Raw genomic sequence first — 72,089 nt, 5'->3', positions numbered from 1 at the left:
ACCATCTACAGTGTCACAATACATGTATGATTATACACTAAGGCAGAGGTTCTCAAACTCGGTCCTCGGGAGCCCACACAGTGCATGTTTTGCAGGTAACCCAGCAGGTGCACAGGTGTATTAATTACTCACTGACACTTTTTAAAAGGTCCACAGGTGGAGCTAATTATTTCACTTGCGATTCTGTGAGGAGACCTGCAAAACATGCACTGTGTGGGCCCCCGAGGACCGAGTTTGAGAACCTCTGCACTAAGGTCTGACCGGCAGTATCACAGAAAAATAATAGTATAGTACACTGGGATTTAGCACCAAACAAAGGATTTTTTTTTAAATGATATATTCAGCTTTTATTTTGTTTAAACTGTGGCAGAGCACCTCTAGATTAACATAGCACCGCTGGAGGATACAGCAGCCCCTTGGAGGACACTTCTGCCCCTTGGAGGACACTTCAGCCCCTTGGAGGAAACAGCAGCCCCTTGGAGGATACAGCAGGTCCTTGATGGATGGACACAGCCCCTTGTCGGAAAGCGCATCCCTGGAGGACACAGCAGCCGCTTTATGGACAGACAAAGAAACCCTGGAGAACACACCAGCCCCTTGATGGACAATACAGTACAGACACATCCATTCAATACAAGCTCCACAGCCGGAGTGAAGATGGCGTGATCACTGGGGGCCTTATATAGAATCCAAAACCCGCGAGAATCCAACAGCGGGAGGATGACGTTTTGCGTAGTTTTGGGATCTGAGTCAGGTGGGAAAACCCAAGCCGGGCTCAGATTCCAGCTCAGATTGTGAAGTTCTGGAAGGTCCGGTTCTCTGAGAACCGGACCCACTCATCTCTAGCATAAACACCTTTTTATTTGGTAGCTATGCAATATCACCAATATAGCATAATGCAGAGCAGGCTTTTAGTTGAATAAATTCTCTTAAAAAGTATTTATTTTCATTAATAAAGAACGTATTTGTGATGGAGTCTTAAAAAAATTGTGTACCACTAAACACTAATACATTTTGAAAGAAGTTTAAATGAAATGGCTATACTGTGACTCATAGAGTGAATTAGAGTACAGCATATGTTTTCATGTTCATTGCCTCTTTTGCTCTGCTTAAAACACTTAAATTATCCAGCTCAGTGAAAATAATAAATGCTTCATTAGAGAGTGTAGATTCTATGCATTGTATTGCCTGTGGCTCTCTAATAACAAACTGCAATATCATTCTCCTATCATGAGTATATCACTTTTCTTGCATCTGCATGCACAAATGTATTAGATGGAAACTCAGGAATAGCAAGAATAAAACAAGGAACTAAAAAGGTCAGCAAAAGGAATGGCTATTTGAGTTGGTGTATATATTGTTGTGCATTGCATGAAGAAAATGAAGGGCACGCAAATCATACACAGCTGGGATTTCTCACGGATTCACTAGTACAGAATATACAAATGTTAGCTTGCGCATTCCTCTTGTTTACTTCTATGTGATGGACCAAGCAAGCCCTGAGATACTCACTTTGCATATCTGAGCAATGCTCAACTGTACTGGTGGATCCAATCACTCCACTATCAGTTTCTCAAAATGTGGCCACTGTGGCTGTGGTGCTGTAATAGAGTTTACAGCCGCATGCCAAAACATGCCCATGACACTCCTATAAAATGCCAATGACACCAACTCTTTATGCAATCACTTTAGGTCACGTCCCAGTCTCCACCCTGAAACGCTCATAGATCAAGTCATAGCGGTGTTGTATGCAAATACGTACACCATCACACACATAGGTTTGCACATGCGCAGTAAAAGCTTTCTAGACTTTTTACGCATGCACAGTAACAATTAATCGCTCAACTGCATATAAATCGGAAATGCTCAATTTTTAAAACTTCCACTTGCAAATTGTGATTTGCTTATATTTTTGAGATCACAGCAGTGACATAATGAGGACATGGCAACATCCAAGGGCATAGCTACCATAGGTGCAAGCAGTGCAGCTGATATGAGGCCCACCTTCCCTGTCATAGTTACATGTGTTATATACATATTTCGCCATTGGGTGGTACTTAGGGGTCCTTTCAAACTTTTTCCTTGGGGCCTGCAATATATCTAGGTATAGGTATGTCCCTGGACCTGCTCATTGTAGTGTAGTATAAAATGAACTGGAGGGCATTTTAATGTTATATAATATGAACCTGGGCACTGTAATGAGGCACAATATGAACGGGGAGACCTATATATCATAATGTGAATTGGGGTTACTGTGCGGCATAATGTGTACTGGCAGCTCTGAAATGTGATATTGAATGAACTTAAGCACTACTGCGATTCATAAAAGAAACTAGGGCACTAGTATGGGGCATAACATTAAATAAGGCTCTACTATGGTTCAGAAAATTAACTAGGGCACTATTATAGGGCATAAAATGAACTAGGGCACTATTATAGGGAATAAAATTAACAGCTGCTGCAGAGAAGTGTCTCTAGAAGCATTGGGATGAGGGCCCCTTCAAAATGTTGCTATGGGGCCCACAAACTTATGGCTTATGTGCTATACGGGGGATCTATAGTTAATAAGACCTCTAAATTGTTCTAAAAATTGTAGTGGAAAGATGTGACTTGCTGTAATATAACTGGCACTGACTCAGTGATGCTATAGCTGTTATTTGGAACGTGTAATCAGTAAATGCCATGTGCCAGAATTAGGGACGGGTGCATAATATTTGGAAGTAGATGCAGGTGCGCTCCTCCAGTGATCACTTGCAATCAGGGACTGGTGGGGAAATGAGGGGTGCGGGAAGACATGGCCTCTACATATATGACCATAATTACACAGGTGACAATTAATAAATGGGCGCTACATTTATTCTCCATATAACATTATGTAGAAAAATTATAGAAATGCCCAATACATATCTAATCTAGTAATATAACAATGACAGCTGTGTTCAGGGTGCTGAGGCTGCAGCCCTGGTCAGGGACAGGTAATGTCTGTGATGTCACAATGCAGCCCTGGTCAGGTACAGGTAGTGTCTGTGATGTCACAATGCAGCCCTGGTCAGGTACAGGTAGTGTCTGTGATGTCACAATGCAGCCCTGGTCAGGTACAGGTAGTGTCGGTGATGCCACAATTGTGTCATAACCTCTTATCCACTTGGCTGTTACTCAGAGAGAGTAGTTGCTTCCCAGACATCAGTGTGAGAAGTCGCAAATTTATCAGAGCTGTTAATTCAGTTGTTTTCTATATTTTATTTATTTTATTTACAATTATATTTACAATTATTATTTCAATTATTAGATTAGTATAGTTATTTTAAGTATTTTATTTAGAACTTTTAGAATAAGATCAGTGCCCAGTATCCAGACTGGGCCCAACACCCTCTGAGGATGTACGGCCTCTCGTGGAGGAGGCTTTGTTCAATCTTTTGCTGCCCACCGCGGCTGAACCATATTATTGCCAAACTGGCCTTTCACCCCCCGTAGCCTACGTACAAGCTACGTGAGATTGAGGCCCCCCCAGCCCAGGACCTGGCGCAGGATAAGCAGGTGGACCCCACAATCTCTCTATCTCCGGTATGCAATCTGCAACTGTCAGAGGGGGCTAACTGGCCATACTCCCAGCAGAAGCTGGACGCTGTAGAGATGATCCGCTGTACCACCAAGCGGGGTAATAGCCAGGCTTGTATGTACGTCCGCTGCGTCCCTGGGAGCCGCTATACCCTCCTCTACTCTCACAACTGTGCTGTTGACCTAGGCAAGATGTGCAGCTGTTACCTTACCCTACGCTCCAAGATCAAGTGCAATATCTTCTTGTACGACTACTCAGGCTATGCGGTGAGCAGCGGAAAGCCAAGAGAGAAGAATACATATGCAGACATCGAGGCAGCCTGGCACGCCATGAGGACCCGGTATGTACTGTATAATTGGGACATGAGTCTTCTCCAGCCCTCACACAGCCTCTGTTCTGTATGTATGTGGGGGATATGCTACACTAAGGGCTACTATTTACTACATAGGGTGAATGTATATGCTGTGTATTGTGCTCCTATTAGCTTCCCCACATGAACTGGTTATATGAATGTAATTGGTGTATTGCGACTTGCTGACATAGAGATAATTGAGATGTGCGGGGGGCACTTTTCGTGTTTTGTGTTTTGGTTTTGGTTCTAATTCCACTTTCGTGTTTTGGTTTTGGTTTGGTTTTGCCAAAACCACCCTTTCGTGTTTTGGTGTTGGTTTTGGATCTGGATGATTTTTTAATAAAAAACATAAAAACAGCTAAAATCACAGAATTTGGGGGTAATTTTGCTCCTACGGTATTATTAACCTCAATAACATTCATTTCCACTCATTTCCAGTCTATTCTGAACACCTCATACCTCACAATATTGTTTTTAGGCCTAAAAGTTGCACCGAGGTGGCTGTATGACTAAGCTAAGCGACTCAAGTGTGCGGCACAAACACCTGGCCCATCTAAGAGTGGCACTGCAGTTACACATCGGATGGCATATTTAAAAAAATAGGCCCCAAACAGCACATGATGCAAAGAAAAAAAAGAGGCGCAATGAGGTAGCTGTATGACTAAGCTAAGCGACACAAGTGCACGGCACAAACACCTGGCCCATCTAGGAGGGGCACTGCAGTGTCAGACAGGATGGCACTTATAAAAACTAGTCCCCAAACAGCACATAATGCAAAGAAGAAAAAGGTGCAATTAGGTAGCTGGCTGGCCAAGCTATGCGACACAAGTGTGCGGCACAAACACCTGGCCCATCTAGGAGTGGCACTGCAGTTGCACACAGGATGGCATATTTAAAAAATAGGCCCCAAACAGCACATGATGCAAAGAAGAAAGAGAGGCACAATGAGGTAGCTGTATGACTAAGCTAAGCGACACAAGTGTGCAGGATAAACACCTGGTCCATCTAGGAGTGGCACTGCAGTGTCAGACAGGATGGCACTTAAAAAAACTAGTCCCCAAACAGCACATGATGCAAAGAAGAAAAAGAGGTGCAAGATGGAATTGTTCTTGGGCCCTCCCACCCACCCTTATGTTGTATAAACAGGACATGCACACTTTAACAAACCAATCATTTCAGCGACAGGGTCTGCCACACGACTGTGGCTGAAATGACTGGTTTGTTTGGGCCCCCACCAAAAAAGAAGCAATCAATCTCTCCTTGCACAAACTGGCACTACAGAGGCAAGATGTCGACCTCATCCTCATCCTCCGATTCCTCACCCCTTTCACTGTGTACATCCTCCTCACTGAGTATTAATTCGTCCCCACTGGAATCCACCATCACAGGTTCCTGGGTACTTTCTGGAGGCAATTGCTGGTAAAGGTCGTCCTGTAGGCCGATCGCTGACAAGGTTACCGGCTGCACTAAACACTCTTTCGGGGTACACACTGGAGGGGGGGGGGGGGGGGGGGGGCAACTTAGGTAAAATAAAGTCAGTTTGTGCAAGGGCATCCAAATTGCCTCTTTTCACATGAGCTGAGTACGGATAGGGGCGGGTCCTGGACGCCTCTTTTCACATGAGCTGAGTACGGATAGGGGCGGGTCCTGGACGCATTTCGTCACGTTCACGTGACTTTCGAGAAAGTCACGTGAACATGACGAAACGCGTCCAGGACCCGCCCCTATCCGTACTCAGCTCATGTGAAATTTTCCAGGTGCTCCTTGGTCCCCGCTGCACCCTCCGTCTACAGCATCCGACTTCAGCGGCTTCAGCCTATACGCCGCCACGACCGGGTTGTGAGAGAGACGGTCTTCTCCTTTCCGCTGCACAGCGTACATGGGCATTGCAGGACATTGAAGCCGAGGACGCTCGGCTCTTACCAGCCCATTTGGAAAGGTATTGAATCTCAATTTCAACTGAGGGACCTTGAACTCACTAGGATTCCACTAGTACACCTGGTACTTATCAATTATTTAACAAGTGGAACACGGAACTTTTTCACCCTAAAAGCTGAGCCATTATAACATACCATCAGTTCACGTCAAGTGAATGTTCTTAAACTATTCACTGGTTATATGATATATAATCTTTTTATATGTTTTATTAATAAATACTGTTATTTTTTACGTTGGCTCTCTGTACACTATATCTCTTTCCTGATATTCAGCGCAGCCGCTTGTTCTTTTTCTTTGTCAGCTGTGTGCCTCTTATGGAAAGCGGTGATACATAGCGTAGCCTGCTTAGGAACGATTTGGCGTTTGCCAGATGCTGGTACTGGTGCCGCTGCTGTTGTTGCTGTGGAAGGCCATAGCCATACATCTACCCAGTGGGCTGTTACAGTCATATAGTCCTTAGTCTGCCCTGTTCCACTTGTCCACATATCCGTGGTTAAGTGCACACTGGATACAACCACATTTTGTAGGACCCTGGTGACTCTTTTTCTGACGTCTGTGTACATTTTCGGTATCGCCTGCCTAGAGAAGTGGAACCCAGATGGGATTTGATACCGGGGACACAATATCTCCATCAATTCTCTAAGTTCCACTGAACGAATGATGGATACTGGGCGCACCTCTAACACCAACATAGCTGTCAAGGCCTCAGTTATCTGCTTTGCAAAAGGATGTATTCTGTCATATTTTATCTTCCTCACAAAGGACTGTTGGACAGTCAGTTGCTTACTGGAATTAGTACAAGTGGTCTTCCGACTCCCAGCAGCAACAACAGCAGCGGCAGCAACAGCAGGCGTACCACTCAAGGATCCTATGGAGGAATCCCGGTTAGGAGAGGACAGTGACATGGCCTGCAGGACTACGGACGTTCCTGACTGAGGAGGAAGTTGACGTTGAGGGAGTTGGTGTTGTGGCTTGCAGGAGCTTGGGTACAGGAGGAAGAAGGGATTTAGGTGTCAGTGGACTGCTTACGCTCTTACCCAAAGTTTCACAACTAGACACTGACTTCTGATGAATGTGCAGCAGGTGACGTATAAGGGAGGATGTTCCTAGGTGGTTAATATCCTTACCCCTACTTATTACAGATTGACAGAGGCAACAGATGGCTTGACACCTGTCGTCCGGAATTGTGGAGAAATAATTCCACACCGAAGAGGTGGCTTGTTTGGTAGTTTGCCCAGGCATCACAATGGGCTTCTTCGTCCCAAGGACAACAGGTGTCTCCCCCGGTGCCTGACTTAAACAAGCCACATCACCATCAGAATCCTCATCGTCAACTTCCTCCTCAGCGCCAGCAACACCCATTTCCTCATCCTGGTGTACTTCAACAGTGACATCTTCAATTTGAATATCAGGAACTGGACTATGGGTGCTCCTTCCAGCACTTGCAGGAGGCATGCAAATAGTGGAAGGAGCCACCTCTTCCCATCCAGTGTTGGGAAGGTCAGGCATCGCAACTGCCGACACACTTGGACTCTCCTTGGGGATTTGTGATATCATCTCAGAGCACACAGTTCTTTTCTGTGCTCTTTCCACCTTAACTCTTTTAATTTTTCTAGTGGGAGGATGAGGGCTTCCATTGTCATGTGAAGCTGAACCACTAGCCACAAACATAGGCCAGGGCCTCAGCCATTCCTTGCCACTCCGTGTTGTAAATGGCATATTGGCAAGTTTACGTTTCTCCTCAGACGATTTACATTTCTTTTTTTTTTGTTCTTTTTACTGAACTTTGGCTTTTTGGATTTTACATGCCCTCTACTATCATATTGGGCATCGGCCTTGGCAGGCGACGTTGATGGCATTTCATCGTCTATGTCATGGCTAGTGGCAGCAGCTTCAGCACTAGAAGGAAGTGGTTCTTCTTGATCTTTCCCTATTTTATCCTCAAAAGTTTTGTTCTCCATTATTTTTTGGGAGTTATATGAGACAATATGAGGCACAGGAATGACTGGAATGACTGATGAGACAGGACACTACCACTGGTCTGATGCAGCACAACAGGTTGTTGTTATAATTATTATGCTGCAGCAGTGGACATATAGCAGCAGCGCATATCGTCACTGGAATGACTGATGAGACAGGACACTACCACTGGTCTGATGCAGCACAACAGGTTGTTGTTATAATTATTATACTGCAGCAGTGGACATATAGCAGCAGCGCATATCGTCACTGGAATGACTGATGAGACAGGACACTACCACTGGTCTGATGCAGCACAACAGGTTGTTGTTGTTATAATTATTATACTGCAGCAGTGGACATATAGCAGCAGTGTATATCGTCACTGGAATTACTGATGAGACAGGACACTACCACTGGTCTGATGCAGCACAACAGGTTGTTGTTATAATTATTATACTGGAGCAGTGGACATACAGCAGCAGCCTATATCGTCACTGGAATGACTGATGAGACAGGACACAACCACTGGTCTGATGCAGCACAACAGGTTGTTGTTATAATTATTATATGGCAGCAGTGGACATATAGCAGCAGCGTATATCGTCACTGGAATTACTGATGAGACAGGGCACTACCACTGGTCTGATGCAGCACAACAGGTTGTTGTTATAATTATTATACTGCAGCAGTGGACATATAGCAGCAGCAGCAGCAGCAGCAGCACCGTATATAGTCACTGGAATGACTGATGAGACAGGACACTACCACTGGTCTGATGCAGCACAACAGGTTGTTGTTGTTATGATTATTATACTGCAGCAGTGGACATATAGCACCAGCGTATATTATCTCTGGAATTACTGATGAGACAGGACACTACCACTGGTCTGCACAACACAGCACCACTTTATACAACTACACTGGATATATGGCAGCAGAGAACACCAACACTGTGGGCCAGATGTACTAAGCTTGAAAAGTGATAAATATCACTGTGATAAAGTACCAGCCAATCGGCTCCTAACTGTCATTTTTCAAACACAGCCTGTGACATGGCAGTTAGGAGCCGATTGGCTGGTGCTTTATCACAGTGATATTTATCACTTTTCAGGCTTAGTACATCTCCCCCTGTGACTGGCTGGACTGATGCAGCACAATACACTGACTACACTGGACTGGTCTGCACAACACAGCACCACTTTATACAGCTACACTGGATATATGGCAGCAGACAGAAAACACCAACACTGTGACTGGCTGGACTGATGCAGCACATTACACTGACTACACTGGACTGGTCTGCACATCACAGCACCATTTTATGGTGGATTTACACTGGATATATGGCAGCAGAGAACACTAACACTGTGACTAGCTGGACTGATGCAGCACAATACACTGAGTGACTACACTGGACTGGACTGAGCAGCACAGCACTTGCCACCCCAGTTTCCCGCTCCCACACAGACACTGAACACTGAGGACACGTCCTCTCTATACATTCTCCGAGACTGGAGTGAAAATGGCCGCGAGAATCCGACAGCGGGATGATGACGTTTTGCCGCGTTCGGGTTTCCGAGTCAGGCGGGAAAACCCGAGCCTGACTCGGGTCCGGGCTCGGAAGGCAAAGTTTGGTAGGGTTCGGTTCTCTGAGAACCGAACCCGCTCATCTCTCATAATTACTAGGTGTATCTCGCACATCGCACAGTACAGTATACAGGGTGTATAATTACCAGGTGTATCACACACATCGCAGAGTACAGTATGCAGGGTGTGTAATTACTAGGCGTATCACACACGTCGCACAGTACAGTATACAGGGTGTGTAATAATTAATAGGTGTTTCATACACGTCGCACAGTACAGTATACAGGATGTATAATTATCAGGTGTATCTCACATGTCACACAGTACTGTATACTAGTGATGAGCGGGTTCGGTTCCTCGGAATCCGAACCCCCCCGAACTTCAGCCTTTTTACACGGGTCCGAGGCAGGTTCGAACCTTCCCGCCTTGCTCGGCTAACCCGAGCGCGCCCGAACGTCATCATCCCGCTGTCGGATTCTCGCGAGGCTCGGATTCTATCGCGAGACTCGGATTCTATATAAGGAGCCGCGCGTCGCCGCCATTTTCACACGTGCATTGAGATTGATAGGGAGAGGACGTGGCTGGCGTCCTCTCCGTTTATAGAGAAGAGAGTAGAGAGTTAGAGACACTATTTAGTATTTACTAATTTTGGGGAGCATATTAGGACTGGAGTACTACTACTTGCTGATAGTGTGACCATTGACCACCAGTTTAATTAATCCGTTCTCTGCCTGAAAAAAAACGATACACAGTGTGACACAGTCACATACCATATCTGTGCTCAGCCTCAGTGTACTGCATCATCATATGTAATACTGTATATCTGACTGTGCTGAGTGCTCACTGCTCACACAGCTTAATTGTGGGGGAGACTGGGGAGCAGTTAGAGCAGGAGTACATAAATAATATATTTTAAGTACAGTGCACACTTTTGCTGCCAGAGTGCCACACTGCCAGTGTGACTGACCAGTGACCACACTGACCACCAGTATATTGTGATTGTCTGCTTAGGACGGAGTACTACTTGCTGATAGTGTGACCAGTGACCAGTGACCACCACCAGTTTAATTAATACGTTCTCTGCCTGAAAAAAAAACGATCCACAGTGTGACACAGTCACATACCATATCTGTGCTCAGCCCAGTGTGCTGCATCATATGTAATACTGTATATCATTATCTGACTGTGCTGAGTGCTCACTGCACACACAGCTTAATTGTGGGGGAGACTGGGGAGCAGTTATAGCAGGAGTACATATTTTAAGTACAGTGCACACTTTTGCTGCCAGAGTGCCACTGCCAGTGTGACTGACCAGTGACCACTGACCACCAGTATATTGTGATTGTCTGCTGACCACCAGTATATTGTGATTGTCTGCCTGAAAAAGTTAAACACTCGTCGTGTGGTGTTTTTATAAACGCATTCTGCAGACAGTGTCCACTGTCCAGCAGGTCCGTCATTACATAATATATACCTGTCCGGCTGCAGTAATAGTGTGATATATATATATATTTTAATTTTATCTCATTATCATCCAGTCTATATTAGCAGCAGACACAGTACGGTAGTCCACGGCTGTAGCTACCTCTGTGTCGGCAGTCGCTCGTCCATCCATAATTGTATACCACCTACCCGTGGTTTTTTTTTCTATCTTCTTGATACTAGTAGCTTACTTTAGGAGTCTGCAATGCTGACAGACAGTGTCCAGCAGGTCCGTTATTACATAATATATATACCTGTCCGGCTGCAGTACTAGTGTGATATATATATATATTTTATTTTTATCTCATTATCATCCAGTCTATATTAGCAGCAAACACAGTATGGTAGTCCACGGCTGTAGCTACCTCTGTGTCGGCAGTCGCTCGTCCATCCATAATTGTATACCACCTACCCGTGTTTTTTTTTTCTATCTTCTTGATACTAGTAGCTTACTTTAGGAGTCTGCAGTGCTGACAGACAGTGTCCAGCAGGTCCGTCATTACATAATATATATACCTGTCCGGCTGCAGTACTAGTGTGATATATATATATATATATATATTTTAATTTTATCTCATTATCATCCAGTCTATATTAGCAGCAGACACAGTACGGTAGTCCACGGCTGTAGCTACCTCTGTGTCGGCAGTCGCTCGTCCATCCATAATTGTATACCACCTACCCGTGTTTTTTTTTTCTATCTTCTTGATACTAGTAGCTTACTTTAGAAATCTGCAGTGCTGACAGACAGTGTCCAGCAGGTCCGTCATTACATAATATATATACCTGTCCGGCTGCAGTACTAGTGTGATATATATATATATATTTTATTTTTATCTCATTATCATCCAGTCTATATTAGCAGCAGACACAGTACGGTAGTCCACGGCTGTAGCTACCTCTGTGTCGGCAGTCGCTCGTCCATCCATAAGTATACTAGTATCCATCCATCTCCATTGTTTACATGAGGTGCCTTTTAGTTGTGCCTATTAAAATATGGAGAACAAAAATGTTGAGGTTCCAAAAATAGGGAAAGATCAAGATCGACTTCCACCTCGTGCTGAAGCTGCTGCCACTAGTCATGGCCGAGACGATGAAATTCCATCAACGTCGTCTGCCAAGGCCGATGCCCAATGTCATAGTACAGAGCATGTAAAATCCAAAACACAAAAGATCAGTAAAAAAAGGACTCAAAAATCTAAAATAAAATTGTCGGAGGAGAAGCGTAAACTTGCCAATATGCCATTTACCACACGGAGTGGCAAGGAACGGCTGAGGCCCTGGCCTATGTTCATGGCTAGTGGTTCAGCTTCACATGAGGATGGAAGCACTCAGCCTCTCGCTAGAAAAATGAAAAGACTCAAGCTGGCAAAAGCACAGCAAAGAACTGTGCGTTCTTCGAAATCCCAAATCCACAAGGAGAGTCCAATTGTGTCGGTTGCGATGCCTGACCTTCCCAACACTGGACGTGAAGAGCATGCGCCTTCCACCATTTGCACGCCCCCTGCAAGTGCTGGAAGGAGCACCCGCAGTCCAGTTCCTGATAGTCAGATTGAAGATGTCAGTGTTGAAGTACACCAGGATGAGGAGGATATGGGTGTTGCTGGCGCTGGGGAGGAAATTGACAAGGAGGATTCTGATGGTGAGGTGGTTTGTTTAAGTCAGGCACCCGGGGAGACACCTGTTGTCCGTGGAAGGAATATGGCCATTGACATGCCTGGTGAAAATACCAAAAAAATCAGCTCTTCGGTGTGGAAGTATTTCAACAGAAATGCGGACAACATTTGTCAAGCCGTGTGTTGCCTTTGTCAAGCTGTAATAAGTAGGGGTAAGGACGTTAACCACCTCGGAACATCCTCCCTTATACGTCACCTGCAGCGCATTCATAATAAGTCAGTGACAAGTTCAAAAACTTTGGGCGACAGCGGAAGCAGTCCACTGACCAGTAAATCCCTTCCTCTTGTAACCAAGCTCACGCAAACCACCCCACCAACTCCCTCAGTGTCAATTTCCTCCTTCCCCAGGAATGCCAATAGTCGTGCAGGCCATGTCACTGGCAATTCTGACGAGTCCTCTCCTGCCTGGGATTCCTCCGATGCATCCTTGCGTGTAACGCCTACTGCTGCTGGCGCTGCTGTTGTTGCTGCTGGGAGTCGATGGTCATCCCAGAGGGGAAGTCGTAAGACCACTTTTACTACTTCCACCAAGCAATTGACTGTCCAACAGTCCTTTGCGAGGAAGATGAAATATCACAGCAGTCATCCTGCTGCAAAGCGGATAACTGAGGCCTTGGCATCCTGGGTGGTGATAAATGTGGTTCCGGTATCCATCATTACTGCAGAGCCAACTAGAGACTTGTTGGAGGTACTGTGTCCCCGGTACCAAATACCATCTAGGTTCCATTTCTCTAGGCAGGCGATACCGAAAATGTACCCAGACCTCAGAAAAAGACTCACCAGTGTCCTAAAAAATGCAGCTGTACCCAATGTCCACTTAACCACGGACATGTGGACAAGTGGAGCAGGGCAGGGTCAGGACTATATGACTGTGACAGCCCACTGGGTAGATGTATGGACTCCCGCCGCAAGAACAGCAGCGGCGGCACCAGTAGCAGCATCTCGCAAACGCCAACTCTTTCCTAGGCAGGCTACGCTTTGTATCACCGGTTTCCAGAATACGCACACAGCTGAAAACCTCTTACGGCAACTGAGGAAGATCATTGCGGAATGGCTTACCCCAATTGGACTCTCCTGTGGATTTGTGGCATCGGACAACGCCAGCAATATTGTGTGTGCATTAAATATGGGCAAATTCCAGCACGTCCCATGTTTTGCACATACCTTGAATTTGGTGGTGCAGAATTTTTTAAAAAACGACAGGGGCGTGCAAGAGATGCTGTCGGTGGCCAGAAGAATTGCGGGACACTTTCGGCGTACAGGCACCACGTACAGAAGACTGGAGCACCACCAAAAACGCCTGAACCTGCCCTGCCATCATCTGAAGCAAGAAGTGGTAACGAGGTGGAATTCAACCCTATATATGCTTCAGAGGTTGGAGGAGCAGCAAAAGGCCATTCAAGCCTATACAATTGAGCACGATATAGGAGGTGGAATGCACCTGTCTCAAGCGCAGTGGAGAATGATTTCAACATTGTGCAAGGTTCTGCTGCCCTTTGAACTTGCCACACGTGAAGTCAGTTCAGACACTGCCAGCCTGAGTCAGGTCATTCCCCTCATCAGGCTTTTGCAGAAGAAGCTGGAGACATTGAAGGAGGAGCTAACACAGAGCGATTCCGCTAGGCATGTGGGACTTGTGGATGGAGCCCTTAATTCGCTTAACAAGGATTCACGGGTGGTCAATCTGTTGAAATCAGAGCACTACATTTTGGCCACCGTGCTCGATCCTAGATTTAAAACCTACCTTGGATCTCTCTTTCCGGCAGACACAAGTCTGCTGGGGTTCAAAGACCTGCTGGTGAGAAAATTGTCAAGTCAAGCGGAACGCGACCTGTCAACATCTCCTCCTTCACATTCTCCCGCAACTGGGGGTGCGAGGAAAAGGCTCAGAATTCCGAGCCCACCTGCTGGCGGTGATGCAGGGCAGTCTGGAGCGACTGCTGATGCTGACATCTGGTCCGGACTGAAGGACCTGCCAACGATTACGGACATGTCGTCTACTGGCACTGCATATGATTCTCTCCCCATTGAAAGAATGGTGGAGGATTATATGAGTGACCGCATCCAAGTAGGCACGTCAGACAGTCCGTACTTATACTGGCAGGAAAAAGAGGCAATTTGGAGGCCCTTGCACAAACTGGCTTTATTCTACCTACCGTAAGTTGCCCTCCCACAAGTGTGTACTCCGAAAGAGTGTTTAGTGCCGCCGCTCACCTTGTCAGCAATCGGCGTACGAGGTTACTTCCAGAAAATGTGGAGAAGATGATGTTCATTAAAATGAATTATAATCAATTCCTCCGTGGAGACATTGACCAGCAGCAATTGCCTCCACAAAGTACACAGGGAGCTGAGATGGTGGATTCCAGTGGGGACGAATTGATAATCTGTGAGGAGGGGGATGTACACGGTGATATATCGGAGGATGATGATGAGGTGGACATCTTGCCTCTGTAGAGCCAGTTTGTGCAAGGAGAGATTAATTGCTTCTTTTTTGGTGGGGGTCCAAACCAACCCGTCATTTCAGTCACAGTCGTGTGGCAGACCCTGTCACTGAAATGATGGGTTGGTTAAAGTGTGCATGTCCTGTTTATACAACATAAGGGTGGGTGGGAGGGCCCAAGGACAATTCCATCTTGCACCTCTTTTTTCTTTCATTTTTCTTTGCGTCATGTGCTGTTTGGGGAGTGTTTTTTGGAAGGGCCATCCTGCGTGACACTGCAGTGCCACTCCTAGATGGGCCAGGTGTTTGTGTCGGCCACTAGGGTCGCTTAGCTTACTCACACAGCTACCTCATTGCGCCTCTTTTTTTCTTTGCGTCATGTGCTGTTTGGGGAGTGTTTTTTGGAAGGGCCATCCTGCGTGACACTGCAGTGCCACTCCTAGATGGGCCAGGTGTTTGTGTCGGCCACTAGGGTCGCTTATCTTACTCACACAGCTACCCCATTGCGCCTCTTTTTTTCTTTGCGTCATGTGCTGTTTGGGGAGTGTTTTTTGGAAGGGCCATCCTGCGTGACACTGCAGTGCCACTCCTAGATGGGCCAGGTGTTTGTGTAGGCCACTAGGGTCGCTTAGCTTACTCACACAGCTACCTCATTGCGCCTCTTTTTTTCTTTGCGTCATGTGCTGTTTGGGGAGTGTTTTTTGGAAGGGCCATCCTGCGTGACACTGCAGTGCCACTCCTAGATGGGCCAGGTGTTTGTGTCGGCCACTAGGGTCGCTTAGCTTACTCACACAGCTACCTCATTGCGCCTCTTTTTTTCTTTGCGTCATGTGCTGTTTGGGGAGTGTTTTTTGGAAGGGCCATCCTGCGTGACACTGCAGTGCCACTCCTAGATGGGCCAGGTGTTTGTGTCGGCCACTAGGGTCGCTTAGCTTAGTCATCCAGCGACCTCGGTGCAAATTTTAGGACTAAAAATAATATTGTGAGGTGTGAGGTGTTCAGAATAGACTGAAAATGAGTGGAAATTATGGTTTTTGAGGTTACTAATACTTTGGGATCAAAATGACCCCCAAATTCTATGATTTAAGCTGTTTTTTAGGGTTTTTTGAAAAAAACACCCGAATCCAAAACACACCCGAATCCGACAAAAAAAATTCGGTGAGGTTTTGCCAAAACGCGGTCGAACCCAAAACACGGCAGCGGAACCGAACCCAAAACCCGAAAAATTTCAAGTGCACATCCCTACTGTATACAGGGTGTATAATTACCAGGTGTATCACACACGTCGCACAGTACTGTATACAGGGTGTATAATTACCATATGTATATCACACGTCGCACAGTACAGTATACAGGGTGTATAATTACTAGAGATGTGCAGCTGGCAGTTTTTGTGTTTTGTGTTTTGGTTTCAATTCCACTTTAGTGTTTTGGTTTTGGATCTGGATGATTTTTGAAAAAAACCCCATAAAAATGGCTAAAATTACAGAATTTTGGGTAATTTTGCTACCTACAGTATTTTTAACCTCAATAACATTAATTTCCACTCATTTCCAGTCTATTCTGAACACCTCACACCTCACAATATTGGTTTTAAGCCAAAAAGTTGCACCGAAGTGGCTGTATGACTAAGCTAAATGACACAAGTGTGTGGCACAAACATCTGGCCCATCTAGGAGTGACACTGCAGTGTAAGAAAGGAGGGCAGAAATAAAAAAAGGCCCCAAACAGCACATGATGCAAAGAATAAAAGAGGTGCACAGAGGCTGCTATATGACTAAGCCAAGTGACACAAATGTGCGGCACAAACACCTGGCCCATCTAGGAGTGGCACTGCAGTGTCAGACATGATGGCACTTAAAAAAACTAGGCCCCCAAACAGCACCTCATGCAAAGATGTAGAAGAGGTGCAATGAGGTAGCTGTATGACTAAGCCAAGCGACACAAAGAATTGGTCCATCTAGGAGTGGCACTGCAGTGGCAGACAGGAGGGCAGATATAAAAAAAAGGCCCCAAACAGCACATGATGCAAAGAAGAAAAAAAGGTGCACTGAGGTTGCTGTATGACTAAGCTAAGCAACATAACCACCTGGCCCATCTAGTAGTGTCACGCAGTGGCTGAATGTCGAGAGTGGGCCACAATTGTTCGATCCACTGACAGTATCTCCAGCACACCCCTGTCATTTTTTTAAAAAATCTGCAATTGGTGGACTTATACGGCAGTACCCCAGGACTAAAACAGCAGTACTCCTGTACTCATATGGCAGTGTCAGACAGGATGGCACTTTTCAAAAACTAGGCCCCAAACAGCACCTCATGCAAAGATGTTGAAGAGGTGCAATGAGGTAGCTGTATGACTAAGCCAAGTGACACAAATAATTACCACTGGAATTATATATTTAAATCACTGGAATAATATGTTTAAATCACTGGAATTAAATGGCAAAATCACTAGAATTATACGTCCAAATCACTGGAATTATACTGCAAAATCACTGGAATTATACGTCCAAATCACTGAAATTAAATGGCAAAATCACTGGAATTATATGTCCAAATCACAGGAATTATACTGCAAAATCACTGGAATTATATGTCCAAATCACTGGAATTATACGTCCAAACCACTGGAATTAAATGGCAAAATCACTGGAATTATACATCCAAATCACTGGAATTATACCGCAAAATCACTGGAATTATACCGCAAAATCACTGGAATTATACTGCAAAATCACTGGAATTATACGGCCATATCACTGGAATTATACGTTCAAATCACTGGAATTATACGTCCAAATCACTTGAATTAAATGGCAAAATCACTGGAATTATGGGGGTAATTCCAAGTTGATCGCAGCAGGAAATTTTTTAGCAGTTGGGCAAAACCATGTGCACTGCAGGGGGACAGATGTAACGTGCAGAAAGAGTTAGATTTGGGTGGGTTATTTTGTTTCTGTGCAGGGTAAATACTGGCTGCTTTATTTTTACACTGCATTTTAGATTGCAGATTGAACTCACCACACCCAAATCTATCTCTCTCTGCACATGTTATATCTGCCTCCCCTGCAGTGCACATGGTTTTGCCCAATTGCTAACAAAGGCCCTCATTCCGAGTTGTTCGCTCGCTAGCTACTTTTAGCAGCATTGCACACGCTAAGCCGCCGCCCTCTGGGAGTGTATCTTAGCATAGCAGAATTGCGAACGGAAGATTCGCAAAATTGCGAATAGAAATTTCTTAGCAGTTTCTGAGTAGCTCAACACTTACTCAGCCACTGCGATCAGTTCAGTCAGTTTCGTTCCTGGTTTGACGTCACAAACACACCCAGCGTTCGCCCAGGCACTCCCCCGTTTCTCCAGCCACTCCCGCGTTTTCCCCAGAAACGGCAGCGTTTTTTCAAACACACCCATAAAACGGCCAGTTTCCGCCCAGAAACACCCACTTCCTGTCAATCACACTCTGATCACCAGAACGAAGAAAGATCCTTGTAATGCCGTGAGTAAAATACCTAACTTTTGAGTAAAATAACTAAGCGCATGCGCTCTGCGAACATTGCGCATGCGCAGTAAGCGACTAATCGCAATATAGCGAAATTCGGCAACGAGCGAACAACTCGGAATGAGGGCCAAAGTTCCTGCTGCGATCAACTCAGAATTACCCCCAATATGTCCAAATCACTAGAATTAAATGGCAAAATAACTGGAATTTTGGCCCTCATTCCGAGTTGTTCGCTCGCTAGCTACTTTTAGCAGAAATGCAAACAAAGCCGCCGCCCTCTGGGAGTGTATCTTAGCATAGCAGAATTGCTAACGAAAGATTAGCAATTGCTAACGAAAGATTAGCAATTCTGCTAATATTAGCAGAATTGCTAACGAAAGCAATTTCCTTGCAGTTTCTGAGTAGCTCCAGACCTACTCACAGATTGCGATCACCTCAGTCCGTTTAGTTCCTGGTTTGACGTCACAAACACGCCAGCGTCCGACCAGCCACTCCTCCGTTTCTCCAGCCACTCCTACGTTTTTACCTGGCACACCTGCGTTTTTTAGCACACTCCCTGAAAATGGCCAGTTTCCGCCCAGAAACACCCACTTCCTGTCAATCAGCAGAGTGATTGAAAAGCTTTGTTCGCCTGTGAGTAAAATAGCATAGTTTTGTGTAAATTTGCTTAGCGCATGCGCCCTGAGATGCATATACGCATGCGCAGAACTGCCATATTTTAGCCTATTAGCAATTCCGCTAAAATTAGCAGCGAGCGAACAACTCGGAATGAGGGCCTGTATGTCCAAATCACAGGAATTATATTGCAAAATCACTGGAATTATACGTCCAAATCACTGGAATTATACGTCCAAATCACTGGAATTAAATGGCAAAATCACTGGAATTATACCGCAAAATCACTGGAATTATACTGCAAAATCACTGGAATTATACGGCCATATCACTGGAATTATACTTTCAAATCACTGGAATTATACATCCAAATCACTCGAATTAAATGGCAAAATCACTGGAATTATATGTCCAAATCACTGGAATTAAATGGCAAAATCACTGGAATTATATGTCCAAATCACTGGAATTAAATGGCAAAATCACTGGAATTATACGTCCAAATCACTGGAATTATACTGCAAAATCACTGGATTTATACGTCCAAATCACTGGAATTAAATGGCAAAATCACTGGAATTATACGTCCAAATCACTGGAATTAAATGGCAAAATCACTGGATTTATACGTCCAAATCACTGGAATTAAATGGCAAAATGGAGGTTGAGGGCTTCCATCGTCAAGTGAAGCTGAACCACTAGTCATGAACATAGTCCAGGGCCTTAGCCGTTCCTTGCCACTCCGTGTCGTAAATGGCATATTGGCAAGTTTACGTTTCTCCACAGACCATTTCAGTTTCTTTTTTTGGGTCTTTTTACTGAACTTTGGCTTTTTGCATTTTACATGTCCTCTACTATCACATTGGGCATCGGCCTTGGCAGACGACGATGGCATTTAATCGTCTATGTAATGGCTAGTGGCAGCAGCTTCAGCACTAGGAGGAAGTGGTTCTTGATTTTTCCCTATTTTATCCTCCAAATTTTTGTTCTCCATTATTTTTCTGGAGTTATATAACACAATATGAGGCACAGGAATGACTGATGGCTGATGCACAGGACACTAACACTGGTCTGATGCAAGACAACACAGCAACACTGTAAGGGACTTGTTGTTGTGATTATTATTATTATTATTATTATTATATAACAGCAGTGGACATATGGCTGCAGAGTATACCACTGTGACTGCCTGGTCACTGGAATGAATGATGGCTGATGCACAGGACACTACCACTAGTCTGATGCAGGACAACACAGCAACACTGTAAGGGGCTTGTTGTTATTATAATTTATTATTATACGGCAGCAGTGGACATATGGCTGCAGAGTATACCACTGTGACTGCCTGGTCACTGGAATGACTGATGGCTGATGGCCAGTACACTACCACTGGTCTGATGCAGGACAACACAGCAACACTGTAAGGGACTTGTTGTTGTTGTTGTTGTTGTTATTACTATTATTATTATATGGCAGCAGTGGACATATGGCTGCAGAGTATACCATTGTGACTGCCTGGTCACTGGAATGATTGATGGCTGATGCACAGGATACTACCACTGGTCTGATGCAGGACAACACAGCAACACTGTAAGGGACTTGTTGTTGTTGTTGTTGTTGTTGTTATTATTATTATTATTATTATTATTATATGGCAGCAGAGGACATATGGCTGCAGAGTATACCACTGTGACTGCCTGGTCACTGGAATAACTGATGGCTGATGCTCAGGACACTACCACTGGACTGAGGCAGCACAATACACCACCACTGAACTGATGCAGCACAACACAGCAGCAATGGACATATGGCAGCAAGAGTACACAAACACTGTGACTGGACAAATACAGCACAAAACACGGACACTGAGAGAATGGAGACACAGCCTCTCTGTACACTCTCCAATGCCAGAGTGAAAATGGCGGTGACGCGCGGCTCTTTATATGGAATCCAAACCACGCGAGAATCCGACAGTGGGAGGATGACGGTTTGCCTCGTTCTGGTTTCCCAGTAAGGCAGGAAAGCCCGAGCCTGGCTCGGAACCGGACTCAAATGGTGAAATTCGCTAGGGTTCGGTTCTCTGAGAACCGAGCCTGCTCATCTCTAATAATTACCAGGTGTATAACACATGTCGCACAGTAAGGTATACAGGGTGTATAATCACCAGGTGTATCAAACACATCGCACAGTACAATACACAGGGTGTATAATCACCATGTGTATCTCACACGTCGCACAGTACAGTATACAGGGTGTATAATTACCATGTGTATCTCACACGTCGCACAGTACAATATACAGGATTTATAATTACCAGGTCTATCACACACGTCACACAGTACTGTATAGAGGGTGTATAATAATTACCAGGTGTATCTCACACATCGCACAGTACAGTACACAGTGTGTATAATTACCAGGTGTATCACACACGTCGCATAGTACAGTATGCGGGGAGTATAATCACCAGGTGTATCACACACGTCACACAGTACAGTATACAGGGTGTTAAATCAACAAGTGTATCTCACACGTCGCACAGTACAGTATACAGGGTGTATAATTAGAAGGTGTATCACACACGTCGCATAGTACAGTATACAGGGAGTATAATCACCAGGTGTATCACACACGTCGCACAGTACAGTATACAGGGTGTATAATTACCAGGTGTATATCACATGTTGCACAGTACAGTATACAGGGTGTATAATCACCATGTGTATCACACACGTCTCACAGTACAGTATACAGGGTGTATAATCACCATGTGTATCACACACGTCTCACAGTACAGTATACAGGGTGTATAATCACAATGTGTATCTCACGTGTTGCATAGTACAGTATAAAGTGGGGATAATTACCAGGTGTATCTACCACGTCGCACAGTACAGTATGCAGGGTGTATAATCACCAGGTGTATCTCACACGTCGTACAGTACAGTATGCAGGGTGTATAATCACCAGGTGTATCTCACACGTCGCACAGTACAGTATGCAGGGTGTATAATCACCAGGTGTATCTCACACGTCGTACAGTACAGTATACAGGGTGTATAATTACCAGGTGTATCTCACACGTCGCACAGTACAGTATACAGGGTATATAATTACCATGTGTATCTCACACGTTACACAGTACAGTATACAGGGTGTATAATCACCAGGTGTATCACACACGTCGCACAGTACAGTGTACAAGGTGTATAACTACCAGGTGTATCTCACACGTTGCACAGTACAGTATACAGGGTGTATAAACACCAGGTGTATCACACACGTCGCACAGTACAGTATACAGGGTATATAATTACCATGTGTATCTCACACGTCGCACAGTACTGTATAGAGGGTGTATAATAATTACCAGGTGTATCACACACATCACACAGTACTGTATAGAGGGTGTATAATTACCAGGTGTATCTCACACATCGCACAGAACAGGGGTGGTCATTCCGAGTTTTTCGCTCGTTGACGTTTTTCGCAATGCAGCGATTATTTGGAAAATGCGCATGGTACGCAGCGCACATGCGCTTAGTAATTTAACACAAAACTTGGTAGTTTTACACAAGGTTGAGGGACGTTTTTTCATCGCTCGAGTGATCGTAGTATGATTGACAGGAAGTGGGTGTTTCTGGGCGGAAACTGGACGTTTTCAGGGAGTGTGCTAAAAAACGCAGGCGTGCCAGGTAAAAACGCAGGAGTAGCTGGAGAAATGGGGGAGTGGCTGGCCGAACGCAGGGCGTGTTTGTGACGTCAAACCAGGAACTAAATGGACTGAGGTGATCGCAGTCTAGGAGTAGGTCTGGAGCTACTCAGAAACTGCAAATAATTATTTAGTAGCAATTCTGCTAATCTTTCGTTCGCTATTCTGCTAAGCTAAGATACACTCCCAGAGGGCGGCGGCCTAGCGTGTGCAATGCTGCTAAAAGCAGCTAGCGAGCGAACAACTCGGAATGAGGGCCAGTATACAGGGTGTATAATTACCAGACGTATCACACACATCGCACAGTACAGTATGCAGGGTGTGTAATTACTAGGTGTATCACACACATCGCACAGTACAGTATCAGGGTGTATAATTAGCAAGTGTATCTCACACGTCACACAGTACAGTATACAGGGTGTTAAATCAACAAGTGTATCTCACACGTCGCACAGTACAGTATACAGGGTGTTAAATCAACAAGTGTATCTCACACGTCGCACAGTACAGTATACAGGGTGTTAAATCAACAAGTGTATCTCACACGTCGCACAGTACAGTATACAGGGTGTATAATTAGAAGGTGTATCACACACGTTGTACAGTACAGTATACAGGGTGAATAATTGGCAAGTGTATCCCACACATCGCACAGTACTGTATACAGGGTGTATAATCACCATGTGTATCTCACACGTCGCACAGTACAGCATACAGGGTGTATAATCATCAGATGTATCTCACATGTCGCACAGTACAGTATACAGGGTGTATAATTACCAGGTGTATCACACACGTCGCACAGTACAGTATACAGGGTATATAATTACCAGGTGTGTCTCACAGGTCGCAAAGTACAGTATACAGGGTGTATAATTACCAGGTGTATCTCACACATTGCACAGTACAGTACACAGGGTGTATAATCACCATGCGTATCTCACACGTCACACAGTACAGTATACAGGGTTTATAATCAGCAGATGTATCTCACATGTCGCACAGTACAGTATACAGGGTGTATAATTACCATGTGTATCTCGCACGTCGCACAGTACAGTATACAGGGTGTATAATCACCAGGTGTATCACACATATCGCACAGTGTACAGGGTGTATAACTACCAGATGTATCTCACACGTCGCACAGTACAGTTTACAGGGTGTATAATCACCAGGTGTATCACACACGTCGCACAGTACAGTATACAAGGTGTATAATTACCAGGTGTATATCACATGTCGCACTGTACAGTATACAGGGTGTCTAATCACCAGGTGTATCTCACACGTTGCACAATACAGTATACAGGGTGTATAATCATTAGGTGTATCACACACGTCGCACAGTACAGTATACAGGGTTTATAATCCCCATGTGTATCACACACGTCTCACAGTACATTATACAGGGTGTATAATAACAATGTGTATCTCACACGTCGCATAGTACAGTATAAAGTAGGGATAATTACCAGGTGTATCTACCACGTTGCACAGTACAGTATGCAGGGTGTATAATCACCAGGTGTATCACACATCGCTCAGTACAGTATGCAGGGTGTATAATCACCAGGTGTATCTCACGTCGCATAGTACAGTATACAGGGAGTATAATCACCAGGTGTAGCACACGTCGCACAGTACAGTATGCAGGTTGTATAATTACCAGGTGTATCTCACACATCGCACAGTACAGTATACAGGGTGTAGTGCATCCCACTGCACGGTACAGTATACATGGTGTATAATTACCAGGTGCATCCCACTGCACAGTATAGTATACAGGGTGTGTAATCACCATGTGTATCTCACTGCACATTACAGGCTACAGGGTATTAAGGGGGTCATTCCGAGTTGTTCGCTCGTTGCCGATTTTCGCTATATTGTGATTAGTCGCTTACTGCGCATGCGCAAGGTTCGCAGAGCACATGCGCTTAGTTATTTTACTCAAAAGTTAGGTATTTTACTCACGGCATAACAAGGTTTTTTCATCGTTCTGGTGATCGTACTGTGATTGACAGGAAGTGGGTGTTTCTGGGCGGATACTTGCCGTTTTCTGGGCGTGTGCGAAAAAACGCTGGCGTTTCTGGGAAAAACGCGGGAGTGTCTGAAGAAACTGGGGAGTGTCTGGGCGAACGCTGGGTGTGTTTGTGACGTCAAACCAGGAACAAAACTGACTGAACTGCTCGCAATGGCTGAGTAAGTCTCGAGCTACTCAGAAACTGCAAAGAAATTTCTATTCGCAATTCTGCTAATCTTTCGTTCGCAATTCTGCTATGCTAAGATACACTCCCAGAGGGCGGCGGCTTAGCGTGTGCAATGCTGCTAAAAGCAGCTAGTGAGCGAACAACTCGGAATGAGGGCCCAAATGCATGCAATTGATTACTTTGACAATCAGCATTTTTCTGTATTTATTTATTTTTTCAGCTTGAAGGGACTAAAATCAGCAATTAATGAATTGTTTGAAAATGAGCTCAGAGGGCCCTGGTGCATAATACACATACTGCCTGATACAGTCTGTGTAATACAGACACATCTGGTGACCTTAGGCTCATGCTCTAGACAGGAGTAACCGTGACCACTGGTGTCACAAGGTGGGTGTGGAGGGTGTGGCCCGTACCCGGGTGTCATCCGCTGAGGGGTGACACCAAAGTGACGGCTCCTGCTCAGTTACAGGATCCGGGTGCTGCACTGTAACATTACGTGCAGCACCCGGCTCCTGTCACCATATAGGAGCTGGCACTGCAGACACGTTAGTCTCCGGGGGCAAGCAGCAACTCCCGGACCCCCAGAGTCGTGAAAACGGGGGTCGGGGTGCTTAGCCACGGCCCTCCTGTGAAGCCACGCCCCTCCGGCGGGTCGTCCCGCGAAGCCACGGCCCCTTTGCGCCCACTGCCGCACCGGGTTCAGAGGAGGTGAGTGACGCCTCTGACCGTGACACTTCCCTGCACACATTTGGATTATTGGTGTCTGGTGGTGTAAGGTAAGTAGTGCTTGGGGAAGAGGAGAAACAGGGGATGTGCGCTGTGGGTGGCGATGCTGTGCCAGTTGCCCTTTCACTGGATACAGTAGGTGATGGATGTGTAGTCAGTTCCAGGACCGCAGGGATTCTGCTGGGTGTGAACCTGCTGCTGTCTTTACCATCCTGACAATAGGGAATAAAGTACAGCACAGTGTAAGGACTAATACATAATATGATGTACAAGGGCATAGCTACCATAGGTGCAGGCAGTGCAGCTGCTCTGGGGCCCACCTTCCCTCTCATAGTTACATGTGTTATATACATTTTTCGCCATTGGGTGGTACGTAGGGGTCCTTTCAAACTTTTCCCTTGGGGCCTGCAATATATCTAGGTATGCCCCTGGACCTGCTTATTGTAGTGTGGTATAAAATTAATTGGAGGGCATTTTAATGTTATATAATATGAACCGGGGCACTGTAATGAGGCACAATATGAAAGGGGTGCACTATATGTCATAATGTGAATTGGGGTTACTGTGCGGCATAATGTGTACTGGCAGCTCTGAAATGTGATATAGAGTGAACTTAAGAACTACTGCTATTCATAAAAGAAACTAGGGCACTAGTATGGGGCATAACATTAAATAAGGCTCTACTATGGTTCAGAAATTTAACTAGGGCACTATTATAGGGCATAAAATGAACTAGGGGATTATTATAGGGAATAAAATTAACTACTGCAGAGAAGTGTCTCTCCAAAAGCATTGGGATGGGGGCCCCTTCAAAATGTTGCTATGGGGCCCACAAAGGTCTGGCTACGCCCCCTGGCTACATCACAAATTAGGTGTGCCTAGATCAGACCTGCCAACTTTGTAATGCTCCACTCGACATTGAAGAGGAGTGAGAGCTTCATATGCTTGTTGTGCACGGAATTGCAAAATCAGTACAATGAGGTGCTATGCCCTGATAATGCAATTCACACACATTGGTCATCAAGTCACTTTACCACCCACTTCACTGAGATACCTGGAGGCTGGTCTACTCTCCCAGAAATTTCAGAAGTCTCCAAGACATTCAAAAGGAATAGGCAAATATGGACTAGCAAGTATGAAGTTCTAGGTGACGTGCTAGGCTGGCCTTCACACCCCTATCCTCAAGACACCCAGTCATTGCCCTGTGCAACGGTGGTAGGTGCATGTAGCACTCCTTCATTGGTGAATGAAAAATATCTCCATACATTCCAACTGCAGATCTCATGTGAGGTGCAAAAGAACATAAGGTAAATGAGAGAGAGAGAGAGAGAGAGAGAGAGAGAGAGAGAGAGAGAGAGAGAGAGAGAGAGAGAGAAGATATGCAGTGCACTTGGGAATTGTTATGCAGGGTGTGAGGAGACAAACAGAGGAGAAAATAAATGGGGAAAATAAGTAGGCAGTCTAGAGAAGAAGGAAGGAAAGGAAAACTGTAGGTGTTCAGAGAAGTGTTTTGTGGCAGCCATCCATTAGATCAGAACAGTATGCAAGACATGATTGTGCCTGGCTGACTCCACAAAGAAGGTTATAAAAGGAAGCCTATCCCACATCAAAAAGTAAGATCTAAGGACGGGCAGTGGGAGATATGGAGGAGTGGTGATAGATATGGAGGAAAGGGGCAATGACAGGGATCTGTAATGGGCAATGAGAGCAATATGATGGGATAGTGAGAGGGATATTAAGGGTCAGTGAGGGAAATGGAGAAAGAGGGCAATGAGAGATACTGTATATACTCTCATGTAGAGTATGGCACCTTAATGGAAATCTTTGAAAAAGTTTTTTTTTCTGTCTTAATTTGGTCAAGTTAAGTCAGTCTAAGTAGCCATTTCTTGAACAAAAAACATATTTTTGAACCTGGTACCCAGTCAATCTTAACCATTAACCTCTGGCTATATCGCAATACATTGGAGCAAAACAATACAAACTAGTACATGTTCTAAATTGCTCCACACTGTTAAATATAGACCACATATGCACTTAAAATTAACTACAACATCTTGTAAAGTAATTGTGTCACGATCCGGGTATCTGGACGCCATTTCTTACCCATCAGATGCCTCCTAAGGCTGGCTCAGCGCTCCAGGACCGGATCCCATCTGTTATCCTGATGTGTACATTCCTGTATCCTCTCCTGTCACTCTGGGACGCTGTCACAGTAAACGCCATATTACACCTGGCATGGCGTCTCCCGCGGCCTCCGCCGCCGTCCCTGAACTTCTGCATGCAGAGTGTCTGAGTGGCGATTACGTCAGCCGCGGCCTCCGCTGTGTCCGCGTGGTTGGATGTGCATCTGTCAGCCTGGCGCCTCCTGTCTCCGGTGGCCGGCGCCGCCATTACTGTTTTCATTACCACATGGATTACAAACCAAACTTCCCTCCAAGTGTCTGCATGGGCGCAGCCATCTTGGATTCTGTCAGCTGATCATTTCCACCAATCTGTTCTCAGTATTGATAATCTGCATAATTGCCTAGCCAATCCCTTCCTTGCTGCAGGTATAAATACACTGTGCCTGAGCAAGGAAGGCGTCAGTGCTTTGGTTGTCAAACCTAGTTCCTGTTTGTCTCTCTCCTGTGATTGTCTTCCAGGTTCCAGCTCCTGTCTCAAGACTTCCACCATAGAGACCCGCACCAGCATTCCACCTGCGGTGTAGCCTGACTCTCCAATCCATTGTGGATTCATCTGTTTCCAGCTACAACATTACCTGCTTCCAGCTCAGCTTCCAGCAGAGTACAGCTTCCCTTAAAGGGCCGGTGTCCTTTCTACACTTTACCACTCTCCACCGGTATTATTATTTCTCCGCTCTCAAGTTCTACATTTCAGTTCATATTTCATCGCTCCCAAGTTCATTTATTATTTAACTGGTTCCAGCCAGTATCCACTCCGTGCTAACAACAGTCTGGTTCCAGCCAGTATCCACAGCAGCTGTTTTATCTTCAGCAACCCAGCTTTTCCTGGAACACCAGCTGGCACAATCCTGGGTTATCTCCATTGCTACAGTCGGGCCTGGTAAGGACTTTCCATCTAGAAGATCATAAGAACTATCTCACACTACCAGTGCCCTGTGGCTCCTGCCATCCTGTAGTACCCAGGAACTGTATTTATTCTTTGCTGACTTTTACGTTTTCTTTTACTGCTGCTGTGTTGCGGAGTTGTCATAATAAACATCATTGACTTTTATCTAAGTTGTCGTGGTCACGCCTTCGGGCAGTTATTATTCATGTTACTTACATGTCCAGGGGTCTGATACAACCTCCCAGGTTCCGGTACATCTCAGCCCCTACAACTGAGGCTGCCTCCCGTCAGCTCAGGCCCTCAGTTGTGACAGTAAGCACTGACCTAATGAATCCAGCCGGAGACCAGGATCAAGCGGCCAGGCCGATGCAAGAACTGGCAGCCCGACTAGAACATCAGGAGGCTGCACAGGGCCACATCATCCGCTGTCTCCAGGATCTCTCTACTCGGCTGGATGGGATTCAGACAACTCTCCGTGGATCAGGCGCGTCTGGTGCGTCAACCACAGTGACTCCAGCTATAACCCCACCCACCTTACCCATTTCTGCTCCACGTCTTCATCTTCCAACGCCAGCAAAATTTGACGGATCTCCAAGATTCTGCAGGGGATTTCTCAACCAGTGTGAGATTCAGTTTGAGCTACAACCTGGCAATTTTCCCAGTGACCGTACAAAAATTGCCTACATTATTTCTCTTCTCAGTGGCTCAGCCCTTGATTGGGCATCACCGTTATGGGAAAGGTCCGACACCCTGCTATCTTCCTACACTGCCTTCGTGTCAACATTCAGGCGCATCTTCGACGAGCCAGGCCGGGTAACCTCAGCTTCATCCGAGATTCTCCGTTTACGCCAGGGGTCACGTACTGTAGGACAATATCTGATACAGTTCCAGATCCTGGCATCCGAACTGGCATGGAACGACGAGGCCCTGTATGCTGCATTCTGGCATGGCTTATCTGAGCGTATTAAAGATGAGTTAGCTACCAGAGACTTACCTTCTAAGTTAGATGAGCTAATCTCACTCTGCACGAAAGTTGATTTACGTTTCAGAGAGAGAGCAACTGAGCGTGGAAGATCATCTGCTCCAAAATCTTCTGCTCCTCCTCCTCGTCAACTGTCACCATCTAAAGATGAGCCCATGCAACTTGGCCGTTCCCGTTTAACTCCTGCTGAGCGCCGAAGACGCCTCTCCGAGTCTCTCTGTCTCTATTGTGCAGCTCCGTCTCACACCATTAATGCCTGTCCCAAACGTCCGGGAAACTCCAAATCCTAGCTCGCCAAGGAGAGGGCCGGCTAGGAGTAATGATCTCCTCTCCATCTCCTCAAGATTGTAATCTCCCAGTCTCGCTTCAAGTTGCTCAACGTTATCGGAACGTCATTGCCCTCCTTGATTCCGGAGCAGCTGGGAATTTTATTACCGAAGCCTATGTTAAACGGTGGTCCCTACCCACCGAGAGACTTCCTTCGTCCATTTCTTTAACTGCCGTGGATGGCAGCAAAATTTTTGATGCAGTTATTTCTTTAAGGACTCTACCAGTTCGTCTGAGAGTGGGAGTTCTTCATTCCGAACTTATTTCTTTTTTAGTGATTCCAAGAGCCACACATCCTGTGGTCCTGGGCCTTCCATGGCTCCGTCTTCACAATCCTACAATTGATTGGACGACTACGCAAATCCTGGCATGGGGTTCCTCCTGTGCTGAGACATGTTTGTTTAAAGTATTGCCTGTCTGTTCTTCCTCCCCCAGGTCGTCTGATGTTCCACCTCCTCCATATCAAGATTTCACGGATGTGTTCAGTAAAGCTTCTGCTGATATCCTTCCTCCTCATAGAGAATGGGACTGTCCGATTGATCTCGTTCCAGGGAAGGTTCCACCTCGAGGCCGAACTTATCCGTTGTCTCTGCCTGAGACGCATTCTATGGAGGAATATATTAAAGAGAACCTAGCAAAGGGGTTCATTCGACCTTCTTCTGCTCCAGCCGGCGCAGGCTTCTTTTTTGTAAAAAAGAAAGATGGTGGTCTGCGGCCGTGCATCGACTACAGAGGTTTGAACGACATTACCATCAAGAACCGTTATCCTTTACCCCTGATTACTGAGCTCTTTGACAGAGTTAGCGGAGCTACCATCTTTACAAAGCTGGACTTGCGAGGTGCATACAATCTCATCCGGATCCGTGAGGGTGACGAGTGGAAGACCGCCTTTAACACCCGTGACGGACATTATGAGTACCTCGTCATGCCCTTCGGATTGAGCAATGCTCCAGCTGTCTTCCAGCATTTTGTCAATGAGATCTTCAGAGACATTCTATACCGTCATGTCGTGGTCTATCTAGACGATATCCTCATTTTTGCCAACGATTTAGAGGAACATCGTTTTTGGGTTAAAGAGGTTCTGTCCCGTCTCCGTGTCAATCATCTCTATTGCAAATTAGAAAAATGCGTCTTTGAAGTCAAGTCCATTCCGTTTCTAGGGTACATTGTGTCCGGTTCCGGACTAGAGATGGATCCTGAGAAACTACAAGCAATCCAAAATTGGCCGGTACCCTTAACCCTCAAAGGGGTCCAGAGGTTCTTAGGGTTCGCCAACTATTACCGAAAGTTTATACGAGACTTTTCCACCATTGTGGCGCCTATTACTGCTTTCACTAAGAAGGGTGCTAACCCGTCCAAGTGGTCTGAAGAAGCCATGCAAGCATTTCATCTTTTAAAACAAAGGTTCATCTCTGCGCCTGTTCTGAAACAGCCTGACATCGACTCTCCTTTCATCTTAGAGGTGGATGCCTCCTCCGTTGGAGTAGGAGCGGTGTTATCTCAGAGGGCTAAAGATGGCCATTTACACCCTTGCAGTTTCTTCTCCCGGAAGTTCTCCCCAGCTGAGCGCAACTATGCCATTGGCGACCAGGAGTTGCTAGCCATCAAGCTCGCTCTAGAAGAGTGGAGGTATCTGTTGGAGGGAGCTTCTCATTCAATCACCATACTTACAGACCACAAGAACCTTTTATACCTGAAGGGCGCACAATGTCTCAACCCTCGTCAGGCCAGATGGGCACTTTTCTTTTCCAGGTTCGACTTTAAACTCCAGTTCTGTCCGGGCTCTCAGAATCGCAAGGCCGATGCCCTTTCCCGCTCATGGGAGCAAGAAAATGAGTCAGAGTCTTCAGACAAGCATCCTATTATAAATCCGTTGGCATTCTCCACGGTAGGGATGGACTCTACGCCCCCATCAGGGAAAAGTTTTGTGAAGCCGATGCTAAGGAAGAAGCTCATGCATTGGGCCCATGCTTCCCGTTTTGCCGGACATACAGGTATCCAAAAAACCCTGGAGTTTATCTCTAGGTCCTATTGGTGGCCAACTCTGAAAAAGGACGTCTTGGAGTTTATTGCATCTTGCCCAAAGTGTGCCCAACATAAAGTATCCCGCCAGTCGCCTGTGGGGCAACTGGTTCCACTATCCGTTCCCCGTCGACCATGGACCCACTTGTCGATGGATTTCATTACAGACTTACCCATGTGCAACAAGTTCAATACCATCTGGGTGGTAGTTGACCGGTTCACCAAGATGGCACACTTCATTCCTCTCACCGGTCTTCCGTCAGCTTCCAAGTTGGCTCAAGTATTCATACAAGAGATCTTCCGACTCCACGGTCTTCCTGAAGAAATTATCTCAGATCGAGGAGTTCAATTCACAGCCAAATTCTGGCGAAGTTTATGTCAAGTCCTCCAAGTCAAGCTAAAGTTTTCCACGGCTTACCATCCTCAGACCAATGGTCAAACCGAGAGGGTGAATCAGGACTTGGAGGCCTTCCTCCGCATCTATGTGTCCTCCTCTCAAGATGACTGGGTTCAATTACTTCCCTGGGCCGAGTTCTGTCATAACAACCAGTATCATTCTTCATCTGCTTCAACACCATTCTTCACTAACTTTGGATTCCACCCTAAAGTCCCTGAGTTCCAACCGCTTCCAGCAACTTCTGTTCCCGCAGTGGATATCACCTTGCATCAGTTTGCCAATATCTGGAAGAGCGTACGATCAGCTCTGCTCAAGGCATCGTTCAGGTACAAGAAGTTTGCGGATAAGAAGCGTCGAGCAGTTCCTGCTCTCAAGGTGGGTGATCGGGTATGGTTATCCACGAAGAATTTGAGGTTAAGAGTTCCCAGTATGAAGTTTGCACCTCGCTATATCGGTCCTTTCAAGATTGAACAAGTCATCAATCCTGTTGCTTACAGACTCCAGTTGCCTCCCTTCTTAAAAATACCCAGGACATTCCATGTTTCCCTGTTGAAACCGCTGATCTTGAATCGGTTTCATTCCTCACTTCCTCCAACTCCGAAAGTCCAAACTCAACGAGGCGTTGAGTATGAAGTGGCCAAGATCCTGGACTCACGTCACCGTTACGGTCAACTACAATATCTTATTGACTGGAAGGGTTATGGTCCTGAGGAACGTTCATGGACCAATGCTTCTGATGTCCATGCTCCTGCCTTGGTCCGGAGATTCCATTCCAAGTTTCCTCAAAAGCCAAAGAAGTGTCCTGGGGCCACTCCTAAAGGGGGGGGTGCTGTCACGATCCGGGTATCTGGACGCCTTTTCTTACCCATCAGATGCCTCCTAAGGCTGGCTCAGCGCTCCAGGACCGGATCCCATCTGTTATCCTGATGTGTACATTCCTGTATCCTCTCCTGTCACTCTGGGACGCTGTCACAGTAAACGCCATATTACACCTGGCATGGCGTCTCCCGCGGCCTCCGCCGCCGTCCCTGAACTTCTGCATGCAGAGTGTCTGAGTGGCGATTACGTCAGCCGCGGCCTCCGCTGTGTCCGCGTGGTTGGATGTGCATCTGTCAGCCTGGCGCCTCCTGTCTCCGGTGGCCGGCGCCGCCATTACTGTTTTCATTACCACATGGATTACAAACCAAACTTCCCTCCAAGTGTCTGCATGGGCGCAGCCATCTTGGATTCTGTCAGCTGATCATTTCCACCAATCTGTTCTCAGTATTGATAATCTGCATAATTGCCTAGCCAATCCCTTCCTTGCTGCAGGTATAAATACACTGTGCCTGAGCAAGGAAGGCGTCAGTGCTTTGGTTGTCAAACCTAGTTCCTGTTTGTCTCTCTCCTGTGATTGTCTTCCAGGTTCCAGCTCCTGTCTCAAGACTTCCACCATAGAGACCCGCACCAGCATTCCACCTGCGGTGTAGCCTGACTCTCCAATCCATTGTGGATTCATCTGTTTCCAGCTACAACATTACCTGCTTCCAGCTCAGCTTCCAGCAGAGTACAGCTTCCCTTAAAGGGCCGGTGTCCTTTCTACACTTTACCACTCTCCACCGGTATTATTATTTCTCCGCTCTCAAGTTCTACATTTCAGTTCATATTTCATCGCTCCCAAGTTCATTTATTATTTAACTGGTTCCAGCCAGTATCCACTCCGTGCTAACAACAGTCTGGTTCCAGCCAGTATCCACAGCAGCTGTTTTATCTTCAGCAACCCAGCTTTTCCTGGAACACCAGCTGGCACAATCCTGGGTTATCTCCATTGCTGCAGTCGGGCCTGGTAAGGACTTTCCATCTAGAAGATCATAAGAACTATCTCACACTACCAGTGCCCTGTGGCTCCTGCCATCCTGTAGTACCCAGGAACTGTATTTATTCTTTGCTGACTTTTACGTTTTCTTTTACTGCTGCTGTGTTGCGGAGTTGTCATAATAAACATCATTGACTTTTATCTAAGTTGTCGTGGTCACGCCTTCGGGCAGTTATTATTCATGTTACTTACATGTCCAGGGGTCTGATACAACCTCCCAGGTTCCGGTACATCTCAGCCCCTACAACTGAGGCTGCCTCCCGTCAGCTCAGGCCCTCAGTTGTGACAAATTGTAGCTATCATTTTAGCTTTTTACGACCCATTGCCATTCATTTCAAAGACATGGACAATGCTGTGTATACTATTACTACATTTAGCAGCAATCCCCTTCATAAAGAGAACAGTATGAATTGAGATATACCTCCCAACTGTCCCTGCATATGGGAGGAAGAAATGCCAAAATTGGATATTTTATGTACATTTTTGCAGATTACAGGCATAATCACTGAACAATCTGAACTTCCTACAACAGAAATAAAATTTTGTTCCCGGTCCTTCCAAACCAGCTCAATGGCATTTACGCTTAGAGATTGTCTTTGGTTTAGCCTACAGTAATTCCTCAAAGATAATACTGATATAGCCTCATATGCGCACATTGCAGTTAGGAGTTGATTGGCTGGTACTTCATCCACTTTATCACTATCCAAGGCTTAGCAAATAGACCCCTATGTTCAGCACTTGCCTGCACCCATCCTCCAATGATGGAGATGCTTTTGGGCACCCCCTCAAATCTGGTGCCCAGGAAACATGCGCCACCCTAGTTGCAGCCCTGCTAAGGATGACACTTGTATTTCTTTGTAGTCTCCACTTCCTACACCTCTTGACTGCTATCCCCCCCCACCTTTTCTACCTATAGACTCCATTGCATATGCTTTTGATGCTCTCCACCATCTTGGAGTCTTTACATTCTTTCAGTACCTCCCAATACCATCTGTAGCAACAGCCATAACACTAAGGTTCATTATTTTAAACAGAGGTGTGAAGGGTTTTACATATCAACAATTATTTTCAGTATTTTGTACCTCTTTAGAATTTACACCAACCACAGTAATCCATGACAGGTACCAGGCAATCTTTATGGTTGGGGTAGGTTGTACAGGAGTTGACATTTATAAATGATGAGGAAATAAGGAGGAAGCATCATTTTACCACAAATATATACCAAATATTCAGTGTCCAAGTGCTGTTCTTCATTTGTGAACAATAACAAAATGGGAAACCCAGATCAGTGACAATACATGTTTATATTAGAACTACTCCAACAAATAAAACATGAACAGTCACACAGACTACAGACTTTATCCTATTTCGGTCCCTCCCTCATTTACTCACCAATGGACGCTGGCCTCTGTAAAACCGTAATCTGACTGTCAAGACGCACCACCTACAAGCAAAGCTCTATGGCTACAAACAGCAAAGTATAACTTTTTTCTAGGTCACTCTGTAGCACATATTCATCATATCCTACAACAGCCTAGTGCAGTGATGGCGAACCTTGACATTACAGCTGTTGTTGAACTACACATCACAGCATGCCCTGCTACAGTTTTGTTATTTGGCCATGCTAAAACTGATGCATGGCATGCGGGGATGTGTAGTTCAACAACAGCTGGTGTGTCAAGGTTAGCGATCACTGGCCTAGTGTGTTAGTGCCCCAGTAACTGTGCCATAGTTCTTTTCAACGCCTCAAAAAAAGTTGTTAGGTTCCTAGAGTTACAGTATATCTAACATAAGGGGAGCTGAAATTGAATATATTGTAAAGTTTCTTAGCAACAGACCTAGCATAAATAGTGTTGACATACAGCAGCACATGTGTTTTTTCTAGAGATGTGCATGGATCCCCGTGCTTAGGTTTTGGTTTTGATTCTAATTCATAATAATTGTGTTTTGGTTTTGGCAAAACTACCATCAAGTGTTTTGGTTTGAATTTGGTTTTCAATTCAGTTTAAAATAGATAAAACTCGTAAAATCATGTAAGTTGGACCTGTTTGCATGTAATCCAAACCCGAGTTCAGTTTTTAAATCCAAGTTCCAAAATGACAACAGACCCAAGCCAGAACTCGATTTCGAACTAGGACTTAGGGGGGCATGTACTAAGCAGTGATAAAAGTGGAGAAGTAAGCCAGTGGAGAAGTTGCCCATGGCAACCAATCAGCATTGACATAGCATTTATAATTTGAATACTTTTGAAAATTTACAGAGTAGCTGATTGGATGACCTGTGCAACTTCTCCACTGGCTCACTTCTTCACTTTTATCACTGCTTAGTAAATGTCCCCCTTAATTTGATGTGGAACCCCTAAGTCCAGGTTTGTTTGTATTTCAGGAAAAACGAATATCTCTAGCTTTATCCCTTAACTTTCTTTGCCAAAATTTCTTAACTATCTGTTGGATGGGGCCAGGCTTCCCCAGTTCCCCAAATTTTGTTGCAAACAATGCTGATTTCCTCAGGGGTCTGCATTATTATCATTTACATATAGTGAACAACCAAATCAACAGCTTAGCACCAACAGCATAGTACAAAGACGCGCAGGGGACAAACAAGCAAAACACAAAACAAGCAGGCAAAATAAAGGTTGTATAAAAATACAGACAAAAGTATTAGAGCAGTATTTGCATAATATAGGAGATCAAAGATCCAGTGCAATGCGCTTTCTACTGCCTGATCTCAGAAATGTAAGGCTGACAACATTTGGCTAATAGGTTGCAAACTTTCCTACTTTTGCTACATAATAGGACCAAGCAGGATTAATGCTTGGGAGGGAGACACAAATGTATACAATAAGGGCTGGTAACATATGTTACTCAGTACAGACATTGAACATTTATGCCTCAAAAATACATGGACCTGCTGGTCATGTTGGGACCCTACTCCTAGCGTTAGGACACTGCAACCACCCATTTGGGCAATGTAGGCGTAACCTATTCCACCCATGGTAATACTACATAGTGTGCCCAAGACGGATGCCTCGTCTGGTACCTTCTGTGGGTGGAATATACAATCTGTGGAATGTATTGCCCAAAATGTCTGCACCAACTCTGCCGCATGCTTATTGTACTCTCTACGTTTTAGTTGAATTATTTTTGTGTGGCTTTTTACTTGATGAAATTCTAATTCCTTTGAACAAAGTATCATGTTTTGATGTCTGTAAAGTGACTTGAGTCCTGTGGGAAGTGCTAAATGAATCAAATTATTTTTATTATTTGGCCTTTACCCTGTTGAACTAATTCCCCATAAATAATGACACACCTGGACTGGCCAGTGTATAACATTTATACTGTTACTGGAATAATATCTTATATTTGTTCCCTTCAGCAGATAGCCATAGGTGTTACAGTTGCAAATAGGACATATGGAGTGGAAGCATGCTCGTTAATTACTCATAATCTGAACCCAGTGAAAAAGCAGTGTTTGCCAGGCAGGCATTTGCATGGGATGCAGTCAAAATGCCGGCAGTGGGGATGCTGGCGCTCGAAATCCCAGTGCCGAAATTGCAACATGTGGCCAAAATACTGGCACCGGAACATTGACATCACTTGGAATGCCGATGCAGGAATCCCGGCCGCTGACATCCTAAACATATGCCGGGGTCTACTACATTTTACCTGCTGGAGGGGGGAGTTAGGTTCTGGTTGCGCGTAGAGGGTTAGGTTGCGTAGATGTGGGGGTGCCAGTGTTGGTCTTATGACCGCCGGCGTCCTATATCACAGCCATTTGCACAGGGTGCCTGACCTAAAAGACACAAACAAAATATTAAATAAATAGGCTTCACAACATCCAGGGACTTGCAGTCAGGGGAGGCAGTGTCTCCCCTGTCATTAATGATTAAAATAATACAAAGAAGATATTTATGACACATTTTCTGTGTCATAAGCAGGGCCGGACTGGCCATCTGGCACTTCTGGCAAATGCCAGAAGGGCCGGACTGGCCATCTGGCACTTCTGGCAAATGCCAGAAGGGCCGATGGCCACGTGGGCCGGTCCAGCGCTCACTGAGACACGCTGCCGCTCAGTCCGGCGGCAGCGTGTCTCAGCTGTCAGGGGAGGAGAGCACACCAGCGCCGCTATGAATGGCGGCGTATAGTGGACTTCAAACCAGCCGCCGGTTCGTGAGCCAATCAGAGCTTGCGGACCGGCATCCAATCAGAAGCCGCCGGTCCGCGAGCTCTGATTGGCTCACGAACCGGCGGCTGGTTTGAACGAAGTCCGCTATACGCCGCCGCGCCAGATACAGCCGCGCTGGCGGGCGCTCTCCTCTCCTGACTCGCCCGTCCCTCACAGCCGGAGCCCGGAGGAGGAGCAGCAGCAGCAGCAGTGCAGCAGCGGTAAGCAGCTGCAGCACTGGCTGCTGTGGGGGCAATTGTATACCTGGCACTGTGGGGGCAATTGGCTGGCACTGTGGGGCATTTGTATACCTGGCACTGTGGGGGCAATTGTTTACCTGGCACTGTGGGGGCATTTGTATACCTGTCAGGTATACAATTGCCCCCCACAGTGTCAGATCCACAGTGTATTACCTGACACTGTGGGGGCAATTGTGGATCTGGCACTGTGGGGGCATTTGTATACCTGGCACTGTGGGGGCATTTGTGGATCTGGCACTGTGGGGGCATTTGTGGATCTGGCACTGTGGGGGCATTTGTATACCTGGCACTGTGGGGCATTTGTATACCTGGCACTGTGGGGCATTTGTATACCTGGCACTGTGGGGGCATTTGTGGATCTGGCACTGTGGGGGCATTTGTGGATCTGGCACTGTGGGGGCATTTGTGGATCTGGCACTGTGGGGGCATTTGTATACCTGGCACTGTGGGGCATTTGTATACCTGGCACTGTGGGGCATTTGTATACCTGGCACTGTGGGGGCAATTGTATACCTGGCACTGTGGGGGCAATTGTGGATCTGGCACTGCACTATTGGGGGCATATAATGTAAATTTCGGCTCATACCGGGTGCTATAATGTAAATTTCGGCTCATACCGGGTGCTATAATGTGAATTTTGGCTCATACTGTGTGGTATAATGTGAAAGAGACACCAGTACTAGATAGTATAAGGGGTCCTACTATTGTGGTGCATAATGCGTATAAGGGGTGTATGGTGTGGTAAACTACACTGAAGGCCACGCCCCCTTTGAGTGGCCACGCCCCCTTTTCAAAACTTGCCATTTCCATACCCCCACTTAAAAATTTCCACTTCAACCACTGGTTGTGTGTATTTTAATAGAGAATGATGTACGCTTGTATGTTGTTAGAATATTAATTATATTTGTAAGAGCATAGACTAATAAGTGGGAGGAGTCAGGAATAGTAAGGGGAGGAGTCACAGAGGTGGGCCTGTGTGCTTCAAAAATGCCAGGCCCTATTTTTTGTCCCAGTCCGGCCCTGGTCATAAGTATCTCCTTTATATTAATTTAATAATTTTTGCAGTTAAAATGGGTTTGGTGGTACCGACAGTGGTGTCTCCCATTGTCAATGGGAATGGGGCTGTAGCGGGGGTTGGGGCCATGCCGCGGGCTGTAAAAGCCCATTGAAAATCTATTGTAAAGCGGCACCTACTAAAGTTCCGTCTTGATACAGGGACGTGCTTTCTACCCATGAAAGCACGCCCCTGTCAGTGAGGCCAGATTTGATTGGCCAGCGGATCCATCACTGAATCTACTGTCATCACTGTTGGTGCGGGCGAATGCGGCGGGGGCGCAGCGGAGGTGTGGGCAGTGGGGTGCTGCAGAGGAGCGGATATCAGTGGCAGCGGAGGTGATAGCATTAGCAGCAGGCAGGGATCTGAGATCCCTGCCTGCCATTCTGTAGAGTTTGGCAGCGGAGCGGTACCAATTTTTGAAATTCAAGATGGCCACAGAGAGCCAATCACGTCTCACCGCATCATCGCCCCGCCCCCTCTGGCTGACTTATATAAGTCAGCGCGAGGCAGCGGCTGTCAGTCCGATGGCGGAGGAGGAGCAGTGAAAAGCTCCTGAAAACTGAAGATCCATTAGAAGTCCTGGATGGGCGGCAGCCATGAAAAAGAGCTTAAAGGCCGCCGCCTCTCAGGTGAAGACGCTGGAAGCCCTGGGAAGGCGGCGGCCATGAAAAAGAGCTTAAAGGCCACCTCTCCCAGGTGAAGAACCTGTATAATAAAACTTTTTTTTTTTAAACGTGTGGTGTTTTTATGTTAATATTTTCTTTACAGGCAGACTACAGGTGCCAGCGGGCCCTTTATGTCCAGGTATGCTGGCACTTGTGGTTATCTAAGTGCCAGCATGCTGGGGCAGGCTTGCTGGGATCTGTAGGCCACCTGTAAAGAACAATATTAACATACAATGAACCCCGCACCCACTGCCACCAGGGGTGCGGGGCATAGCACTGGGCTATCAGCCCAGTGCTGAGTTGTTGCTCGGGAGGTAGGGGGGGGGGCTTTTTTTGTGGACCCCACTTTCTGAGGAATTCCAGCCCCGGGCTGACTGGTTTGGGGAGCTGTTTAATATTATGGCAGGGGGACCCCACACTGAGTTTCTCCCCTGCTATGGCATTATCCCCCTGGCTGGTTCTGCCTGGTGCTGGTTTTCGTGATGCATGGGGGACTACACTTTTTTTTTCTTTTTTGGGGGGAGACGGGGGCGGCGGTTGGTTAGCAACCAGTGCCTCCCCAGTCACTGCCCTCACCGCACGTCACTGACAACATCATAATAAACATTTTATAACATCAGTATTGAGTTGCATTGGTTGAATTGGTAATAAAAGTTTGTAATTTGAGCCACCAAAATTTTTTATCCAGCTTTATGAATCGATTTTTAATAGACCTTCTGGAGTTTCACTCATCTCTGCTTAGAACAGCTCACATCTTACCTCACATTTACCTGATATCCACAATCCTACAGAAAAAAACATCCATTGCTTATTTTTGTTCTTAATATATTTTAAAGTGTTTCTAAAAAGTTATCCTTTTCTTAGTTGTGTTTGTAGGAATTTGGTTATTTTGGTGCCAATTGTTTACGCTTTCCGGAAAATATGCCAGTTCAATGATTCCTTGGTTGCAACTTCAAAGTTTTAAGACACTAAACTGGATTTCATTGAAAAGTCTATGCCTCCACATGTTACTGAATTATTGGCAGCTCTTTTAATTACATCTTTATTTCCCTTTTGGATTATATTGTAATGGTTTCTTCATCATGTCTAAATGCTGGAGTTTAATATACATGGAAAAGAAATAAGGAAGACAGAACAAAGGAAGAAATAAGAGAGAATAAGAATGGGAGGATTTAGAGTTGATAAATATGCCTTTGATGAACAGGGAAAAAAGGCTTTATCTAAAGCAAGCATATTGTACTACTCTGTCCACATAAACAAAGAAAGCCTTATGCACCTTACTCCACTGGCAGACCCACAAACTACACACTGAATGAGAACTCGGGAAGATGTCTGCGTGTAGGGAAATAAAGAACAATTCATAAGGGACTTGAAGGGTGAGGAATTGCCCTAAGAACTCTTTCAACCCATGGGCAAAAGGTATTCACATTCCATCTTAAGAAAGTAAAACTGTCTGGAATGAGGACTTTATCAAGGCTGTTTGGCATGATTTCAGGTTTAACTGTTTAAATGCTGTTATAAAATACTCAGGTAATGATAAGTATCACACCTACAAATTATATTGTACAATCTTTTTATAGTTATGTGGTAGAATTGAAACCAAAGGGAATTACTGTTAACTAGTATGTTACTTTAAATTATTAAATTATATATATATATATATATATATATATATATATATATATATAATTTATATATAATGTACAACTAGTTAGCAGCCTATAAACAAGGGTAATATTAAACAATTAATGTATTCATTCAATTTATTAATTTTTTCATTAAAGAATATATAATATGGTTTAGAATTTGTAATATCTATCTATCTATCTATCTATCTATCTATCTATCTATCTATCTATCTATCTATCTATCTATCTATCTATCTATCTATCTACCAATCAGTATATATATCCGAGGCGTGTGGTGGGGTGAGGCAAAACCTTTCCTGTAATACTAACATTTAAAGCAGAGTTTTGATTATACAAAAGTATATAAAAAATACAAAGAATGTATTATAAATATCTTCTTTGTATTATTCAAATCATTTTTATAACCAAAACTCTGGAGTAAAAAGTCTATGGCAGGTGAGGCAGCCTTTCTTTTCCACACATCTTTGATCAAAACTCACCAAATTTCCAGCAGTATATACTGCTGACCTGTGTATACTGCCACATAAACCCCTTGGCTCATAAATTGTGCGTAAATCTGTTTCTGGTACCAGTCAGTGCCTCCTCAGCCATCTACCTCACCGCACGTCCCTGGTCCCTGATATATATATATATATATATATATATATATATATATATATATATATATATATATATAAACACACACACACGCACACATTAAAAAATTATATAATATGTCACATTTCAATGTAATACAAATGGAATATACTGCAGACTTCATATGCATACTGTAATTATAACATAAGATCCATAATCAGGCCTCCAATGAGTTTTCTTCTTCTCTGCACATTAAGGTGCACTTCTGCCTTGTTCTAAATAGATTTTTGAAGCCCAGTGTGTTTTGCAGTGTGGTTTGGGTGCATTAAATGAGGTTATATAGGGGACATATCATGTTTGAATCTCCCTCAGTAGAGAACTAGATATATTATGCAGATGCAGAATGAGATTAATTATAATTGATGGATGGAAGACAGCTACTGAGTGACACTCTACTACAGCTGCTCTTTAGAAGGGAGATATGATTTAGGAGGAAGATGTCTACGTACTGTATAAGCTTTAGTCTACCTACATATAGCATTTGCATATTATGTAGAGACTTTGCTTTCTATGGATGTAGTGAGACTCAGGGCCATCATCAGAAACCATGGAGCCCAGTACAGATAAAACAGGAAGGGCCCTCCTCCGACCTGGACCACACACATGCCATGGCCCCCTTCCCCCTCCCCAATGCTAGGCACACACATGAAGGAGGAACCATGACACATCTGGGGAGGGAAAGTGACAGAGGCAGGGGCCGGACAGAGGTAGGGCAACCCACCAGCAAGAGGTTGGGCAGACCTCACATGGCACCCATTAGCAGCCAGCAGTCAGGCAGCTGTACTGCAACCTACCTGCAAAGAGCACAGCAGAGCAGGCAAAAAACACACAGGCACGCACTTCAGAATATGGAGGGGGCAGGAGGAACACACAGGCACAGCACGCAAAGTCCTACCAGCACTGGAATCCCGGTCTCCGATACACCAAAGTTATGGGGTCCAACATAGGGTTCCAAAGCAAGTGGACCATGCTACGAGCCAAAGCTGATAAATGACAGCCGGGTGAAGTGTGTGAGAATACTGGGGCCTCCCCATGTGACAGCCACCGCTCCTCCACTAAAGGCGGGGAGATGATAGGGAGATGGCAGGCACTATGTAAACTGAATATTATTTAAAATATGAATCTTCTTGAAAGTGGAAAAAGTAGGAAAAAAAGAGAAACAATTCACTACCATGATCTTCCTTATAGTGCCATAAACACTCTCTTGCTTCACACAGGCATATGCGTTTGAGAGAAATCTAAGCATTTTTGTGCAAATCAAGATCACTATTAACATAAACATCTCTTTTGCTTGCATTCTTCTTACCCGGGTCTATCAAGATTTGTTTTGGACGGTTTCAGTTTTTCAAAATCAAAATAAATAAAATGGAAATAAGTAGCATACACATTTTTTATTTATCCTTCAATATCTTTTCTGTATTTCAGAATTCTCTGTTTGCATATGATTTTCCCTGTACAATAGGCACTTGTTTGTCAGTATGCCCACTTGTAATGGTGGAACTGTCTTTGTTAGTATGTGGAAAGTCTTGTGCTGTACATAGTTTTGTTTTTAATGAACTGCAGTTTATTTGTAATAGATATCCCAGATTATATTTGATAATTGGCCCAATATTACAGATTTCATGGCACTAAAATGTCTGCAATGCCCAATAGTAATCCATAATTAATAGATTATGGTCCTTTCCAGTTTTATTACTACATGTGTGACCAAATCAAATATTTGTACTTGTACCTAATGCTTGTGTGGAGTAGCAGAGATGGCTCATGGTTAACCATCTTTACATATTCACCACGCAGACAGACCACTCCACCAAATCTAACAATGGCAATTTATGGCTCTACCACATGAAAAGTGCTTGAATGTAACAGCTGGCTCTGTGAGAGGGGTCAAGCAGAGAAGGAGGGAAATGGAACAGTAACAGACAGACGATCATTAGGACCTAGTGGTAAATTTACTACATTGTGTGTTTCCAAAAGAACATGGATTGACTGTGGTTTTTAAATGCAAAATACAATTTTTATCAACCACTTAACTGAAGATTCTTTTTCACAAAACCATTTGTTTTCTACTGTATTTAAAAAACATTAAAAGGTACTCTTTTAATAATATATTGAAATATTTTATTTAAAAAAAGCATCCCCCCAGTGTCCATAGGCCCCCATTATAAAATAACTTCCCACCCCCAATTGGCAGTAGACTCCCGTTGGTCATAGAAACAACAACAAGGCCCCCAGTCCCCTTTGTAATACAAATATCACAATTTTATAACCTCCCCTGTTAAAAAAACTGTTTTTTTTTGCATCCCATCTCCCCTCCCGTGACTAGTAATTTTATTTTCTCTTACGTCCTAGAGGATACTGGGGTTCTATTTAGTATCATGGGGTATAGACGGGTCCACTAGGAGCCATGGGCACTTTAAGAATTTGATAGTGTGGGCTGGCTCCTCCCTCTATGCCCCTATTTTCAGGCATGGCTGGATGGCACCAGCCTGCCTGCTTCTTGGGACTTAGGGGGGGAATGGCCCAACCTCTTGAAAGGTTAATGGCCCCGTTCCCCTCTGACAGGACACAGAGCTCCTGAGGGAACTATTCGCAAGCCCCACCACGGCGAGCGTACATTCCCGCATCACGCAGCCACCTTTAACAGAGCTAGAAGAATGAAGAGTGGTGAGTACTAAACAGGCGTCCTGGTTAGCGGGACCCCGGCATGAGGGTACAGAGACGCACGGCTTCTAACCGGATCGGAATGCGTCTCCAGACACAGTACATTGCTGCGTCTCAGTACACTATACACAGTACCCACACTGGCAAAAACAGCCTTTAAAACGGTTTTCTCTCCATTTTAAGCACCAGATTACCTCAGCCAGCATAAAAAAAGCAGGAAGACCGCGCGCCATTGAGGGGTCAGGGCCTTCACTATGAGCAGATCCAGCATCTCTCCAGCGCCATTTTCCCTCTGCAGTGGACACAGACGCTGACTGACAGGGACGCGCAGCTCCTCTGGAGTGACCCTAGTTTACCTCAGTGGTACCATAGGGTCATAGCAGGGGGGGTGGAGCGATTGTTAGTGTACTAAGTCCCCTATCAGGGTACTTAGTCTGTGACCCGTCTAAGCTTGGCATTAGTGATAAGGTGCGGTGGGGGCTGGCTCCAAATAACTCTGTGTCTCCCTGAAGGGCTCTTTGTGGGTTAATTGTGTTTAACCTTTTCCTGTGTGTGTGTGTGCTGTCACATTTACATTATGTCAGGCAAAGAGTGTGTTTCTTTCCCAGCAAAGTGTTCCTCTTCACCAGGGGGCTCACTACTGGGTACTCAGGGCAGTGCACCTTCCCAGAATAGCGGGGCTGTACCAGAGTGGGTTAATTCCATTAAAGGAATGATCTCCAATATTTTTACGAAATTATCCCGCAATGAGAAAGAGTTGCAATACTTAAGACTGTGGATGAGTTTATGAATAGAGACTCAATCCCCAAACCAGCATCTCAATCCCCTCACATTTGTCCACAAAAACGATCTCTGGCCCATATCCTGCAGTCTGACGCTGAAGGGTCAGACATGGAGGAAGGTGAGGTGGATTTGGAGGGGAGAAGGATGCTACTCTGTCTTGTAGAGGCTATCAGAGATGTTCTGCAAATTCCTGATAAGGTGTCAGAGGAGTTTAAGGAATCTTATTTTAATGTAAAAAAGAAGTCCTCAGTCCCTTTTCCTGTGTCAAAGGAATTGAATATCCTGTTTGAAGAACCGTGGGTTAATCCTTATAAAAAATTTCATATCCCTAAAGGGTTGCTCTCATCTTTTCCTGTTCCTCTGGAGGATAGGAAAAAATTGGAAAATCCACCAATAGTGGATGCATCAGTCTCTAGGCTGTCTCGAAAAATTGTATTGCCTGTCCCTGATGCAGCCTCCCTAAAAGATACGGCTGATCGTAAAATTGAGACTACACTCAAATCATTGTACGCAGCTGCTGGGGTGGCCCAGAGACCCACTATTGCATGTGCGTGGATCACAAAAGCCATTGCTAAATGGTCAGGTAACCTAATGGAGGGGTTAGATTCCTTGTCTAAGAGGGATGTTGTTTTACTCCTGCAGCATATACAGGACTCTGCAAACTTTATGGTGGAAGCCATAAAAGAGATAGGCTTGCTTAATGCACGCACCACCGCTGTGGCAGTGTCAGCATGCAGGGGCTTGTGGCTACGCCAGTGGACTGCTGATGCGGACTCCAGGAAAGGCGTGGAAGGCCTACCATTCACAGGAGAGGCCTTATAGGAGATGAGCTAATGGATCTCCAAAGCTACAGCGGGTAAGTCTACGTATATCTTCCTTCCTCAGCTCCCCCAGCCAGGAAAGCTTATTCAGCTTCAAGTTTACAGTCATTTCGGATGGCCAAGTTTAAGGGCAAATCCAGAGGTGCTTCTACGGCCTCCAGAGGCGCAAGAGGTAAACCACGCAAACCAGCTCAGGAACAGAGCCCAGTCTCTTCTTCCTTAAAGCCTTCAGCATGATGGTGGACCGCGATGCCTGGAAGGCTGTCAGGTGGGAGCCCAACTAAAATTCTTCAGTCACATCTGGTCAAGTTCGTGCCAGGATCCCTGGGTCATAGATCTCATTTCCCAGGGCTACAGACTGGAGTTCCAAGCGCTCCCACCTCACAGATTCTTCAAATCAGGCTTACCAGTTTCACAAGAGGCAAGTATAATTTTACAGCATGCCATCCAAAAACTGGTACAGACTCAAGTCTTTGTTCCAGTTCCACCTCATCTGCAAAACAAGGGATACTATTCCAACTTGTCTGTAATACTGAAACCGGACGGTTCGGTATGGCCAATTCTGAATCTCAAGTCCTTAAGAGTGTTCAAGTTCAAGATGGAGTCTCTGAGAGTGGTGATCTCAGGTTTGGAGGAGGGGGAATTCCTACTGTCTCTGGATATCAAGGATGCTTACCTTCACATTCTGATCTGGCCGCCTCATCAGGCTTATCTATGGTTTGCACTGCAGGACTGTCACTACCAGTTTCAGGCCCTGCCATCTGGTCTATCCACGGCACCGAGGGTGTTCACCAAAGTGATGGCAGAGAGGATGTTTCTACTCAGCAAACAGGGAGTGAATATATTTCCCTACCTGGATGATCTTCTGATAAAGGCGCCATCCAGGGAGAGGTTGCTGTACAACATTGATCTCTCAACCAAACTTCTCCAGGATCATGGGTGGATTCTGAACCTTCCGAAATCTCACCTAGAGCCAACACAGAGGCTTCCATTCCTGGGAATGATACTGGACACAGAGTCCCAGAAGGTGTTCCTTCCGTTGGAAAAGGCATTGGTAATCCAGTCGATGGTTCGGGATGTCCTGAAGCCAACCTGGATATCGGTGCATCTATACATTCGCCTTCTGGGGAAAATGGTGGCCTTTTACGAGGCGCTTCAATATGGAAGGTTTCACGCAAGACCCTTCCAGCTCGATCTGTTGGACAAATGATCCGGAGCGCATCTTCACATGCACCAGAGGATCCGTCTGTCGCCAAAGGCCAGGATCTCCCTTCTGTGGTGGCTACAGACTTCTCACGTCGTCGAGGGTCAGAGGTTCGGAATTCAGAATGGATTCTGTTAACCACAGACGCAAGTCTCGGAGGTCGGGGAGCTGTCACCCAGGTGGTGCAGTTTCAAGGAAGATGGTCAAGTCAGGAAGTCGTCCTTCCAATCAACATTCTGGAACTCAGGGCCATATACAACGCCCTTCTGCAGGCCTCATATCTTCTTCAAGATCAAACCATTCAGGTCCACAATGTGATGGCAGTGACGTACATAAACCGACAGGGCGAAATGAAAAGCAGAGCAGCAATGTCAGAGGTGTCAAAAATTCTCCTCTGGGCAGAAAGAAACGCTGTGGCGTTGTCAGCGGTCTTCATTCTGGGAGTAGACAACTGGGAAGCAGACTTCCTCAGCAGACACGACCTGCACCCGGGGGAGTGGGGCCTTCACCCGGAAGTGTTCAGGTGCTTGACATGTCGTGGGGATATCCACAAATCGACATGATTGCCTCTCATCTCAACATGAAGCTCAAGCGGTATTGTTACAGGTCGAGAGACCCACAGGCAGTGGCGGTAGACACTCCGACGACTCCATGGGTCTATCAGATGATGTACGTGTTTCCTCCACTTCCTCTGATCCCAAGAATTCTAAAAAGATTAAAAAAGGAATAGGTTCAAGCAATACTCATTGCTCCGGACTGGCCAAGAAGGGCCTGGTACGCGGACCTTGTGGAGATACTCCTCGAGATCCGTGGCCTCTTCCTCTTTGTGAGGATCTTCTGCAACAGGGCCCGTTCATCTATCAGTACTTACCGCGGCTACATTTGATGGCAAGGAACTTGAACGGTTGATTCTACCAGGAAAAGGGATCCCTAACAAGGTTATCCCGACTATGATCCAAACCAGGTAGGGGGTAACGTCTAAACATTACCACCGTCTTTGGAAGAAATATGTCTTTGGTGTGAGAGCAGAAATTGTTCTGCAGTGGAATTTCATCTGGGATGTTTCCTGATCTTTCTGCAGGCAGGTGTGGATGTGAGCCTACGTCTGGGCTCCATAAAAGTCTGGATTTCGGCCTTGTCCATTTTCTTTCAAAAACAATTGGCTTCTCTCCCTGAGGTCCAGATGTTCTTGAAAGGTGTTCTGCACATCCAACCCCCCTTTGTGCCTCCCGTGGCACCTTGGGATCTCAATTTGTTGCTGCAGTTCCTCCAATCAGACTGGTTTAGACCGTTACAGGATGTGGACGTAAAATATCTTACGTGGACGACCGTCACACTGTTGGCCTTGGCTTCAACTAGATGTGTGTCAGAGCTGGGGGCTTTGTCTCATAAAAAGCCCCTACTTAATTTTCCATGAGGACAGAGCTGAACTCAGAACTCATCAGCAATTTCTTCTTAAAGTGGTGTTTGCGTTTCACATCAACCAACCTGTTGTGGTTCCGGTTGGCACCGACACCTCTGCTACTTCAAAGTCTTTGATGTTGTGAGGGCTTTGAAGGTGTATGTAGAGCGAACAGCTTGTGACAGAAAATCGGGCTCACTGTTTGTTCTTTATGATCCCAATAAGATTGAGTGTCCTGTTTCAAAGCAGTCCATTGCACGCTGGATCAGGCTCACTATTCAGCATGCTTATTCCATGGAAGGTTTGCCGGTCCCAAAATCTGTACAGGCCCACTCTACTAGGTCGTGGGTTGTACCTGGGCAGCTGCTCGGGGTGTCTCGGCGTTACAGCTCTGCCGAGTGGCTACTTGGTCAGGTTCGAACATGTTTCTGAGTTCTACAAGTTCGATACTTTGGCCTCTGAGGACCTTCAGTTTGGTCAATCAGTTATGCAGGAACCTCAGCACTCTCCCACCCGGTTTGGGAGCTTTGGTACATCCCCATGGTATTAAGTGGATTCTCAGTGTCCTCTAGGTAGGATGTAAGAGAAAATAGTATTTTAATTACATACCGGTAAATCCTTTTCTCGTAGTCCGTAGAGGAAACTGGGCGCCCGCCTGGTGCTTCGTTCTTCCTGCACTGTTATTTGATTAAGAGAGAGAGAGAGGGGGGTAGTGTCAGGCAAAGAGAGTGTCAGGGAGGAAGAGAAAGTGTCAGGGAGACAGAAACAGTGTCAGGGAGAGAGAGTGAGATACAGTGTCAGAGAGAGATGAAATTACAGTGTCAGGGAGAATGAGGGAGTGAGACATTGTCAGAGAGAAAGAGAGATAGTGCGTGCAAGAGAGAAATACGGTGTCAGGAGGAGAGAGAGGAAGAGACCATGTAAGGTTGGGAGAGACAGTGTCAGGGGGAGAGAAGAGAGAGAGAGAGAGAGAGAGAGAGAGAGAGAGAGAGAGAGAGTGTGTCCCAGAGAGGGAGAGATAGGAAGGGGAGTGAGCGGTAGAGAGAGACAGAGTGTTAGGGAGGGAAGGAGAGGGAGATAGAGGGAGTCAGGCAGAGAGAGAGAGAGAGAGAGAGAGTGTCAGGGAGAGAAAGTGTCAGAGAGAGAGAGGCAGCATCAGGGAGAGAGAGAGTGACATAGAGAGAGAGCGTCAGAAAGAGATAGGAAGAGAGAGAGACAATGTCAGGGAGAGAGAGGGAGTGAGCAGGAGAGGGAGGGGGATTGTGCAGGAGAGGGGGGAGAGGGGAGGGGGTGAGCAGGTGAGAGGGAGTAAGCAGGAGAGAGGGGGAGAGAGAGGGAGGAAGTGTGAGCAGGAGAGAGAGGGTGGAGAGAGAGAGAGGGGAGAGTGGGAGATGGAGGGGGAGTGAGGAGGAGAGAGAGAGGGAGTGGGAGTGAGCAGGAGTGAGAGAGGGGGGAGTGATGGAGGAGGAGTGAGCAGGAGAGAGAGGGGAGTGGGAGTAAGCAGCAGTGAGAGAGGGGGAGAGGGAGGAGGAGTGAGAGGGGGAGAGAGAAATGTGAAGTAGGAGTGAGTAGGAGTTAGAGAGGGGGAGATAGAGAGGAGAGAGGGAGGGGAAGTGAGCAGGAGAGAGGGAGAGAGAGAGAGAGAGAGAGAGAGGGGAAGAATGAGCAGGAGAGAGAGGGGGAGGGGGGAACTGAGCAGAAGAGACATTACCTGATTACTGCACACTGCACATGCTACTGATGGGTGTGGCCATTTCACAACATTAGATCCCGCCCCCTAAATACCTGCGAATCGTGGCACTGTGCTCGCTGCTGATGGCCAGGTATGGGCCGGGGCAGAGCGAACTGCACAGGCTGGGACAATGTTTTCCGTTGCTGTTTCTTTCCTTTGGCCGGGGATAAAGGGGGAGCGGCGGGCCTCAGAGGTACCCAGTGCCAGGGTGCAGGGGGCGCTCTGGGCCCTGGAAGCAGCCAGGGCCCCATAACAGCTGCACCCCCTGCAACCTCGGTAGTTACGCCACTGCTTGAAGGCTATTGTGAGAGAAAGTGGCAAGGATAGAGTTGAGGCAGTGATCAGAAAAGAAGGAGGAAATTGTGGAGAGAGAGGAGGTTTAATATATAGTTGCGGGCGGTCAGTGGTGGATTTAAGGGTCAGGCCGCCCCTAGGAACAGCAAAATTGGCCACCCCATGACGCCCCTCCCCCCTCACTACATTACTAAAACAGACTAAAAAGTACAAATTCAAAGAAAAGGAGCTATTTCATTAAAATCATTGACTCTGGGAGATTGCAGTCTTATGGTACAGACAGGGTAATCTCCAACTGGCCTACACACCCAGCAAACACAGGTCTCTCACATGGGTGTAACTAATTGAAAGGTGACTTCCGGTTCCGGCAGCGCATGGAGTAGCCGCGCTCCTCTCAAGCTCCGGTGCCCGCCGCTTATATACCCGGCGTATTGCCTCCTTAGGCAACCCCACCGCAACCACTAACCCCCTCAAGCCTCCTGGGGGTCCCCCCTCCTCTATATGGAGAGGTACCTGGCCGGTAGCATGCCTCAGAAGCAGCAGAAATCGGGAAGGGACGGGGACAGACCTGCCACATCCAAGATGGCCACTGCAGCTGCTACTAATCCTGGACATTCAGTCACTGCTCATTCCGTGGAACTACAGGTACAAAAACAACCCAGCAAGGTTCCTGCCATAGACACAGCACCAAGTGCCTCACTAAACCCTGCCTTATCCTTTGCTGATATTGGCCCTCATTCCGAGTTGTTCGCTCGTTCTTTTTCATCGCATCGCAGTGAAAATCCGCTTAGTACGCATGCGCAATGTTCGCACTGCGACTGCGCCAAGTAACTTTACTATGAAGAAAGTATTTTTACTCACGGCTTTTTCTTCGCTCCGGCGATCGTAATGTGATTGACAGGAAATGGGTGTTACTGGGCGGAAACACGGCGTTTCAGGGGCGTGTGGCTGAAAACGCTACCGTTTCCGGAAAAAACGCAGGAGTGGCCGGAGAAACGGTGGGAGTGCCTGGGCGAACGCTGGGTGTGTTTGTGACGTCAACCAGGAACGACAAGCACTGAACTGATCGCACAGGCAGAGTAAGTCTGGAGCTACTCTGAAACTGCTAAGTAGTTAGTATTCGCAATATTGCGAATACATCGGTCGCAATTTTAAGAAGCTAAGATTCACTCCCAGTAGGCGGCGGCTTAGCGTGTGTAACTCTGCTAAATTCGCCTTGCGACCGATCAACTCGGAATGAGGGCCATTATGCGGGCTGTTAAGGAGACAGTGCAACCTTTATTACAGGAGCAAGCTCAAACACAGGCAGCTGCATTACAGCAAGCAGTGCTAGATATAAAAAGCCAATATAAGCAACTCACTAAGAGGCTGGCACATGTGGAACAAACTGCAGGCTCTAATTTTCAAGATGTAGCTGATTTAAAAGACACTGTGGCCAGTCTACAGAAATCTGATACGCAGGTTTGGGCGAAATTAGATGATTTGGAGAATCGCTCGCGCAGATGTAATCTGCGCCTCATAGGCTAGCCTGAGTCCATTCGTGGCCCTGAGTTGTACAAATTTCTGCGTCACACGCTACCCGAACTCCTGGATGTACAGGAAGTGTGTGCAGACCTAGTCGTAGAACGTGCTCCGGCTCTAGACCGCGTGCGGTCCTATTTAAGTGCCTTAATTTCCTCCATAAGGAAGCGCTGTGGTCGGCATCTCGTCGCCTCAGGGATATCTCGTGGGACGGGAATAAACTATTACTGTTCCAGGACTACTCCCCGGAATTAACACGGCTGCGGAAAGCTTTTACACCCATATGTTCATCACTGGTGTCGGCCGGTCGTAAATTTGCGCTGTTGTACCCTGCACGCTTACGAATCTTTGATGGAAACTCCTTTAAAGGCTTCTCCACACCTGCAGATGCTGAGAGTTTCCTATCGGAGGGAAATAATAGGATGGAAGAAGAAGAGAGCTAATCTATATATTCAGCTGTCATGCCCTGAATGCCTGTCGACTTAGGCTTTTTAACTGTGTGTCCGGATTCCTACTCTGATGCTGGACTTATGGCCCGGAATCTACCTTTCCCAACCCCCCCCACCCTCCCCTCCTTCTTCCCCTCCCCTCCCATCACCCGGTGGATGCCAAACCTGCACTTTATACAAGTAGATGGTGCAACTGATGGTTCTTATGAAGGGGCCTCCATCCCTTCCTCCCCCCCCTCCCTTTCCTTCTGCTGCGGGCTCGAGATCATATCTATGCCCCATATGTTTTTAGTTATCTAGTTCTTAAATTGGTTGCGGTATTGATTTTATACCTCTTATCTGATAAGTGGTTGAGGCTAGGAGCCTAAATACTCACTGCTTTATCAACCTGCATTGTTCACACTGTGAAGTCCATATTGGATATCTATGACACATGTTTGGTGTTTCTGTTATATTGTTTGTTGTTTTTCTTGTTGTCTTGTGTCTCCCCCTCCCTCCCCTCCTAATGTGTCCTTGGGTTTTGATATTAGGTTACTGTTCCTGTTGAGTGTACATTGTTACTACTACTTGGTTTCCTTCTGGAAGCCTGATGGCGGGCCCTCTCTCCATTGGAGGGAAGCTTATACCATTAGATTTGTGATTTAATGTCTAGTTTCAAGGTGGCTACGTGAAATGTTGGGGGTATCCACTCCCCTATAAAGAGGAAGAAAATACTCTTGTATCTTAACAAGCTGCGTTTAGATCTGGTTTTCTTGCAGGAGACCCACCTCCTCTCCCCAGAGGCTCAGAAATTAGGCACGCTCGGCTGGCGTGTTGCAGCTGATGCTCCCTACTCTTCGAAGGCCAGAGGAGTTCTCGTCCTGGCTAGGCGCTCCTTGGGATTGGAGGTGGTCTCTTCTGTGGTGAACCCGGCAGGCAGGTATCTTATTTTAGAAGTGACCATTTGGGATGCTAGATATGTGCTGTGTACGGTTTATGCTCCTAATCAGTATTCAAAAGCCTTTTTTCGTTCTCTGCTTAATGCCTTATATCCTTATTCCACCTCATCCCTGATTATAGGGCGTGATTTTAATGTCATTGCTTCAAAGTGTATGGATGTTCAGTCCTCCACCTCTACCCGTAATCGCCCTAACTTTGGCATCCCTTATATGGAGCAACAGCTCCAGGTATCAGATATTTGGAGATTTTTACACCCCACGGATAGGGAATACACCTGCCTCTCCGCTGCCCATCATTCCCTGTCCAGGATCGATTACTTGATGGTCTCTGATTCCCTGGTTCTACATGCCCTTGATTCCTCTATTGAACCAATGGCATTGTCGGACCACTCTGTTGTTTGGGCTTCCATGTCCACTAAGGTAGATGTAGGTTCCTTTAGGCGCTGGCGTTTTCCCACAGATTTCTCCTCCTCTATAGAATTTCGTAAGGACCTGGAGTCATTTTGGGATGACTACTCCGCTACTAATGCCCAAAGGGTGCGAGATGATCCTTTGGTTTTCTGGCAGGCCTCTAAAGCGGTCATTAGGGGACGTCTCATTGAATATGTCTCCCGAAGGAAAAAGACATTCGCTTCTACTTTTAAGAACTCACAACAGCGACTGACTGAGGCCTATCAGAGATTCAAACAGAACCCCTCCCTCGCTATAAAATCCCAATATTTGGATGCTAAAGTGGCTTTTAATGCAGTTCTGCAGGCGTTGGGAGATAAACACACATTTCATAAGAATCATAGATTTTACCGTTTTGGTAATAAGACAGGCAAATTGTTATCACACTTATTGAAAGGATCTACTTCTAATTCTCTCATTCATCCACTTAAACAATCAGATGGCACTCTAGCTTCTAAATCTAAAGACATAGCGAAAGTCCTATCAGATTTTTACGCTACTGTTTATGAAACCTCCTCTGTTAATGAGAATGCTAAACAGTCATTCTGGGATTCTATATCTCCACCCCGGGTGGATCCTTCTTTGACAGAACGTCTCTGCTCACTCATAACAGAGTCCGAGGTTGAGAAGGCCATTAAACACCTGAAACCCTTAAAATCCCAGGGGCCGGATGGCTACTCTGGGGAATATTACTGATTGCTCTCTGCAAAATTGATCCCCCCCTTACTTCCCTTTTTAATGTCATCCTAATATCTCATAAAATACCCTCATATTTTAATGATGCTTTTATACGTCTCTTACCTAAATCAGGCAAAGATTTACAACTCCGTGGGTCCTATAGACCGATCTCGCTCTTAAATGTAGACTATAAATTGTTTACCAAGATTCTCGTAGACAGACTGAAACCCCTCCTCCCTTCTGTGGTCCACCCCGACCAAACGGGATTTATCTCTGGGAGACATTCCACTAGTAATATTCGCAAGATACTGGCGGCGGCGCACTGGCTGGGCCACACGGGGAATGTGGACCCACATTTTCTCTTCTCGCTTGATGCCGAAAAGGCCTTTGATCTGGTGAGCTGGGATCATTTATATACCACTCTGGCGAGGTTTGGGTTCCAGTCGGGCCTAGCCGGTGTGCTGCGGGCTTTGTACTCCAATTCGAGTTCTCGTATCCTATGTAATTGATTTCTCTCGGATCCTGTGCGGTTGGGAAGGGGCACCAGACAAGGTTGCCCATTATCGCCCCTATTATTTGTGCTGGCTGTAGAACCTCTAGCTCTGGTGCTGCGAGGGCTCCCTTCATTCTCAGGTATTTCAATTTATGACCAGGAACTTAAAATAAGCTTATTTGCAGATGATATGTTACTCTTTATATCCCGCCCTGAAGTCTCCATCTCAGCCATAATGGGATAAATTCGAGAATTCGGCCTCTTTGCTGGTTATAAGGTGAATACTTTAAAATCCGAACTACTCCCTCTGAGTCAGACAGCACTTAATATGTCCTCCCTCCCTCTCCTCTCCCAATTTACTTTTAATAAAACTAAATTGAAGTATCTTGGGATTTATTTACCACCCGATTTAACAGATCTTTACAAGATGAACTTTACACCCATACTACAGGCTATTTCTACCCAGCTCCAATCATGGTCAGCGCTCCCTCTATCTTTGCTAAGCCGCGCGGCGGTCCTCAAGAGCATTATTTTCCCAAAGATCTCTTATTCGCTCCAGTTACTGCCCATTAAACTCTCCAGAGAGGATGCACTTGTTTATGATAAAATGTGCACAAAATTCCTGTGGGTAAATAAAAAACCAAGAATAGCATTAGCTAAACTTAAGTTGCGGAGGGAGGAGGGGGGCCTTGCGATCCCGGATCTGCTTACTTTCTCTAGGGCGGTGGCTTTCAGATATATAAATGACTGGCTTACGGCAAAAACCACATACACAAATTATAACATTGAGCAGGCTTTAGTGTCACCTTATGACTTGAAGGCCTTGTTACACACTCCGCTCACCCTGCTCCCTTCACAAGCGAAAACGAATATATTATTTTGGGACGCTTATATTGCTTGGAAAATAATTAATAAAGCACTGCACAGGCATTTTGGCCGTACTGATTTTATTCCTATCTGTGGGAACCCTTGTTTTACCCCTCCCTTGGAGAATGCAAAATTCGAGGTGTGGCGGACTAAGGGAATCAGTAGCATCAGAGATGTTTTTGATCCTGGAGGTTTGGTGTATTCTTTTTCTGGGCTGGTGGAGAGGTATGGTGTGCATTGATCGGAATTCTTCATGTATCTCCAAGTTAGACATTATGTACAATCCCTCCCTGACCCATTACTCCACCCCGGTGGTTCTGACTCCCTCACCTCCTTACTCACTCGGACTGCTAAGCTACCCTATAAAACAAAATGGTTATATTGGGACCTTCTCTCTAGTGTTGTGGATAAGTTATGGAGTCAGATGTTCGAAAAATGGAAGGTAGACCTCTCTATGCAAGGGTCCCTAACTGATTTTTTCCGCCCTTTACCAGGTATTTTTAAAGCTCTACACTCCTCGAACCTATAGGAGATCCATGTAAAAATTTTAAACCGAGCATATATATCCCCTAGTCAGAGGAGTCATATGGTGCCTTTGGATTCAGGACAATGTCTTAAATGCAGAGCACCCCATGCAACCCTGATGCATGTATTTTGGAGTTGCCCCAAGATACAAAGATTTTGGAATAAAATTTTATGGTATTTAAACAGTAAATTTGGGTTGCGTCTCCCCTTATCACCTAAGGCACTGCTGGGTTTGCATCTCTCTTATGGGGAGTTACCGGCTGAGATCCTCTCATTGCCTCCCATCCTTTACGTGTTTCTCACACTGGCAAAGAAGGCCATTCTGACGCAATGGATCCATAGATCCCCCCCAGACTAGAGCAACTTCTGGGTATGGTGAAGTCGACTATGTATTATGATAGACAATCTGCCTTTTACGATGTGGACAAGCATGCTCATTTGTTCTATAAGAAGTGGGGACCGTTTATTGAAGTTCTGGACCCCATGCTTAGGTCTCATATCCTTACATTTTTTGACTCGCTGAAAAGAACGACCCTGAGAGAGATATGCACTGTTACTGTTTGGTGTTATGTGTATAAATGCATTACTAATGTTTTTCATTATGTGTATAAGGTGCTCTACTGTGTGGTGTACCATATAGAAAGGGCACTACTGTGTGGTCTAATGTGAATAAAGAGCAATATGGTGTGGTGTAATGTGAATAAGGAGCAATTCAGTGTGATGTAATGTGAATAAGGGGCACTACTGTGAGGAGTAACGTATATAAGGTAAAGTGGAACTACTGTGTGATGTAACATGAATTAGGGACACTATCACATGATAAATTGTGAATAAAGTTGCAGTACTGTGTGGCGTAATTTGAATTGTGGGTACTATTGTATTGCCCTGCCTCTGGCCAGCACAAACACACACCTTTTTGGGCTATGCATTGAATGTGCACACTGTTCCTATTTAAAATATAGGGGGTAGGAGCACCAAAATTAGGACTGCTATGGGGGAGGGTTGATGGTGCTGAGAAGGGGGGAAAGGGGTGCAGGGTCAGAGGTGGACCTAGCGGTGGTGCTAGGGGGCTCCAGCCAAAATCTTGCCTAGGGCATCATATTGGTTAGGGCCGGCTCTGGTGTGAAATTATGTGTATTATGGGCATTACTGTGGGGCATTATGCAGGGTTGAACTGGCCCACAAGGCAACCCCCCCCAGTGGACCCCACTGCCTGTGTGTTGCTGGGTCAGATGCAGAACTAGCGGCGGTGCTAGGGGCACCAGCCAAAATTTTGCCTAGGGCATCAAATTGGATAGGGCTGGTTCTGTAGGCAGTGACAGGATCGCAGGAATGATTAGCTGATGTGACTGTGGAAACACAATTGACACTGTATGTGCTATCCTGACAAATGGGTGAACAAACTACTGCCTAGTGATTCAGCAAAAACCTTTAATCTGTACCGAAACCAGACATTTAATCATTACTGTGTGTGCCACTATATACAGTATATGTATAGATAGAGAGATAGATAGATAGATAGATAGATAGATAGATAGATAGATAGATAGTGGCAAAAGGGGCATTGTGCTACAAAGGATCCAGGGGTATTTAGCTAGCAAAACTATGGAAGTTTGGGCCTAGCACCTGGAATTATAGTGGCAAACCAATTTTTGGTCTAGAGTGATAAAAATAAGATAAGGTACCCCACTGAGGCCTTACCGCACCTGTCAACCTCAGTGAGCACAGAGGGGTACACCTAGTGCCTGCCCTACCCTACAGGAACAGTTAGGCTGTGGGAGTGGTATGTGTGTGTGTGGGGGGGGGGGGGGGGGGGGTAGATTTAGGCACCGCCGGGCGGGAGGAATTTAGGTTTAGGCACTAAGTGGGAAGGCTTATGGTTAGGCTGTGGGGCCGGGGGGGTGGGGGGGGGTTAGGCACCAGTGAGGGGAGTTCAGGATTAGGCTGCAGGAAGGGAGGGTTAGGATGTAGGGGAGAGGGGATAGCATCCTTACTTCGCCCCTGTCAGGATTTTAAACATCGGGATGCTGGTATCAGTATTGTTGCTGCTGGCATCCCGCCCGTGGTCACACATACTGTACACCTAGTGCTGGGCTCCTCTTCCCTGTGCTGCCACTGCTCTACTCTGCGGCCATCACCAGACTCAACCACATGCAAAAAAAATCAAACAGGGACAACATTTCAGCATATACATACGGTAAAACATTCTGCCGGGCTCATTTATAGGGAGAGTACATTTCTAGGCAGACTTTGATGGAAGTAATAAAAACATTATAAACAGAAATAACTAAGGCTAGCTACACACTAAGCGATTTTTCTGTCGAACTGACAAATAGGCCAGTTTTGATATTGGCGCTTCACACTAACCATTTTTTAAAGTTTCAGATTTTCTCTCACACCGCACTGAATTTGCATATGTCTGCCCACAAGGAATATGAGGTAATAAGGATAAATTGTAAGAAATATGGGGCGATATCTTCTGATAAGTCTGACTGATTCGATAATCAAAACTGGTCGATTTTGGTCTGTTTTATTGTGTTTGGGTATAACGTTCATGCCTACATACTACACCAAAAAAAAAGGCCAATCACCCAAATATTGGCATATCGTTCAAACAATTTTATTATTATTGTATGTAATAGCTTTACAAATGTAGTAAAGGCAAAAGTTAAGATGAAACATAGGCTATACTGAGCACCATTTTAGAAAAAAAATGGTAAAAGGAACCTAATAAAGTGCTTAAACCTAACATGATAGTCAGTTGGGGGTTTTATATTGTACAGTGCACATTTTCAGTCATATCTTTAAACTCGCATATGATTTTGCAGAGCACTTTTAAGAGGACTGTTCCAAAACCTGTAATGAGTGCTTGCTTCGGATATGCTTGTTGGGGATGCAATCAATTTGCCGGCTGTTGGGATTCTGACGGTCAGGATACCGACACCGGAATTCTGGCGCACAGGGGCTATTCCCACTCATGGGTGTCCATGACACCCATAAAGTGAGAACAGAATCTGTGGCGAGCGCAGCGAACCACCGAGCCCACAGCATAGCGAGCACAGTGAACCCAAGGGGACTTTTAGCGCTCGCCCCATTGCTGGCATTCTGGCGGGTTCTTGACAGCTGGCATCCCACCCGATGGTAAATAGTATGTATTCCGCTTATTGTTATGTGTACAGCAGTCCACGTATGGTATCCCCCTACCTGCATATTTTTCACTCTGCAAATGATCATTAGAGCAGCGACGCTCAAATTCAGTCACCTGGACACACTAACAGTGCATGTTTTCCAGGTCTTCTCACAGAAACACAAGTTCAATAATTAGAACCAGCTGTGGAGTCAGTTAGTAATTAATACATCTGTGCTCCAGCAAAGAGATAGGGAAAACATGCACTGTTAGTCAAACTTGCAAGTATCTCCCTGGGAGGAGGCAGAAAGGTGGGGTAGCTGGAGCACTGTCATACACAGTGGAGCACTGTCATACATGTTACCGTTGCCCCGCTATCTGCGATGGTTTGACAGTTTTACTGGCTTTTTTATACTGGGGGCAGAGCAGTGATCATGCCATTTATAGCATATTGCATTATCAACACCCACAAACTGCCCATGAGACGGTCAGCCGACCGGAGGTGGGGGATATGACAATTTCCGGGAGAGTGTGCAAGTATGCTGTTAGTGTGCCCACATGACTGGATTTGAATAGCAATGCTTTCAAGAACTACTTCCCATTATTCCCCAGATACTGCAACTTGTTCCCAGACCTTGCCTAGCAGACGGGATCGGTATGATATCCCACCTGTCGGGATTCTAGCGGTCAGGAGGCCGACGCCTGGATCCCGACAGCTTGAGTACCAGCAGTGAGCACAGCACGTCCCCTTGCGGGCTCACTGCGCTCGCCAAGCTTCAGGCCCGTTGGTAACCACAGGGTTATATTCCCTTTTGGGTGGTGGCATGGACCACCACCCGAGTGGGGATTTTGGCCAGCACTGGTATTTCACCAGGTGTCGGGATTCTGACGTCAGTCTAGTGAGGGTGCGGATGTAGTCGGAGGTATTGTGACCGGCGGTCATGACTAGCTGGGGACCAATATAAATGTGTCCCCTGGCTATGGCATTACCTCTTTGGCTAGTGGAGCCCAGTGCTGGTTCCAAAAATACTGGGGACTCCTACGTCTCCCCCCACCCCCATATTTTTGGAACCAGGACCGGTCCAAGAGCCTGGTGCTGGTTCTTTAAATACAGAGGAACATTTTTCCCTTGTATTTTTAGAACCAGGCCCAACTCATGCTTGGGGCCTGGTTCTAACACAGACGCACTTCACAGATATCAGTGATCTGTGCAGCCTTCTCTAAACACGCTGTTGAGGGGGATGTACATTTGAAAAGTGCATTTTGATCCGAGTTTGCTCTATTCAATGTGTTTGCAGATATGAGTGTAGGTACATTTCTGTGTTCTATTGATGTCTATGTGAAATCCAGCCGAGTTTGTCCGATGGTGTATGTGGTTGAATATCCATGTTTTCCCATGTTTTGTACTTCTATTTGACTTCTGTTTGACTTTCCAAAATTGAAAATACCCCCGTGTTTGCAAACTCAGAAAACACAGAGCTAAGTAAATTTACCTATTACTGTTTGTCATGACAGTTTATTTTGATTTTATGTGAGCACCTGAAACTACTATATGTTTTTGTTTGTTCCTTCAGATATCTGTTTGGTTCCAGCTAATTATGTGATGTCTGCTGTAGACAGTGTTGGACTGGGGTATGAAGGGACCATCTGGGGAATGCAGTGGTAGGGGCCCATATTTAGGGGTGTGGCCAGTCTCCAGAGGGGGTGTGACCAACCGCCACAGGTTTATAACAACAAAGCACTGTAGACAATACACCATACTTCTGTGCAGTATAAGGTAACATACTGTATAATGCAAGTGCATAGTCTGAAACTCGATCCCTAGAGGAGAGGTGGGTCCTCAGGCAGTGGAGCCCACCGTGGGTTTTCACTGTGCCCCTGTGGGCCAGTCTACCCTGGGTGTACATATTATTCATGGTAGTTTGTTTAAATGCACAATGTTTATTGCTACCTACATCCACCTCTGCCCCCTCCTGATCTCTAGAGTGCTTCATCAGTGGGAGGCACTGAATGATGACATCATCATAGATGGCACGCAGCATGCAGAGCCAGCATGTGTGTTACCTGGGTGCTTAATCTTGTATATAAAGTAATAACTTTTGTATTTGCATTATCCTTGAGACGTTTATTGAAATCAAACTGAAACATTGGAGCAACCTGTTACCATTTTGGAGTTGAATGTTCATTAAAATACTGAATGATACTCTAGTAAGTTGCTACAAAATAGTGTAGTAAGTGCCAGATTTTTATTCCAATGTCTTTATTCAGTACAGTATATGAACTTTTCATACTTGATCTAAAGGCCTAGAGTGCCATCTTTGTTTTTGAGGCATTGGGTAAAGCATGGTAACATTAGTGTGAGTGCTGGGCTTTTGGAATTATATGTATATTTTGTATTTAGTTAAGGGATGATATTCGTTCAGAGAGATGAACATAGGGGTTGATCCCAGGAGATGCTGCTGTGACAAAGGATTACTGCCCACCCTGACTAGTTTTTAGACCCCAGCCTTCACCTGCACCTGCTGTCATTAAACAGATGATTGATTGCAGAGTGGTGAAGTTCTTGGGGGTTGGGCAGCATTGAAACTTTGGTCAACAACGTAACCGCTAAGTAATGTTATGGGCATGTATAGGGTAAGTATGGATACATTGTAGGAAGAAGGAAAAACTGGATCATTGCCTAGGGAACCGTGGGACCTTAACCTGGCTATATTAAATAGATTTTCTGGCTTCCAGTTGGACAGGTATGTATAGGTGGAAATTAATAACCACATGCCTAGTTCTGTTGACTCCATCCACCCTTCTGAGGTACTCCAAATAGTAGAGGAAGAAGGTAGAACCTGTGAACATGAAACTAAACAAAAACTTAAAAAAAAATTGTGATAAGAACAAAGATAGGTCAAAGTCCTTTGTATGTGTCATGTAGGATATCATAACTTGTGTATAAATGTTGGTCCTAGTCGGTATGATGGACACGAATATAAACACATACACCTTTCAGTTTGTAAAAAAAAAATCAAAAAAATCATGAACCTATATCTCACCTACTGTATTTGTATTGTTTATATGCCTCAGACACTTCAGTTTTTTTAACTTGACATCTATTGTTTTGCAAAATACAATATATGTTAAGTGACCTTCTTTTGTTTCTTTTTCTTTTTCCTGACAGATACATTTTCTTTACAAATTATTATCTGACTCCTTCATCTAGCCAAAAATCTGACATGGAACTTTATATCATCAACATGTCTTTCCCTAGTTTGGTCTGGTCATATACAACCTTATTACCTTAGAGCAAGGGCAAAGCTATCATAGGTGCAGGCAGTGCAGCTGCCCCAGAGATGAGAGGGGCCACCTTCCATGTCACAGTTACATGTGTTATATACATTTTAATCCATTTGGTGGTATGAAGGGGTCCTTTCAAACTTTTACCTTGGGACCTGCAATATATCTAGGTATGCCCCTGGACCTGCTCATTGTAGTGTGGTATACAATGAACTGGAGGGCATTTTAATGTTATATAATATGAACCGGGGCACTGTAATGAGGCACAATATGAACGGGGAGACCTATATATCATAATGTGAATTGGGGGTACTGTGCGGCATAATGTGTACTGGCAGCTCTGAAATGTGACATAGGGTGAACTTAAGCACTACTGCGATTCATAAAAGAAACTAGGGCACTAGTATGGGGCATAACATTAACAACTGCTGCAGAGAAGTGTCTCTATAGAAGCATTAGGATGGGGGCCCCTTCAAAATGTTGCTATGGGGCCCACAAAGTTCTGGCTACACCCCTGCCTTAGAGCCTGATTCTGATTTGGAAGTAAAGCAAAACAAAGCAAATAACTGTGCACCTGAGCAAAACTATGCTGTACTGCAAGTGGGGCAGATGTAACATGTACAGAAAGATTTAGATTTGGGTGGGTTGTGTCCAAATTGAAATCTGAATTGCAGTGTAAAAATGAAGCTGTCTGGTATTTGTCGGTTACATACAAAAGCAGCCAGTATTTCCCCTGAACAGAAAATATAAATGTATTTGCTCCCCTTGCATTGCAACATGATTTGTACCAAATACAAATGCGCACAGCGTCTATTCACCGCTGCTCTGCTAAGCAGAGAAGCGAGTGCAGGAGCCTCCCAACTGCCCCCCCCCCCCCCCCACCGTGGGACACTGCGGCCCGCGGGTGGGACAGCGGGACAGTCCCCAAAAAATGGGACTGTCCCGCGAAAATCGGGACAGTTGGGAGGTATGAACAAGTAATCTTTAGGTGTGTGCCCAGCTTACCAATATCAATTAAAAAAAAAGCCCAGTGAACTATTGATACGCCCATACCTTATAAATATTTCCAATGCGTGTTCAGTTTATTGGTCATTAAATCTATTATTCACACAAAAATACTACTCTATAGAGCATGGACATAAGCTTCCTCTGTAAATACCTTTAGGGCACTCAGCTGTCATTCTGATTAGGGTCGTAAGAACATTTACTTCTTTTTAATAAAATATTAAAGGCAGGGATAGTAGAAACAACTTAATATTTTTCCCTTCCAAGATTACTAAAGAGAGGGACCGCATATACTAGCATCATGAGCTATTTTCTGTCATATGCTGGAAGCAACCATTAAATGGCATGGCTCACCTGTTTCATTATCACTGGATACCTGTTTCAATCAGTTCATTCCAATCACAAAGTGAGGAAAGCATCCTGATTTCTCTGGTTTATTTATTAGAAGGAACACAATTACATTGGGACACATTGACACGCAGCATACAAGCTTATTGTATGCAGTAACATGGAGAAAGAGTGTAGCTAGAAGGTGCCTATGGGGTGTACAGGTGAGCAGGATTTGGGTAGACAGGAAAACAAGAGTAAATAGAGTCCTGTCTGTGAGTGTTTATAATGTAAATGGAAGGGACTGACACAGAAGGGGGTGACAAACTTGGTGGTATTCAATTAGCTGCTGGGTTTGCCCCATGGCTAATTGCTGCACCGAAGTGTGAGAAGTAGTGTGGATAGAGATGTGATTGGACAAGTATGATGGAGGAGAGGATTGTTAGAGGACTTTGTAGGTGAGGTTGAGAAGTTTAAATGGATTCTGTAGGGAACAAAAAGCCAGTGTAGTGACTAGCAGAGGGTAGGTAGAGGCAGAGCAGTTAAATATTAAAATTAATATATACGTTATGGTAAGAACTTACCGTTGATAATGGTATTTCTCCTAAGTCCACAGGTTCCACAGGATAACAATGGGATATGATGGAGCGACAGCGGATTTGCACCAATCAGTCAAAGCTTCCCGGCCTCCCAGCATGTAACGGGCCCGTCCATATATCCCCGCCCCCTGGCTCAGGCAAATCAGTTGTATTCCAAAGCAGAAGGCAGGAGCATCATGTAGAACCCTAATCAGGTGAAAAGAACCCACATGCACACCCTTCCGTACCAGAAGGAAGAGGTTAGTGAGTAAAAAGGATCCTCAAATCAGGTGCGTCAGGGTGGGATCCCTGTGGAACCTGTGGACTTAGGAGAAATACCGTTATCAATGGTAAGTTCTTACCATAATGTATATTTCTCCAGCAGGGTCCACAGGTTATCCACAGGATAACAATAGGATTTCCCAAAGCAGTTTAGTGGTAGGGATGCTCCTGATGCATAGGAGAATCCTTCGCCCGAGTTCAGCATTGTGAGAGGCAAAAGTATCCAAGGCATAATGTCTATTGAATTTGTAAACGGCAGACCATATGGCTGCCTTACAACCCTGTTCTGTTTAGGCACCACATTGTGCTGCCCAAAAAGGACCTACCTTACGGGTAGAATGAAGAGACATTAGCCAGATTAGGGAGATCAGTTTAGAGAATATGCTTCTGAAGTCGTCCTCTGAAGCTATCTTGCCAGCATCTGCTTACCAGCCTGCCATCCTCTCTTGTGAAATCCATAGCGAATGAAGAGGGAATCTCTTTCCTGATGGCACTGGTATAATACATGTAGATCCCTTATGCACGGATCATGTCTAGTGATGCATCTCCCGCACCGAGGCCCGGAACCTTGTTAAGGTAGAACTTAGTCATCAACTTGGAAATATACCCAAACCTAGTTCTGAGAACTGGTTTATGTGGATAAAAGATCAGAAATGGGGAACAACATGACCATGTCCCTAAGTCTGATATTCCTCTAGCTGACACCTTAGTCAGTAGAAAACAAATTTATGATCCATTTTAACCAATGGTTCAAATTGGGCAACTTGAAGGGCTTTAAGGACTAACACCAGTCCCACGGCACTGTAGGAGGAACAACCAGAGGCTGAATGCACCGCATAACCTGGAAAAAAGTACACACACACATCCTGTAAGTTATTTGGTTTTGGAACCCTACAGTCAATGCCGACCCTTGCTTTTCCAAGGGAGCCACCTTCAAAAGTTTATCCATTTGTGCCCGAAAGTATGCTACGACCCCAGAACTCTGAAAGATCTAAGATCCAACCTCACTGCAAGCCTGAACACAGGCTTGCCATATTTGGTGATAAAGGTGAGCTAAGGAAAGGTTCCTTGTTCTGACCTCTTGTTTAAATCACCTGCTGCAAACATCCTGTTACCTTCAGGATAAATGTATCAAGGCCATGCCATCAAGGACCGTAGATCAAGATGTCTGTGATAACCAGGACCCTGCATCCATAGTTCTGGACCTTGGGAGAGCAGAAATGGAGTATCCATTGCCATTCTCTGCTGGTTTTCCTGTTTAGCTTTCTCACCACCCTGGGTAATAGGGTGATTGGAGAAACATAAAAACCAGAAGAAAGTCTCATCTCACCGATAAGACATCCACAAAGATCACTCTGGGATCCATTGTTTTTGACCACTATGTGAGAACTTTGTTGTTCCGATAAAAACTCCATGAGATATATCTCTGGCAAACACCTCTAGTTCACCAAAATCTGGAACCCTCTGGGTGTAGAGCCCATTCATTTTCCTGAATGGTGTGTCACCTTGAGAAAGTGCGCATCCCCATTTAGGATTCCTGGAATGAAAATAGTGGACTCGGTTGAACGATGAAGTTCTGTCCATCTTAGTATCTGCTTTACCTTTTTCATCACCTGATTTTGAGGTATGCGCATAGTCCGCACGGCACTGGACTGATTTTCCTTGAAGACTCTCCTATGCCTACACTGGTGTCCTATATGTGGCCCAAGGTTCCACCTTTAATTGGCATACAACCTACTTCTTGGGGAACACAACCTTCCTCAGTGTCAGAATTTTTCCATTCTGATATCCAAAAGGATTTCCCTTTGTCTAGCTGGGATGCCTGTTTCCACCAGGCTGACGACCTTCTTACTTTTATCTTAAGTACCATTCCGTTTTCATTATGTGAAGCCTTCCATAATTACCTACAGCACCTTGTATTCCCAGGTGGTTCCTCCAAGTACCAACCCGGACAACACTGCCCATCTTTCACGATCCCATGAGATTGGGCACATTTAGTGTGGTGTGACTGTAGATTCTATTTGGTAAAATTCAGATGCTACAGAGACGTCGAGTGGAATTGTGCATACTTCAATCTGTTGATGTAGATACCATCAAAGTCATCACCCGCTTTGTTGTGTGAATGTATCCGTTTTACTGTGTAACAAAAACTTGAATCCTAGACTACACCCTGGATATTTTGTTGCAAGGTAAAAATTACTTCTTGCAGACCTGATCCAGTACAGCCCCGAAGTGAATCATCCGATGTGACGGAACTGGAGCCACTTAATGGTTCATTATTGATTCACTTGTGGTTCTGCATACAGGTTATTGTCTGTTGCAGAAGACGTAAGGGTATTCCCTGTGTGTCAGGATTAAATATCGTCTAGGTCTGAGAAATTCTTAACCGCTGCTAGCAGAGATAAGATGTGCTCCCCTTCATATGTTTGTTAAATAGCCAGGCTAACCGAAAAGGTGAGTCCTATAACTAAAAAATGCTGTTGGAAGATAACAAACCCTTAAATAACACTGATGGGCAGTGATATAGCACCTAAAGGTAAGCATCCTGTAGATCCAGGGGTAGCCTTAATCCCCTGGTTCTATGCCAAGCATAAGGAACATAACGATTGCAAGTGCAACCGAGGTTCCAAATGTATTTGTTCAGCATTTTGAGATTGAGCATAGGCCGAAATGACCCGTTCGGCTTCTGATTTTACCAGGTTGGGGTAAAAACTTTGTCCTCATTTGCAAGAGGAATTGGAATGACTATTCCTGCTGAAGCAATTTCTGAACTGCTTCTTGCAAGCCTTGTAATTCGTCTCTACCCAAGATGGCTGTGGAGGCGAAAACATACCTAGTACTGTGTCAGAACTGTATGCCTGAATAATCAGCCCCCCCCCCCAGCCTGTGGTCCCCAGGCAAGGGCCCATACCATGCTACTGATGGCTTATCTTTCTACAGCACCTGTCCAGATGGTCTCATATCCGAGTATCAACCAGGCTCAACACTGCTTATCTTCCAAACTCAGATGAGATTGGGCCTATCCAGTGTGGTGTAGCTGTAGATCCAACCGGACTTTTGGCAGCCCTATGCCTTATTAGTCCTTCTAGGAATCAAACCCAGGGGCTGAAAAGCAGAACTTTAAGTTTAAAACTGTATGTGGAAGAAAGTTGACCTTTTTGGAGTCTGCTCCTGATTTCAGAATATCTGTTATTTCTTTACCAAAGAAAAACTTTCCAGAAAGGACAATGATTCCAAACCTTTCCTAAATTCTGAATCAGCTACCACCTTCCAGCAAAAACTACTCTGCATGCAGATATGATTGGGGCTAATGCCCTGGAGGAAATAATGCCCAAATCTATTGGTGCTTCTACAGGATCATTGCACTATATTAGAACTTTGCCGTTATTGAAAAGATTCTCCTTCAATTGCATTAGCCCAGACAACCACTGTCTTTGCCATTTAAGCCAAATCCAAGGCTTGGCCCTATGCGGCCCTAGACAGGGAAAGCAAAGATAAAGTAGATCACTTGCATAACTACTTTAGAAGCCACCTCTTTTTAAACATCCCCAACTGGAAGAAGGTCATTAGAATTCAATTTCTTAGGATTCTAACTTTTTTGGGGGCATAGCCACAACTTGTTCCCTGATTTCTGTCACCTAATCTGACTCAGGAAACTCAGGTTTTTAGGATGTTCAAATACAGGTGCCTAGGTTTTTAACCAGGCTCCCTCAATGCTTTTTTTAGCCAGCTATATTCAAGCTGAGACCTACCTCTTCTTTGTATAATGAAGAAGAATAAATGGACTTTCATCTTCCGATGAATTCAACAATGTGTAGCCTGTGAATGTGAAGATTTTACTTACCATTGCTCTGAGAAGCTGCTGCTGGGAGTGATGCATCATAGGTGGATCTGCATGTAAAGGCTCTACCTGGTACAAGATTCTGAAGAGATTTATCCATTCAGCCTATTGGATAAAATGTGTGCAAAGATAGCCCAAGGAAGAGACATTTGTACCTGAATCTGCTTTGTATTTCTACTGAAGCTAAACACTATGCACATGAACCATCCTGAACCAGATCATGGGAGGACAATACAGCTTTTGTAAAACAAACATAATATGAGTGTCCTCACCTTTGCCGCTCTTATACATGACAAATAATCAGCACTTCCAGAGTATACTACACAATTTTGTGACTGTAATCTTTACATGATATTCATCCAACCCTCCATGCATCAGCACTGAGGATCTGTAAGACAGACTAGACAGACATACAGTAAAGTCAGCCTAAATACTAGCAGTCACATTAATATAATAAGCAATATGAGTATATTATCAACTACAAATAACATTATTTATGTAGGAGCACACACTTACTGAATCATGTTTAAAACAGATCTAACGTATTCAAACACAATGCGACAGAAACAACAGTAATGGTACAGACTCATATGCAATAGACACTTTATCTAACTATTCATACTCAAAGGTAGATAGAGACTTAGTGCTGTATTACCCATACTTAGTAGAGTGGGATACAGGGAGACTCACCCCGCTTCCAGGATTGATCAATACGTTAGCGAACGCTGAGTGCATCCAGACGCTAGTAGTGTACACTGCCGCTTCGTGACCCAGTGATCACAGATGCTCAGGTCACACAGCCGCCTATGCTGCAACCGGGTCCCCTTGTGGTAGCCATCAGTGAACACAGACGCCCCAGTCACACAGCTGCCTATGCTGTGACCGGGTCCCCTCATCTCCTAGTGTATCTAGTAGCATCTGAGATGGAAGCGAGGAAACAGTTCATGGCGGGAGACTCGGCGGAAACTGGTCATGAACCGGGGTAGGGGCAACCAGGAGAGTGTCTGACTCCCCACTGCTGACATCAACCATAGGGATCGCGGACTCATGCTATTCCTGGTGCCTATGATCCCTAAGGCCTAGCGCTGGAACATCCGAGGTGGCGGCACGTCAGCTACTGTTTTGTAGTCTCCTCCCAATACAGTGCGGCTGTGTCCGTATTCCCCTACTAAGCGGAATCAATGCCTTACCTTCTCTCTGTGCTCTGGCCACAGCCTGGTAAAGTCTGCTGGACCTGCTAGTATATCCGACACAGACGCCCGCCGAAACAGCACTGTACTCGGGAGTAAACATTGTCGTGACCCGGCGGAGAGTTGTTGGAGCGACTCTTTCCAATATGCGTATAAGATGCTGTTTAGAAAGCTCACTCAAAAAATAGTAAGACTTAGGGCTGCTAAAGAAACAGCAGCCCTCTGACCATGGTCCAGCTTCTATCGAACCAAACAAAAACCTGATTTGCCTGAGCCAGGGGGCGGGGATATATGGATGGGCATGCTGCATGCTGGGAGGCCGGAAAGCTTTGACTGATTGGTGCAAATCCGCTGTCGCTCCATCACATCCCATTGTTATCCTTTGGATAACCTGTGGACCCTGCCAGAGAAAAAAAGTATGGTGGAGGTTGCAGTCGTCAAGGCAAGAGATAATAAGAGATTGGATGAGAGATTTGGTTTTGTCTAGGGCAGTGATGGCTAACATTGACACTCCAGCTGTTGTTGAACTACACATCCCAGCATGCCCTGCATCAGTTTTAGCATGGCCAAATAACAAAACTGTAGCAGGGCATGCTGGGATGTGTAGTTCAACAACAGCCGGAGTGTCAAGGTTATCCATCACTGGTCTAGGGTGAGGAAGGATCTGATCCAAGAGATTTTCCAAATATGGAAGTGTAGGGTTGAGATAGGTAGGTATTTGGGAGTGAAATAGGAGTAATGGAGAATGACAGCCATGCAGTAGACTTGAGGAACAGAGAAGACTGTGGTACT

The sequence above is a fragment of the Pseudophryne corroboree genome, chromosome 1 (assembly GCF_028390025.1).
Source record: "Pseudophryne corroboree isolate aPseCor3 chromosome 1, aPseCor3.hap2, whole genome shotgun sequence".
NCBI classification, from domain to species: domain Eukaryota; kingdom Metazoa; phylum Chordata; class Amphibia; order Anura; family Myobatrachidae; genus Pseudophryne; species Pseudophryne corroboree.
The sequence above is the reverse complement of the archived record's forward strand: the minus strand, read 5'-3'. Positions refer to the sequence as shown.